Raw genomic sequence first — 60,948 nt, 5'->3', positions numbered from 1 at the left:
GTGTACCCCGCTTTCCGCCTGAGTGCAGCTGGGAAAGGCTCCAGCATTCCCCGCCACCCGAGAGGGACAAGCGGTAGAAAATGGATGGATGGATGGACAAAATATATGTAAAAATAAAATATAAATAATATCAGGGTGTGCTCCGCCTTCCGCCTGAGTGCAGCTGGGATAGGCTCCAGCATTCCCCGCCACTCCGAGAGGGACAAGCGGTAGAAAATGGATGGATGAATGGATGGACACAATATATGTAAAAATAAAATTTAAATAATATCAGGGTGTACGCCGCCTTCCGCCTGAGTGCAGCTGGGATAGGCTCCAGCATTCCCCGCGACCCCGAGACGGACAAGCGGTAGGAAATGGATGGATGGATGCAGGCCCGGCCCTAACCAATCTGGCGCCCTAGGCAAGATTTTAGGTGGCGCCCCCCCACATCGGCAGTGAAGTGTATATACTCACAAGAAACCGAATAGCTTTGTCTTTGACCTTTTTTTTTTTTTTACTTACAACTATACCTAATATATAAAGGGGTGGAAAAGTGACTATTACCTACAGGGCAAACATTAGCTAACCAGAAGGCAATAACAATGTAAATAAAAACACCTGCTTAAAAGATCTAATACAAATGTCCCTGAGGAATGTAAGGTGGGAGCAGAGGTGGGTAGTAACGCGCTACATTTACTCCGTTACATCTACTTGAGTAACTTTTGGGATAAATTGTACTTCTAAGAGTAGTTTTAATGCAACATACTTTTACTTTTACTTGAGTATATTTATAGAGAAGAAACGCTACTTTTACTCCGCTACTTTTATCTACATTCAGCTCGCTACTCGCTACTAATTTTTATCGATCTGTTAATGCACGCTTTGTTTGTTTTGGTCTGTCAGACAGACCTTCATAGTGCCTGCGTTTCAACAAATACAGTCACTGGTGACGTTCACTCCGTTCCACCAATCAGATGCAGTCACTGGTGACGTTGGACCAATCAAACAGAGCCAGGGGTCACATGACCTGACTTAAACAAGTTGAAAAACTTATTGGGGTGTTACCATTTAGTGGTCAATTGTACGGAATATGTACTGTACTGTGCAATCTACTAATACAAGTTCCAATCAATCAATCAAAAGTGTGAAGGAAAATAGACCATTTTTTATTTCAACCGTACACACCGTCAAAAGCCTAAAGACTGACTGCACAGTTCCTGTCTTCACAATAAAAGTGCCGCTCCATCGCGCCTGCGCTTTCAAAATAAGAGTCTCCGAAAGCCTGCGCAAACAAGCTAGCAAGCTACGGAGTTTGCCGCCAATGTATTTCTTGTAAAGTGTATAAAAACGAAAATGGAAGCTGGACATATAAGATGCCAAAAACCAACCACTTTCATGTGGTATTAGACAGAAAGGAGGAACTTTTTTTCTCCTCCATCACTACTGTCTGATCCCAATCAATGCAAGTCATCAGAATCAGGTAATACACCAACTTATATTCTTGTCTTCATGAAAGAAAGGAATCTATATGTGTTAAACATGCATGTATATTCATTAAAACACCGTTAACATGTAAACAAAAACGGCAAAAAATATATATATAAATTATATACTGTATATATCAATGTATGTGTATATATATATATATATATATATATATATATATATGTGTGTGTGTGTGTATATATATGTATATATGTGTGTGTATATATATATATATATATATATATATATATATATATATATATATAAATATATGTCTTAATAAGGTTATCCAAAAAATAGTGCTCGATACCGTAGTAGAGCGCAATATATGTATGTGTGGGGAAAAAAAAATCACAAGACTATTTCATCTCTACAGGCCTGTTTCATGAGGGGGGTACCCTCAATCGTCAGGAGATTTTAATGGGAGCATTCGCATACCATGGTTTATATAGGGCACAGAGTGGGTGGGTACAGGCTGGCCTAGGGGCGTGGTGATTGGTTCATGTGTTACCTAGGAGGTGTTTCCGTCTATGGCGGCATGTTGTTACAATTTCGCTGCGCTTGTTGAGGGATGACAGGTCTGGACGGTAGATAATAAACAGTTTCTCTTTCAAGCATAGGTTGCATCTTTTATTACCACTATTGTAAGGTGTGCTGGATGCAAGAATTTGCCATGTTATTGAATATTCAACATTATTGTCTTTGAGGTCCCAAATGTGTTTGCTGAGTTCTGTGGTATTTCGCAGGTTTTTGTTCCTGAAAGAAGCCTTGTGGTTGTTCCAGCTGCATGAACAATATACGACAAATCATCTCAAACCACAACAAAACAATTGCAAATGAGCCGTCGACCCCCAGTCAGAACGACTCCAAAACCAACAAAGCATGTAACTGTCGAAAGAAACCTGATTGCCCCCTCAACGGGGGATGCTTACAAACATCAGTTGTCTACCAATCTAAGGTAATACGCAAGGACATTAACACATCCGACACATATGTAGGATTAACCGAGGGTGAATTCAAAACCAGATGGAACAACCACAAGGCTTCTTTCAGGAACAAAAACCTGCGAAATACCACAGAACTCAGCAAACACATTTGGGACCTCAAAGACAATAATGTTGAATATTCAATAACATGGCAAATTCTTGCATCCAGCACACCTTACAATAGTGGTAATAAAAGATGCAACCTATGCTTGAAAGAGAAACTGTTTATTATCTACCGTCCAGACCTGTCATCCCTCAACAAGCGCAGCGAAATTGTAACAACATGCCGCCATAGACGGAAACATCTCCTAGGTAACACATGAACCAATCACCACGCCCCTAGGCCAGCCTGTACCCACCCACTCTGTGCCCTATATAAACCATGGTATGCGAATGCTCCCATTAAAATCTCCTGACGATTGAGGGTACCGCCCTCATGAAACAGGCCTGTAGAGATGAAATAGTCTTGTGATTTTTTTCCCCACACATATATATATATATATATAAATATATATATATATATATATGTGTGTGTATGTTACTCATCAGTTACTCAGTACTTGAGTAGTTTTTTTACAACATACTTTTTTCTTTTACTCAAGTAAATATTTGGGTGACTACTCCTTACTTTTACTTGAGTAATACATCTCTAAAGTAACAGTACTCTTACTTGAGTACAATTTCTGGCTACTCTACCCACCTCTGGGTGGGAGTACTGTAATTACCTAACGTTACATTATTATTTTCCAAAACAATTTAGCCCCCTCCACAACATTAACCCGACGTTAAAACAGAACTAGCTATTTATTGATTAGCAATTGCCGAATCATGTAACATTAGCTTAATGCTAAAAGCCAGGTTTCTATCACATTCTGTAACAGACAAATAATTTCATGTAGGCTAACGTTACCTACCTGCTACCTCTGTCTTTTCTCGTTTCTCCTCCTCTTCTTTTCTCTTTTTTCTTCCCTGAGCACCTGACAGTTTTGGCAGTTTTGACATCTTGTGTTGATTTTTTGATGTGGTGACGTTACGGGAAGGGAGGGGCGCACCGTGCGGGGGGGAGGCGTAATGTTGTAACAAATAATATTTCTATTATATAGGCTTTACTTTGCATTTTAATTAACGTGGGATTATTTTTTGCATTTAGAAATAATAGTGCCAACTTTTTTTTTTTTTTTTTTTCTTTTCCTCCAACATTTGTGGCACTGGCGTGGCGCCCCCTGATGGACGGCGCCCTTAGCATTTGCCTATACGGCCTATGCCACGGGCCGGCCCTGGATGGATGGACAAAATATATGTACAAATAAAATATAAATAATATCATGGTGTAAGCCGCCTTCCGCCTGAGTGCAGCTGGGATAGGCTCCAGCATTCCCCGCCACCCCGGGACGGACAAGCGGTAGGAAATGGATCGATGGATGAAAAATACATCAATAAGTTAATACAAACTTAACATTGAGAGAATAATAGTCGTAATAATTGCAATGAATTAATAAAAATAATAGAAAACAGTAAAGTTTAACATGTTCACTAAAATTCTGATTAAAAAGCTGTGTCTTTAGTCTTTTTCTTCTTTAAATGTTATTGTTTCCACTTGTACCGTACAACCTTGGGATTTTATTATGAAAAGAAATGATTCGGCGGATGTGGGGTTTTATTTTTTTTAAAGAAACGGGGCGGATATGACGTTTTATTTTGAAGCTGTTTTTGACGCAGCTCTGAGCTAATATGTCAGGGGCATCGATCAATGTGCTGTCACGTCCGTGAGACACTGCGGCTTCAATAACATGAGAACAAACGGTACGAATGGTCAAAAAGCACTGCTGGCTATGTTTAAAAATACTCAAACCGGTGCCTTATTATGTCTTCGTTTTCCAATGTTAGCTAGCTGAGTCAAACTGGCTGTGCTGTCAAACTAAGTGATAATGGGTGTGTATGTGTGTGTGTTTTTAAATAATGGCCTCCATTACTGTAGCGGATGTGAGTAAGTGGGGACGCGTTTTGTAGAGATTTAATGTTTTAATGTTGTCTATATTCAGCTTCCAACTTGCCATGGATCCGTTCTTCGACGACAGCCCCCCGCAGCTGGTTGCCCTCGAACGCAGTGGGCACACGGCGGTGGTGGAGGGGAACCTGCTGTACGTGTGGGGGGGCTACATGGTAAATAAACACGTTTAGAAACATTCTTTACCACAAATATTCACATATTTTCAGTTTTCTCTTCACAACAAGTCTGAAAAAGGAATAGGAATAAGCAGAGTTTATCTCATCCGCCCCCCTAGCTCTTCCATTTCAAAGCACACATTTGTTTACTTGCTGTTGTCATTTTTGTAACACAACTTAAATCAATGCTTAAAAACCTCTTAAGGCCCAATCTGTTTGTTTACATGCTTTTTTTTAATTTATCTTTGCTATTTGGGCTTATTGGACCCTAATTAGAATAAAAACTAAAAATCATCTTTTGATATGATATACTTAGTCCGTAAGTAACAAACGCGTACTTCATGTTTAGTGACATGCTAATTCTTATTTTTACACTTTTTTTTTTCAAAATTCCATTGTATGTTGTCTTCTGACACCACCAGATAGCAGTATAAGTGTCCACATAAGCGGCCATAAGACCCCAATTCAGTAGTGTACACAATTTTAGAAATAAGAGCTAAAAGATGCTGTCCACGCATGTGGCCACTAAGCCTTTATTAATGAATACAACTGTTCTCTAAAATAATCTTCTTCTTTGTATTTTGTAAACACTTTGCATTTGAACAGTTGTACAAACCCCGTTTCCATATGAGTTGGGAAATTGTGTTAGATGTAAATATAAAAGGAATACAATGATTTGCAAATCCTTTTCAACCCATATTCAATTGAATGCACTACAAAGACAAGATATTTGATGTTCAAACTCATAAACTTTATTTTTTTTTTGCAAATAATTAACTTAGCATTTCATGGCTGCAACACGTGCCAAAGTAGTTGGAAAGGGCATGTTCACCACTGTGTTACATGGCTTTTCCTTTTAACAACTCTCAGTAAACGTTTGGGAACTGAGGAGACACATTTTTTAAGCTTCTCAGGTGGAATTCTTTCCCATTCTTACTTGATGTACAGCTTAAGTTGTTCAACAGTCTGGGGGTCTCCGTTTTGGTATTTTAGGCTTCATAATGCGCCACACATTTTCAATGGGGGACAGGTCTGGACGACAGGCAGGCCAGTCTAGTACATGCACTCTTTTACTATGAAGCCACGTTGATGTAACACGTGGCTAGGCATTGTCTTGCTGAAATAAGCAAGGGCGTCCATGGTAACGTTGCTTGGATGGCAACATATGTTGCTCCAAAACCTGTATGTACCTTTCAGCATTAATGGCGCCTTCACAGATGTGTAAGTTACCCATGTCTTAGGCACTAATACACCCCCATACCATCACAGATGCTGGCTTTTCAACTTTGCGCCTATAACAATCCGGATGGTTCTTTTACTCTTTGGTGCGGAGGACACGACGTCCACAGTTTCCAAAAACAATTTGAAATGTGGACTCGTCAGACCACAGAACACTTTTCCACTTTGTATCAGTCCATCTTAGATGAGCTCAGGCCCAGCGAAGCCGACGGCGTTTCTGGGTGTTGTTGATAAACGGTTTTCGCCTTGCATAGGAGAGTTTTAACTTGCACTTACAGATGTAGTGACCAACTGTAGATACTGACAGAGGGTTTCTGAAGTGTTCCTGAGGCCATGTGGTGATATCCTTTACACACTGATGTCGCTTGTTGATGCAGTACAGCCTGAGGGATCGAAGGTCACAGGCTTAGCTGCTTACGTGCAGTGATTTCTCCAGATTCTATGAACCCTTTGATGATATTACGGACCGTAGATGGTGAAATCCCTAAATTCCTTGCAATAGCTGGTAGAGAAAGGTTTTTCTTAAACTGTTCAACAATTCGCTCAAGCATTTGTTGACGAAGTGGTGACCCTCGCCCCATTCTTGTTTGTGAATGACTGAGCATTTCATGGGAATCTACTTTTATACCCAATCATGGCACCCACCTGTTCCCAATTTGCCTGTTCACCTGTGGGATGTTCCAAATAAGTGTTTGATGAGCATTCCTCAACTTTATCAGTATTTATTGCCACCTTTCCCAACTTCTTTGTCACGTGTTGCTGGCATCAAATTCTAAAGTTAATGATTATTTGCAAAAAAAAAAAATGTTTATCAATTTGAACATCAAATATGTTGTCTTTGTAGCATATTCAACTGAATATGGGTTGAAAAGGATTTGCAAATCATTGTATTCCGTTTATATTTACATCTAGCACAATTTCCCAACTCATATGGAAACGGGGTTTGTAATAAAGTGTGTCGTGTGACTATCAGAAACAAATTAGTCATTGGAGAGTAGAAAGCAGGGCTCTGTCTGACACGCTGGGTCCAAGGAAGCAACATGAAGTCATTACTGCAATGTTGGGTTAGTTACTGAAAACCAGTAACAAGTTACAGCTACTAGTTACTTTATTTCAAAAGTAACTCAGTTACTAAATCAGTTACTTACACCAAAAAGTAATGTGTTGCTGTGAAAAGTAACTACCGTATTTTTCGGACTATAATTTAATTTTTTTTTCAAATTTATTCACAATACCATATAACAATTACAATAGTAGTGAACATCATCATTTAAAGATGTTGGTATGTGAAAGGGTCCCCCAAATAAGCTAGAAGAAGCTTTTGACAGGGGGTCCAGAGGACAGTATATACATGGAATGATGAAACATGGTAGCAAGCACAACAACAACAAAAAAAACAAAAAACAACGCTATATGATTAACACAAGATAATAGTACTAAAGCAAGCATACACATACATACATACATACATACATTCATTCAACCATGCAAAACCCAACAGTAGTCTACCCCACATGAAGCATTAAAGATAGGTGGTTAATAGGTAAGTTTTCAGTTTCTTTTTGAAGTTGGAGAATGGATACAGCATCTTGAGGCTCTCATTAAGCCGGTTCCAGATCTTTGGTCCCCTGCATACAACACTTCGAGCGGTACAAGCCAATAAACGATGTTTACCTGATATCAGATCTAAGTTACGAGTGTTGTGGGCATGCTGGGGATGGTAGATAGGAACCAAGCTACAGAGCCTAAGATTCAGCTTGTAAATGACTTGATAGGTTAAACAAGCATTTTGATAAATATTGAACTCTGTCAGTCTTAAGAGATGATAATTATGGAATAGATGTCGAGTGGGGGCATTAACCTTGGACCATAGCAGGGCCCGTATGATTTTCTTTTGCATGGATTCTAATTTGTGAAGGTAGATAGGGAAGGTGTTACACCAGATGACATTACAGTAGTTTAGATGTGGTTCAAAGAGAGTTTTATATAGGGTAAGTAGAGCATAAAGAGGAAGATAATGACGAAGGTGAAAGAACAGGCCAACATATTTGGATAATTTGTTTAACAGATGGCTAATGTGACATGTGAAATTGAGGTATAAGTCGCAGTTTTTTTCATAGTTTGGCCGGGGGTGCGACTTATACTCAGGAGCGACTTATGTGTGAAATTATTAACACATTACCGTAAAATATCAAATAATATTATTTAGCTCATTCACGTAAGAGACTAGACGTATAAGATTTCATGAGATTTAGCGATTAGGAGTGACAGATTGTTTGGTAAACGTATAGCATGTTCTATATGTTATAGTTATTTGAATGATAATATGTTACATTAACATACCAGGCACGTTCTCAGTTGGTTATTTATGCCTCATATAACGTACACTTATTCAGCCTGTTGTTCACTATTCTTTATTTATTTTAAATTGCCTTTCAAATGTCTATTCTTGGTGTTGGGTTTTATCAAATAAATTTCCCCCCAAAATGCGACTTATACTCCAGTGCGACTTATATATGTTTTTTCCCCCCCTTCTTTATTATGCATTTTCGGCCAGTGCGACTTATACTCCGAAAAATACGGTGGTTCCTTTTTTTTTTCCCTTTTTTTTTTTAAGGTTCCCATTAATGCCCTTTTAGCCTTCATTTCAGTACTGTTATTGCGCTGGAGAATAATACAATCTGTTGATCAACTTGACATGCATTTGCATCACTGAACTCTGCTAAGCAATGTGCTTTACATACAACACAAACACAAAGATATGTTTCAAAGGGCCAATTTATTTTGGGCCAGAACAAATTGACAAAACTATTTTAATTAACTGCAACATAACATACATAAGTAACAAACCGCATAATAACAACATGTCACAACATAGCTGTAATCCCAAGGAAGGCACACATGACATGATTATATGTCATGTCACTATATACAGCACACATACTGCTGGTGTTTCCTCGCTTCCTTGCTCCCTGGAAGTTTATTGTAGATCATAAATCATGCATCTCACCTAGGCAGAAGAAGTCTGAGGACGTATTTCGACCAGTTGGTACATTTTGACAGCCGTTTAGGACCAGGAAATGGCGAGAACGACACGGAAAGAAGCTTGTTCCCCGCGGCACCACCCCGTTTGTTCGTGAGGATTATGGCCATTCTTCATCTACCGGTAAATGGGAATATATGAACATCCCAGTAGTCGGCATCCTAATGACAGCAGACCTTTTACAGTAAGTGATGTTTTATTATGTTTGTTGGCTCTCATAAAGTCTGCAGTGAGTAATCAGTGATGAAGAAATAAAAAGCAAACATTGTGATGCGTTTTTTAAATTAATGCGCTTCGTATGCTTAAAATTATCAAAATATGTAAATATTACATGTTATTATAAATGTGCTGTTACTACTACTACTACTACTGCTCACTAGTGTTACCATATCTGAGTTGTTTAGAAACATGGAGAAACAACTACAAATGTGGGCTTCATTCACTAACAGAATAATACATATTGTTGGATATGGAGAACATACAAAACCTTTACTTATTTATTGCATCAATAATATTGAAATTCAACGACTTAGTGCATTTGCAAACAGCTAAAATTATGTACAACGCAAACTAACTTGTCGGAATACGTCCTCAGACTTCTTCTGCCTAGGTGCGATGCATGATTTATGATCTACAATAAGCTTCCAGGGAGCGAGGAAGCGAGGAAACACCTCACCATTCAATTATATCGAAATTGTACAGAGGCTTGTAATCACAGCGCCGCTATAAATAGTTTTTCTGCGTTAGGGCTTATAATAACATTATCATTAATACTTGGTTAATATTCAAATCACAAAATGTCAATGGAGTTATGTACCTTCCAATTACAGTACAATGGTAAATAATTCTACAGTAATTAGGAATAAAAGTGTGTGTGTATATATATATATATATATATATACATATATATATATATATATATCCTTTTAAATGGTTACTTGCATTATTATCATATATTATGATTACATTACATTATAAAGACTGTATTGTTATCGGTTATTTTTTCAGTTTAAGAGTATGATGTAGACTAAAGCTCTGAGACTGTCTGCATAAAGCCAAATCTTTTTGAACGTAGATTATTGCATATTGTTCTAATTTGTGGCACTTGGAGAGAAAGATTACATTTACTTTTTTTTTTTCAAAATCTTCCGGCTTGCACATTTTCATTTTGTCTATCCCTAAACTCTTACTTACTTACTTACTTACTTACTTAGTCCTCTTGCACTTCAGGGCGCGTAGAGCCGACCATAGCAACCAGGTCTCTCCATCTGGGTCTGTTGTGGGCAAGGTGTTGAGCTTGTGCCATAGTCACATTGCAGGCCTTAAGGTCCTGGGCTAATACATCCAGCCAGCGAGTCCTGGGGGTGCCTCTTGGGCGTCTCCAGCCAGCTCGCTGCGGGTTGAAGTTCAGGATTTTGCGCGTGGGGTGTTCCCCCGGCAGGCGGATGACATGGCCATACCAGCGCACTCGCCGCATTGCTGCGAGGCGAGAGGCTGGGAGCTGTTGGGTTAGCTCTCTTAGGGTCTTGTTGGTGACATGCTGGCTCCACGTGATGCCTTCTATCCTCCTGAGGGCTCTGGAATCAAAGCCATCTAGCCTGGCCGCCAGGATGTTATTCAGCGGCCATGTTTCCGAGCCGTACAGAAGGCCAGAGATGACAGAGGAATTGTAGACCCTCAACTTGGTGTCCCGAGATATGTGCCGGTGTCGCCACAACGGTCTCCACAGACACTGCATGACGGAGGCTGCAAGGGCGCGACGGCGGTCCACCTCTCGTTTGAGGTCGCCGGTGTTGGTGACTGTCGAGCCGAGGTATCTGACGGTAGGGACAAAGTGGACAGGGGTATCCTCAAATAAGAAGGGTGGTGGGTCTGGTCCATCGCCGATATGCATGAGTTCGGTTTTGGACCAGCTGATTTTCAGGCCGAGCTGTTTGGTCTCCTCATCAAACACACCGAGGGCCTCCCTGAGCTGGTCAGCGGTCTCACTGAACAGGGTGGTGTCATCGGCGTATTCGAGGTCCTTTAGGGTGTAGTTTCCAAGTGACACCCCGGGGACTCGCACACAGACTCTGGACATCAGGTGGTCCCTAAACTCTACATATATAAATAGAAAGGTTTGTGTTATTAGTTAGTATTAACATTTCATTTCAACATTCCATTTCACATATTTAATCTAGTTTTTTATTATTTTATTTTATTTATTTATTTTTTTTGTCTTTCTTCAATGTGCAGACAAACTATTTAGACCAGTAAAAACAAACCATGGTCCGCACTTTGGACCGTCCTGGGCTTCTATAGTTCAGTGTAAAATATCACAGTGATTGACTTTAAGCAATGATTTTCTTCTCCACAGTCAGTTGATGATAATGAAGTCTTCCTACCCAACCATGAACTCTGGGTATATGACCTGGAACAAGGTGACTGGTAAGAATATTAAATACCGGTACATATTAAATCTCTGTCTAACATTGTTGCATTGATGAGGTATTTATGTAAAACATTGATTGTTTAAATAAGTTGCTATTTGCTTATTTATTTAAAGGCAAAAGTTCCACATGACCGGTGAGGTGCCACCCTCCATGTCGGGATCCTGTGGCTGTTACCTGAATGGTCACATGTACATATTTGGAGGTTGTCACGACAACGGGCAGTACGATCAGGTGAGACACACAGGACTAATGCTGTTAGTTGATGTCACAGTATTGACTTTTTGACACTTCGCATGTGTCCAAATACTTTTGTGCATATACAGTCGTCCCTCGCCACATCGCGTGTCAAATATTAGACTTAGACTTCCTTTTATTGTCATTCAAATTTCAACTTTACAGTACAGATAAGAACGAAATTTCGCTGCATTAGCTCGTTGTAGTGCAGGATAAAAGAGCAATAAGGTGCAGATATAAATAAATAGATTACTGTACAGATAAATATATTGCACTTTTTCATTTGCATCCACGTTTATAGATGTATGTTGTATTGTCTTTATATTCCAGCATTTTCATCCGTTTTTGGGGGAGAATTGAGGGAATAATTTTGATGCGTTCAAGAGTCTGATAAATATAATACAGTCTGATAAATATTGCAGCTTTTTATGGTATTTTGTCAGGTTCAAACACCGAACTATCTATTACACAAGACAAGAAGAAGGAATCAGACAGAGACAGAGTTGAATTTTGCTCATGTGGAGAGACGTATTGGGCTGTACACTCAGTTACAGTTTCACCCTACGCTCTAAGGCAGTGGTTCTCAACCTTTTTTCAGTGATGTACCCCCTGAGTTTTAATTCAAGTACCCTCTAATCAGAGCAAAGCTTTTTGGTTGGAAAAAAAGAGATACAGAAGTAAAATACAGCACTATGTCATCAGTTTCTGATTTATTAAATTGTATAACAGTGCAAAATATTGCTCATTTGTAGTGGTCTTTCTTGAACTATTTGGAAAAATATGTTTAAAATAACTAAAAACTTGTTGAAAAATAAACAAGTGATTCAATTATAAATAAAGATTTCTACACATAGAAGTAATTATCAACTTAAAGTGCCCTCTTTGGGGATTGTAATAGAGATCCATCTGGATTCATGAACTTAATTCTAAACATTTCTTCACAAAAAAAGAAATCTCTAACATCAATATTTATGGAACATGTCCACAAAAAAATCTAGCTGTCAACACTGAATATTGCATTGTTCTTTTCACAGTTCTTTTTGACAGACATTTTAGTGAGGGTCAAACCATCATGGCATGGGGGAAACTCTGGGTTTATGGTAATGAATGGAATAGCCTACTTGATTTGATGTTCAGTTTATTAACTTACATTCATATTTTGTTGAAGTATTATTCAATAAATATATTTATAAATGATTTTTGAATTGTTGCTATTTTTTAGAATATTTAAAAAAAATCTCACGTACCCCTTGGCATACCTTCAAGTACCCCCAGGGGTACGCGTACCCCCATTTGAGAACCACTGCTCTAAGGTACAGTCCCAAGTGCTCCTATATTTATTCGAGAGGTCCCTAGTTAACATTACTGAGGCTGCTTCTGAAGGGAGGGGTAATGCAAGCAGCCCCAGTAGACACAACACATGATTATTCAGAATAGAAATGTGCTGGCACTCGTGATTTCGCCCTGTCTCTGTTTTATCTGCGTTGAGGTACTCGATGTCCGTCCTCGGCTGTCAGCAGGCAGGGTCTGTAAACAAACTGCTGATACGAGACAACTCGCAATGGAAGATTATAAGTTGTGCCTTTGCACAGATAGAAAAGTACAATAAGCGGTAGAAAATGGATGGATGGATGGAACTTCAGTACAATTGATGATAACTATAGCAACGGCCTTTAAGCATAAGAGTTGTGTGATAACTTATACATAATTATTCTACCATATTTGTTAAGCATATTCTTCAACATTTTTGCCCTAAATTAAGTATTTTCAAGGACAATAATTGTGACTAAAAGCACTAAAAATATCAACAGTACTGTAATATTGGCCACTATCAATCAATTTAGTAGGTAGTAAACATTTTTTAGTTTCGAGCTCTGAAAATCTTAGCTTGATAAATGATTCTCCTCAACGGAAATTAATTTATGGCGGTCATGTCTGGAACCAATAAACAGCGATAATCGAGGGATTACTGTACTGTAAATTACTTTCCATATTAAATAAACAGATTACAGAGAGATCCATACAACAAACACCATTATATCACTAAAGGAATGTTTGATTTTGGGACAGATCTATCGCGTCAACCTGACAGACGGTAAATACAATTGGATGCACATCAGACACAAGAGTGGCTGTGCTCCATCATCACGAGACAAACTCTCCTGCTGGGTTCATAAAGGAAGGTAAAGCAACACTTCCTCACAAAGATATGTTATAGGGTATATGTATCATATATGTATAGTTTGCTTTCATCTTTCGGGCATACACTCGATTTAGTGCTCTCGTATGGTTTGTGTGTTTTTAATTTGGACATTTGCGACGCTGTGTTCTCTGATCACATGCCGATCCTGTTTGATATTGCCACGCAGTGTCCAGTTAAATTGTGCGCACCGCCCCAACGCTCTCGCATGTTTAATTCTTCGTCTCCTGCTCGGTTCTCCTCTATTTTTTCGACTCTTTGTGATGATAATTCTGCAGCATCTGTGTGTCTGAATACTGAAGAGTTGGTTTCTGGGTTCAACTCTATTTCTTTACAAACACTGGACACGATCGCGCCTTTCAAATGCCGCCGCGCTAAAGCTACGCCTCAGCCCTGGTTGAATGACGTCACTCGGGCTGCCAGGCGCGTATGTAGAAGAGCAGAGAGAAAATGGAAAAAAGACAGGCTGCATGTGTCCTTTGCCATTTTTAAAGAAAGCCTGTTTTCCTTTCAGATGACTGTAAAAGCAGAAATGAATATATATCTATCTCAGATTATATCTTCTAACTGTAACAACCCCAGAGTTCTGTTTAAAACTATTAACACTGTCATTGATGCTCCCAAATCTGCTGGTTTTGATGCTTCTTTTGAATTCTGTGAAAATTGTCTCCATTTTTTCACTGACAAAATTGTGTCAACTAGAGCCAGTCTATCTCAGCCTTCATATGACCCTTCTGTTCCCCTGCATTTCTCTTCTGTTTTCCATCAGTTTGAGCCGGTGTCCTTTTCTTTTTTAAGTGACACAGTTAGTCATATGAAGCCCTCTGGTTCTCCTGCAGATGCCCTCCCACCTCGCCTGTTTAAGGAGGTACTTGCTACTATTGGATCAAGTGTCCTTAACATTATCAATAGTAGCCTCTCTTCTGGAATAGTTCCAGTAGAGTTTAAACATGCAGTGGTACGACCTCTACTTAAAAAACCCAGCCTCGACCCCTCTCTCCTCTCTAACTTCAGACCTATCTCTAATCTTCCATACATTTCCAAAATATTAGAGAAGGTTGTCTACAGTCAGTTGTTGCCCTTCTTAGAGGATAATGGTATCACTGAGCTGTTCCAGTCCGGTTTTAAAGCCCTCCACAGCACAGAGTCAGCGCTTCTAAAAGTTTTTAACGATATCCTCCTGTCCACTGATTCTGGTAAATATGTTGTCCTGGTGCTTTTAGATCTGTCTGCTGCGTTCGACACCGTCGACCACGCCACCTTAATCACTCGTATTGAGAACTGTGTGGGCATTAAGGGCGCCGCCCTCAACTGGTTCCGGTCGTACCTAACCGACAGGAGTTTTTGTGTAAAAGTAGACAGTTTTATGTCGTCCACAGCTCCTTTACCACATGGGGTCCCCCAGGGCTCAATCCTTGCCCCAATTTTATTTGCGCTTTACCTTCTCCCCCTTGGTTATATTTTTAGGAAGTACAGTATTACATTTCATTTTTATGCCGATGATTGCCAGATTTATTTTCCCATGGCACAAAATAACACGGTTCAACGTCTTATTGACTGCCTGCACGACATCAAAGTCTGGCTTTCAGCTAACTTCCTGACCCTAATTGAAGATAAAACAGAAGTTATGTTGTTCGGTCCAAGTCGCTCTCCCTCCCCCAACGTTGACCTCGGCACTCTGACCCCGTATCTCAGCGACTCTGTCACAAACCTGGGGGTAAAGTTTGACTCAGATTTTAAATTCGAAAAACAAATCAGCAGCGTCGTTCAAAAAAGCTTTTATCAATTACGCCAAATAGCGAAAGTGAAACCGCTTCTATCAAGACATGATCTTGAGAAATTAATCCACGCCTTTATCTCGACTCGTCTTGATTATTGTAATGCCCTGTATGTAGGCATTAGCCCGGCCTCCCTCGCCCGCCTGCAGCTCGTGCAGAACTCTGCTGCTCGTCTGCTAACACAGACCCGCAGACGTGAGCACATCACCCCTATTTTAGCGTCCCTTCACTGGCTCCCTGTGCGTTACCGAATCAATTTTAAACTCCTTTTATTTGTTTTTAAATGTCTAAACAACCTCGCGCCAACCTATCTCTCCGACCTCCTTCAGCCTTACTGCCCCACCCGATCCTTAAGATCAGCCGATCAGCTGCTGTTGACGGTCCCTGACACAAGGCTGAAGCTTAGAGGTGACAGAGCTTTCGCCGTTGCTGCTCCCAAGCTCTGGAACGACCTACCCCTGAGTGTTAGACAAGCCTCCTCTCTTCCTGTTTTTAAATCTCTCTTAAAAACATACTTTTATTCCATGGCTTTTAACACTGAGTGATATCCATCCTGCAATGGCGCCCCATAATACACCTGCTGTGATCCTGTTTTTATGTTTTTATGTTTTTATTAATTCTATTTTAATTATTTATTTTTTATCGTGTTCTGTTTGTGTTGTGTTTTGTTTGCTCGGTACTCGTTTTATCTTTTAACCTGTTCATTGTACAGCACTTTTGCTACCCCTGTGGTAAATTTTAAATGTGCTTTATAAATAAAGTTGATTTGATTTGATTTGATTTGATTCATTAAGGGAAACCACTTTGTGTTCTCCAGAATAATCTATTTTGGAGGATATGGTTTCAAAAGTCTGGAAAAGGTCCACAGAGGAGACAGAAGCTTCACTGTAGATGCTTTATCAGAAGTGAGTTATTACACAAATAAATAGTAATTTTTTATGGTAATGTTGATTGTTTTCTGGGTTAACAGTATTAATAGTGCATATTTCATTTATCGAGTAACAGTCATTAAGTATTTGTTTTGCATGTTTATATGAACTAAAAATAATGATTACAATGTGGAAAATGCGCACATTCAATCCAATCCAATAATATATTTTTTTAATGGTCATAATTGATGAAAATATTTGTATTAAGTTGGTAATTATTTTATTTTGATTTATTATAAACTGCTCAATAAATAAAAGGAACCCTAAAATAAACATCCTCGATCTGAATGAATGACAAATTCTCAATAAATACGTTGTTCTTTACATAGTTAAATGTGCTGACAACAACATAACACAAAAATGTTCAATGGAAATCAAATTTATTAAGCCAATGAGGTCTGGATTTGGTGTCACACTCAAAATTAAAGTGGAAAAACACAATACGGGCTGTTTATTCCATTTGCACAACAGCTTGTGAAATTGATTGTCAATTTGCTTCCGAAGTGGATGGTTTGATTTCATATAAATGGGATTGACTTAAAGTTACATTGTGTTGTTTAAGTGTTCCCTTTTTTTGAGCAGTGTATAATAATTCACTTAATTTGAACACTTAAAAGGGGGATGTCATTTTGATAATTAAGTATATAATAATTATTTATGATAATAATTTGTCATTATTTCCACATTTTTTAAACATTTTGGACTAAGAAGAATCACAAGGAAAAAAACAAGTGCATATTAGTAATAATCTATTTTTCCCTTGAAAAGGTTCATGGTTATTTAAGACGATTTATTTGTAAAAAAAAAAAAAATGTTTTCATTTGTTAATAATTATGTTTATATTTTTTCTGGAATAGGATCTTTAATTTTTATGTTGAGGGAATATATGGAGTACACATTCCTATAATCCAATAATGACATTTATTTTTTGTCTGAAGGAAAATCTACGTATTATTTGTTTATATTATCTTTAGTGAGTGCTGTCAAACGATATATTTTTTAAATCACATTATTCCCACTTTTGCATTTTGCTTAATCATTGTAAATTACTTACGTGAATAATTTAAATTACATTTTAAAAAGACTTCAATATTTTGAAACAAGTGCAATTTTAATGTCATACAGAAGCATTTTTTTTAAAAACGCATTATCAGGGGTGTCAATCTCATTTTTATGGAGGGCCACATCACATCTAAGGCTACCCTCAGAGGGCTACATGTAACAGTGAATATTTATGAATGTAAACGTATAATAGTCTTGTCAAACAATTTGATTATTATATGTTTTACATATTGATGGATAACTTGCTGTGAATTTGTAAGTCAAGATGACAAGGAAATGTTTAAGTGTTAAATTTTCATAACCCCCCCAAAAGATGACAAGGAAATGTTTAAGTGTTACATTTTCATAACCACCCCAATTTTTTTTTTTAAAACATCATATAATATTAAAGTGCAGAACATATGTAATTGCATATGGAACATTTTTCTGTAAAAATGTAAATAAAAAATACATTTAGCCTATTTCCAGCCTTCTTCAAGCCACATAAATAATGAGGTGGTCCGCGTTAAAAAGATGTGGCTGGCCACATAAATGACATGGTGGACCACATAAATTGACGTGGTGGGTCACATTAGAACAGGGGTCGGCAACCCAAAATGTTTAAAGAGCCATATTGGACCAAAAATACAAAAACAAATCTGTCTGGAGCCGCAAAAAATTAAAAGCCATATTACATACAGATAGTGGGTCATGAGATATACATGGAATTAAGAGGACTTAAAGGAAACTAAATGAGCTCAAATATAGCTACAAATGAGGCATAATGATGCAATATGTACATATAGCTAGCCTAAATAGCATGTTAGCATCGATTAGCTTGCAGTCATGCAGTGACCAAATATGTCTGATTAGCACTCCACACAAGTCAATAACATCAACAAAACTCACCTTTGTGCATTCATGCACAACCTTAAAAGTTTGGTGGACAAAATGAGACAGAAAAATAAGTGATATAAAACACGTCCTAGAAAGTCGGAGAAAGTTATACATGTAAACAAACTACAATGAGTTCAAGGACCGTCATAATTAGTAGGACAAAACGGCGCTCGTTAAATTCTCGAATCAGTGAAGCATGTTTAATATAAACAGTGTGCTTTATAACAATTAGGGAGGTTTGTGTCATGTTTGTCCTCCTACAGAAACAATATTAAAACAAAAAATATATATTTTCCCCTCATCTTTTTCCAATTTTCATACATTTTTGAAAAGGCTCCAGAGAGCCACTAGGGCGGCGCTAAAGAGCCGCATGCGGCTCTAGAGCCGCGGGTTGCCGACCCCTGCATTATAATGATGTGGCGTGCAAAATTAAAGTTACGCAACGGGCCACATTAAATTACGTGGCGGTCCACATAAAATGATGTGGCGGGCTGGATTTCAAAACATGCCAACAGTTTTTTCTAAAGTAAATATAGGTGTATCTTGAAGTGATATTTGTCAGCGAGCACTAGGGCTGAACTACTAATTGCATTTGCAATTTGACCCCGAGGTGATCAAATGCGGTTTACTAACCGCAAGGTCTGCAGTTTGACTGGTCATGTGACGAGCGAGCTTAGCAGGTGGGGAGAGTCATTGATATCACAGCAGAGCAGTAAATGCTGCAATGTGTTTGTAATTAAATACCTGAGTTTGTCAATCAAATTATGAAATGATGGACTAAAAAATAAATATCGGGTCAATGTGTTAAGATTTGGATCGTGGCAACATTGAGGACAACCATAAAAAGCCGCAGCAGATAAAGGAGTGCACAGTGTTCTATTGCAGCTAGCTAGCAAATAGTAGGGGTGCTGGAAAGCAATGAATTGAATCACAATTCTTACTTTCTAATGATTCTGAATCAATCAATTATTTTCAAGAATCAATTTTTAAAATTACTTTTTTAGGCCATTTCATTTGGGTTTTGCAGTCAAGGTAAAGGGGCATGTGAGGTCAAATTAATTTGCGTGATTAATTGCATTAGCTGTGACGGCCCTAATTAATTGTAAAATTAAATGTATTCATAAATTAGTTTTTTACATTCGACATTTTTCTGTTATTAGGGAAAATGTCTGGGCTCTGGCGTGAATATTCTTTCACAATTACATAAAGTTTTGTCCAGATATTAAATGTGGGTTGTGTTGTGTGTTGTTTGAGAACATCTTGTGGGGATGGAACAGTGAGATCCACATATTTGACCCCAGACAGTCCAGTTGGACTCAAGCGAAAACACGCGGACAATCTCCCGCCCCTAGAGCGGCCCATGCAAGTGTCATGCTGGGGAATCGGGGCTACATCTGTGGTGGCAGAGTTAAGGTAGGAGCTCTTTAGTGAAGATAAAACATCATTGTATTAAATGGGGATGCACGATAATGGACATTTGAACCGATAACCGGTAATTTTCAGACCTTTACAACTGATAACCTTTGTGTGTGTGTGTTTATATGTAAATGTGGGTGTATATACTGTATGTATATGTGTACATGCATACATGTATATATGTATATATGTGTGTATGTACTGTATATATGTATATTAATATGTATATATGCATAATATATATATATATATATATATATATATATATATATATATATATATATATATATATATTAGGGATGTCCCGATCCAGGTTTTTGCACTTCCGATCCGATACCGATTTTGTTTTTGCACTTCCGATCCGATACCGATACTGACCGATACCGATACTGGCCTATCCGAGCATGTATTAAAGTTTAAAGTTATTTAGCCTACTTAGTTGTCAGAATCATGTTGAAAAGGGTTTTAGTACTCTTGATAACAACTAGCCAGCTGAATTAGGGGAGTTTGAATAATACACAATGGTTGGTAACAAGAAACTGACCTGTTTATTCAAGGATAAACACAAAATAGACGAAATTATGCATGACAAACAGAAATGGCATCATTGAAACTAGGGCTGGGCGATATGGCCTTTTTTTAATATTGCGATAATTTAAGGCCATATTGCGATACACGATATATATCTCGATATTTTGCCTTAGCCTTGAATGAACACTTGATGCATATAATCACAGCAGTATGATGATTCTATGTGTTTTGATTGATTGATTGAGACTTTTATTAGTAGGTTGCACAGTGAAGTACATATTCCGTACAATTGACCACTAAATGGTAACACCCGAATAAGTTTTTCAACTTGTTTAAGTCGGGGTCCACTTAAATTGATTCATGATACAGATATATACTATCAGATATATACTATCATCATAATACAGTCATCACACAAGATAATCACATTGAATTATTTATAATCCGGGGTGTGGAGGGGGGCGCCTGATGTAAGTGTCAAAAAGACAGCCAAAAGAGTTTGATATGACAATAAATCTAAAGTTAAAATATAGGGTAGAAATGCACCCATTTGCAGGAAATGTAGTCTTGATTTTCAAAATGTTCTTTCAAGGCTTGCATGTCTACATTAAAACATTCTTCTTCATACTGCATTAATATATGCTACTTTTAAACTTTCATGCAGAGAAGGAAATCACAACTAAAAAAATCACAAATTTTTTCATACGGTGTTGATGTGGAAATTTTTGCCTCGGCATTTTGATGGTGTGTACGTGTGGCACCGAACGGAGATAAGCGTCTCGACAGACGTTACAATATTTGAACAATGATGACGAAAACTGTTTTCTCTGTCGTGTCCGTGTGTCGAAAATTGTTATGCGCTTATTTTTTTATTTGATTTTGTGCGTGGCATAGATTTGCCGTGCGCAGAGGACGTTTGAGCAGGCGCGCACCTTAGCGGCTGCGCTAGCATCACAGCTAACGTTAGCCATGCTGCTACCTCTCTGCTGGGAGAGGGCGTATACGTAAGTGACGTGTGACGTGTGTAAGAAGTTGCGCTTGCTGTCTGTGAGAAGGAGACATAAGAAGGAGTGGGACGAGCCTGTAGTGCAATACCAGCAGCTAAAAGCAACTGCATGAGAATCCACAGACCTGTGGATGTGTTGAAGGTGTGCTGGAAAATGCGGAACAGAAATAGGAAGCAGCAGAAAAGTGGAATGTATTATTTAAATCTGTGCGTTGGAAAACACGGACCGGAGTTTTTTTAAAAACTGGATCTGTATCGGCATTTTTCCCATGCCTTGCCGATACGCATTTTTTGGCAAATATCGGCAGCCGATCCAATCCAAATATCGGATCGGGACATCCCTAATATATATATATATATATATATGTATATATATATATATATATATGCTATCGATTTTTAGATGCATCGCAATTTGGATAAAGACAATTATAAAATCGATAAGTAAACGACAATAATCGATTTATTTATTGTAAATAAAGTAATGCAGACAAGTTCTCAAATTTGGCTGACCGCAGCCGTGGCACCTCACCGAGAGATCCGACCACCTCCTTTCTTATAGGGCACTTTGTCATGATCCGTTACCCGGGTCACAGCATGATTTCTGTTTAGTAATTTCCTATGTTTTAGTCTGTTTCCTGGGTGCACCTTGTTTACTGTTGGTTTCCATGGGCACTGATTCTCCTCACCTGTCTTTGTTTAGCAATTAGTGTTCCCACCAGGTGTTTTGGCTAATCACTCCCCTTTATACTTTTCTGTCACCCAGCACTCGTTGCTTCTTGTTTCTCACCACGTGTAAGTGTTTTTCCCTGCTTAGAGATTTCCTAGCTTTTCACCCTTGGTGACATTTAGTTTTTTTTAGCTCCACGCTTGTTTAGCGTCCTCAGTTTTTATATTTTTTGTCCTGTCGTTTAATAGTTAAAACCTTAAACCTACCTGCACGCCGCTCCTGCTTTTGTTTCTGCCTTGGAGGGAACATGACCAGCGCAGCCATGCGCCCACAACGTGACACACTTATATTCCAGTTTTAAACATATTTTCATTAATTTAATAAAAATGCGATGGGAATTTGTTATTTCAAATGCACAGTTTTTAAAAGTTGCAAGTGATAAACGCTTATTTAGTGAAATTAAAAGAAATGTAAAACTGCATCAATCAAATCAATCAAAGATGCATCAATAATCGATTTTTTATCGAATTGTAGCTCCTGAATTGTAATCGTTATCAAATCGCGAGGTGCTCAAAGATTCCCACCTCTTATATGTATATTGTGTGTGTATATGTTTATATGTACATATGAATATATATATATATATATATATATATATATATATATACTAGAGATGCGCGGATAGGCAATTATTTCATCCGCAACCGCATCACAAAAGTCGTCAATCATCCGCATCCACCCGAACTAACATTTAATCAGAACTGCACCCGCCCGCACCCGCCCGTTGTTATATATCTAATATAGACGATGCAAGGCATTAGTGAGGTTATAAAGCTTTTGCCTGTTAAAGAAAGGAGACGGATCCAATGGAGCAGAGACATTCAATGCGTGCCATGCTGTCACGGCCCAGACGCACACCAGTGCGCAATCATCTGGGAGCCGCGCTGAGCGCACCTCCAAGCACATGGTGGTGCGATGTCCCTCGCACCCGCGGCGGCTCCACCCGGGCTCGCGCCCGAGGCTTCAGCGCGCACCGCGGCGGCCATCCTACTCGTCGCGGCCTAGCCCTCGCGGCTCTCGCTGCCGGCGACGGCCGGGTATGGGCCCGACGCTCCAGCACCATCCATTTTCAGGGCTAGTTGATTCGGCAGGTGGGTTGTTACACACTCCTTAGCGGGTTCCAACTTCCATGGCCACCGTCCTGCTGTCTATATCAACCAACACCTTTTCTGGGGTCTGATGAGCGTCGGCATCGGGCGCCTTAACCCGGCGTTCGGTTCATCCCGCAGCGCCAGTTCTGCTTATCAAAAGTGGCCCACTCGGCTCACCAGGGTGAGCCCCACCCCTTTCGAGAGCGCACTGTGCGCGGAGTGACCCCTGTTACGCGCCCCCGGCAACGGGGGTGGCGGGCAGGTAAGCTGCGCGGGCGGAGCGCGCGGAGTGACCCCTGTTACGAGCCCCCGGCCACGGGGGTGGCGGGCAGGTAAGCTGCTTACCTGCTGCGCGTGACGCCGGCCGCGGCGAAGGCGGACGAAGCGGGGTGTCGGTGCGGTGGTGACCCTGGACGTGCGTCAGGCCCTTCTCGCGGATCACCTCAGCTACGGCTCCCGGTGGGGCCCTCTCGGGGGAAGGGGCCTCGGTCCCGGACCCCGGCGAGGCGTCCCTTCTCCGCTCCGTAAAAGGGTCCATCTCTTTTTTTTTTCTTCTTATGTTGTGGCATATGCTGCAGGTGCCTGCTCGTTTTTCGTATGTGGGTAACAACATTTAACTATGTATATATATTTCCGAATTGGTTTAACTGCCCCCCGCCTGAATCTATTTAAAATCTAATTTTTTTTTATTTCAACCGCCCGACCCGACCTGCGGATAAAATCTAATTTTTTTTTATTTCAACCGCCCGACCCGCGGATAATCCGCGGACTCCGCGGTTGTGTCCGCAAACCGCGCATCTCTAATATATACATACATATATGTATATATGAATATACATATGTAAATATATGTGTATATTAATGTGTGTGTGTGTATATATATATATATATATATATATATAGATATATACACACGCACATATATATGTATATATATATATATATATATATATATATACATATATATATATATATATATATATATATATATATATATATATATATAAGGATAAGGATAATGTCAACTGATATTTTTAACAAACAATTAGAATCATTGCGTAGAGCAAAAAAAGTTGGAATTCATTGATATTTAAACTTTTGAATTGTGTAATTAATTCACAATTACCATCTAAAATGTCCTGTCGCTTTACGTTTGCTGCAGTCGCCGCTATTAGCGCCAGGTTTTGACTTAGCAGCAAATCTTTACGTTTTTGAGTTTTAAGGTGACCTATCCGATTTTATTGTGTTGAAGCTCTTTAACCCTCCCGGATTAATTTCTGCAGAACACGTTTCGCAAACTTTGATTGAAATGATAATTATCGGCTGCCGATAATATCGTGCATCCCTTGTATTAAACATTATCCATACTTTTTGCTTTTCATTTTACTTTTCTGCATTGTTTTTTTATGCAGGAAATGAGATTAAGTGACATACACTGCTTGGACCTTGACTCATGGATGTGGTCAGAAATGTGAGTAACTGTGATGCGTCACTCTTGAATGTTATTGTTTTTTACATTGTTGTCAATGATTGTGCATAGAGTGCCAGTGTCGACTGTTCCAGCGGGAAGGTCCTGGCATTCGCTCACGGCCGTGTCTGATAGCACCATGTTTCTTTTTGGCGGTCTCAGCGTGGACGGCAAGCCGCTGAGTAAGAAAACTACCTGACGTCACTTTCACATGCTTCTCTTGTTGTTTCTTTGCATTTTCTTTTTTCCTGCACCACCAGGTGACGGCTGGCTGTTTGACGTGGAGACCAAGACATGGAGAGAGGTGGAGCACCCTTTTAAGGACAAGCCAAGGTAGCAGTTTATAGTAAAATGTATACACACACAATAATACACAAAAATTGTGGTACATTGTAATCCTGTCTCAGGTTGTGGCACTCTGCGTGTGTCGGCAAGGATTCTGATATTATTGTCTTTGGAGGCAGCTGTGATTACATCCTCCTTGTTGACACGGTGAGTAGCTACATGACAAACTATAGTAGGCATATGTCAAGTCTGAAACAATTAATTAAAGTACCAATGATTGTCACACACACACGAGGTGTGGCAAAATGATTCTCTGCATTTGACCCATCACCCTTGATCACCCCCTGGGAGGTGAGGGGAGCAGTGAGCAACAGCGGTGGCCATGCCCGGGAATCATTTTTGGTGATTTAACCCCCAATTCCAACCCTTGATGCTGAGTGCTAAGCAGGGACGTAATGGGTCCCATTTTTATAGTCTTTGGTATGACTCGGCCGGGGTTTGAACTCACAACCTACCGATCTCAGGGCGGACACTCTAACCACTAGGCCACTGAGTAGGTCTTATTATAGACTCTAAATGGATGCAAGTCTAAAACTAAAACCACCTGTCTGCATTCATACCAAAAACATGAAGCAGTTCTGCCATGTCAAAAGATGAAGTATAATATGTCTTGTTAGCGGAGGTCAATAACGGAACAAAACAGACTCATTTCCAAAAAGGAAACTACATTTACCAGGAACATTCATTCATCCATCCATCCATTTTCCACAGTTTGTCCCTTGTGGGGGGGCTGGAGCCTATCCCAGCTGCACTTGAGCATAAGACAAGTCGCCACCTTATCGCAGATTGACAGACAATCATTCACAATCACATTCACACAGCAGGGACACTTTTAGTGTTGCCAATCAACCTATCCCCAGTTGCATGTTTTTAGAGGTGGGAGGAAGCCGGAGTACCCGGAGAGAACCCACACAGTCACGGGGAGAACATGCAAACTCCACACAGAACGACCCCGAGTCCAGGTCCTTCTCGCTGTGAGGCACGAGAGCTAACCACTGCTCCCCTGTGCTGCCCTTACCAGAACACTATATGTAAACTAAAGTAAGCAAGTCAAGCATTAGTCATTTGAAATGTGAAATCAAACCATGGAGGCATTTACTGTATAAAACAATCTTGTCTTTCTGCACCTTCACTTCCTCCAAACGAGCCGTTTCGGAATTTGCACAAATTTTTCCAAGTGTGATGTCAGAGGATATCGCCATATACAGTAAAGATTTACTCGAAGAGCTTTGCGGGAGTCTGCCATTGACGCCGTAATCAATACACTCCTTCTTTTTCTCTATCCTCTTGTTGTGGTGTAGACTGTCTCGTGCATGCACATGCATCCTCCGCTGTTGCCATTTCTAATACAAATTAGCGTACAGTTCTAACATACACTATATTGACAAAAGTATTTGGCCACCCATCCAAATGATCAGAATCAGGGGTCCTAATCACTTGGTCCTGCCACAGGTGTATAAAATCAAGCCCTTAGGCATGGAGACTGTTTCTACAAACATTTGTGAAAGAATGGGCCGCTCTCAGGAGCTCAGTGATTTCCAGCGTGGAAATGTCATAGGATGCCACCTGTGCAACAAATCCAGTCGTGAAATTTCCTCGCTCCTAAATATTCCAAAGTCAACTGTCGGCTTTATTATATGAAAATGGAAGAGTTTGGGAACAACAGCAACTCAGCCACCAAGTGGTAGGCCACGTAAACTGACAGAGAGGGGTCAGCGGATGCTGAAGCGCATAATGCAAAGAGGTCGCCGACTTTCTGCACAGTCAGTTGCTACAGAGCTCCAAACTTCATGTGACCTTCCAATTAGCCCACGTACAGTACGCAGAGAGCTTCATGGAATGGGTTTCCATGGCCGAGCACTGCAGCGTCGGATGCAGTGGTGTAAAGCACGTCGCCACTGGACTCTAGAGCAGTGGAGACGCCTTCTCTGGAGTGATGAATCACGCTTTTCCATCTGGCAATCTGATGGACGAGTCTGGGTTTGGAGGTTGCCAGGAGAACGGTACATTTCGGACTGCATTGTGCCGAGTGTGAAATTTGGTGGAGGAGGAATTATGGTGTGGGGTTGTTTTTCAGGAGTTGGGCTTGGCCCCTTAGTTCCAGTAAAAGGAACTTTGAATGCTCCAGGATACCAAAACATTTTGGACAATTCCATCCTCCCAACCTTGTGGGAACAGTTTGGAGCGGGCCCCTTCCTCTTCCAACATGACTGTGCACCAGTGCACAAAGCAAGGTCCATAAAGAAATGGATGACAGAGTCTGGTGTGGATGAACTTGACTGGCTTGCACAGAGTCCTGACCTGAACCCGACTGAGAGCCAGGCCTGCTCGACCAACATCAGTGTGTGACCTCACTAATGCGCTTTTGGAAGAATGGTCGAAAATTCCGATAAACGCACTACGCAACCTTGTGGACAGCCTTCCCAGAAGAGTTGAAGCTGTAATAGCTGCAAAAGGTGGACCGACATCATATTGAACCCTATGGGTTAGGAATGGGATGGCACTTCAAGTTCATATGTGAGTCAAGGCAGGTGGCCAAATACCTTTGACAATATAGTGTATATCTGTCAGTGGACTCCATATGGAAGCGCTAAAAACTACAACATGGATGGATGGTGGGGGGAAGACACAGTTGGAGTGGAGCCAAGTAAATAGGACCACCCACAAAACAGCGCATCCAAGAGATGGTCAAAAGGCGGCTTGAAGATGGACCAAAAAACCACCATTACATGTTATGTAGACCATAAGGAAATCTTTTAAATGTAAATATAGATGCACACTTTACGTTTAAAACTATTTCAGGCATTAAGAGGAACACTTTTCCACATTTTTTATAAGGAACATTTTTTTAATTTTATATCACATTTTCTATTTTGGGATTATTTTATATTTTTAGAGGATTTTTTTTTTTTTATTATTATTTTTGACTTTGAAATTATTGGTAATTTAAGGGGGAAACTGTTTTATATTATAATATTTTATTTTATTTTATTGATTCCTTATTGATTTAAGGTTTGTCATTTTCAACCTATGAAAGCATATACCTTGTTACACTTGAGGCAAAGTGTTATTACCATTTTGTAATGAAAATAGAAAATACTAACTAAAATAGCAATAAAAAAAGTATTTAATATTTTTCATTTTGCCAGTAGGTTCTAATATTAGAAGAAACAGTTTTTAAAATTATTTATTTTGAATTCACTTCACAAAAATGCTGTAAGACCAGGGAAACCTCCAATATGACCCTTTTAAATAGGTAAAAATAAAAAATAAAAAAACACTTTCTTGTCTGTCAGGATGAAGGTGTTGACGATGTCCCGGACTTCCTTGTGTACTCCCGGCAGGTACGCCCCTACCTGACTAGTAGGGAGCTGGCTACCTGACCAGCCCCCTACCCTGTGACACGCTAGATTAAAATGATTTTAGGCTACATTTAAATACATATCTTGTGGTCTAGAAAATATGTATTGGAAACTTCTTTGGTGGACATTTTGCGTACATTTTACTCTATAGTCACTTTTTTAATCCGTTCTTTGAGTCTGTCTGCAAGATGTTCAATTGTGGAGGTGTTCCCAGATTGTGATGAAACCACAATCCTCTCCAGAAGTATCATAGATTATATTTTGAAAATGTTTGCTTTTTAAATATACAGGTAAAAGCCAGTAAATTAGAACATTTTGAAAAACTTGATTTATTTCAGTAATTGCATTCAAAAGGTGTAACTTGTACATTATATTTATTCATTGCACACAGACTGATGCATTCAAATGTTTATTTCATTTAATTTTGATGATTTGAAGTGGCAACAAATGAAAATCCAAAATTCCGTGTGTCACAAAATTAGAATATTACTTAAAGCTAATACAAAAAAGGGATTTTTAGAAATGTTGGCCAACTGAAAAGTATGAAAATGAAAAATATGAGCATGTACAATACTCAATACTTGGTTGGAGCTCCTTTTGCCTCAATTACTGCGTTAATGCGGCGTGGCATGGAGTCGATGAGTTTCTGGCACTGCTCAGGTGTTATGAGAGCCCAGGTTGCTCTGATAGTGGCCTTCAACTCTTCTGCGTTTTTGGGTCTGGCATTCTGCATCTTCCTTTTCACAATACCCCACAGATTTTCTATGGGGCTAAGGTCAGGGGAGTTGGCGGGCCAATTTAGAACAGAAATACCATGGTCCGTAAACCAGGCACGGGTAGATTTTGCGCTGTGTGCAGGCGCCAAGTCCTGTTGGAACTTGAAATCTCCATCTCCATAGAGCAGGTCAGCAGCAGGAAGCATGAAGTGCTCTAAAACTTGCTGGTAGACGGCTGCGTTGACCCTGGATCTCAGGAAACAGAGTGGACCGACACCAGCAGATGACATGGCACCCCAAACCATCACTGATGGTGGAAACTTTACACTAGACTTCAGGCAACGTGGATCCTGTGCCTCTCCTGTCTTCCTCCAGACTCTGGGACCTCGATTTCCAAAGGAAATGCAAAATTTGCATGGTTGGGTGATGGTTTGGGGTGCCATGTCATCTGCTGGTGTCGGTCCACTCTGTTTCCTGAGATCCAGGGTCAACGCAGCCGTCTACCAGCAAGTTTTAGAGCACTTCATGCTTCCTGCTGCTGACCTGCTCTATGGAGATGGAGATTTCAAGTTCCAACAGGACTTGGCGCCTGCACACAGCGCAAAATCTACCCGTGCCTGGTTTACGGACCATGGTATTTCTGTTCTAAATTGGCCCGCCAACTCCCCTGACCTTAGCCCCATAGAAAATCTGTGGGGTATTGTGAAAAGGAAGATGCAGAATGCCAGACCCAAAAACGCAGAAGAGTTGAAGGCCACTATCAGAGCAACCTGGGCTCTCATAACACCTGAGCAGTGCCAGAAACTCATCGACTCCATGCCACGCTGCATTAACGCAGTAATTGAGGCAAAAGGAGCTCCAACCAAGTATTGAGTATTGTACATGCTCATATTTTTCATTTTCATACTTTTCAGTTGGCCAACATTTCTAAAAATCCCTTTTTTGTATTAGCCTTAAGTAATATTCTAATTTTGTGACACACGGAATTTTGGATTTTCATTTGTTGCCACTTCAAATCATCAAAATTAAATGAAATAAACATTTGAATGCATCAGTCTGTGTGCAATGAATAAATATAATGTACAAGTTACACCTTTTGAATGCAATTACTGAAATAAATCAAGTTTTTCAAAATATTCTAATTTACTGGCTTTTACCTGTATATCTTGAGGATGAACATCACCGGCATTTTTTTTTTTAGTTACTGTCGAAAATAAACTTCACAAATATTATATCAATTCACCGATCACAACATTAGGTGCACTTGCACACTCAGATAGCTACAGTGCTGCATAAAAAACGGCTTTTATCAGCATTTATGTCACTACAGGTAGTAGATTAGTGGTATTATGTGCATGCTGAGATTATATACAAATAATACTTTATTTCACCTTCTCTTGTTTCCTCAAACCTTGTAGTAATGTCGCAGTGTTGCTTCTTTTCCGGTCAGAGTTCACCGACTAATCCAATTTTGTAGTGTCCCAAATGTTGTGAATAAATAAACAGAAGTGTGTATTTTATAGTATTTATTTTAAAAATACCAAGCAGGCGGGAGTGCATGAAACAAGAAGGAATATTTGGAATTTCTAGTGGCAGCAGTCTCAGCTGGCCGACTCATCAGAGAAGGGCAGGCTTTCCGACACCTTATGTCCAAGAAGGTCCACATATGTACGTCCGTCAATGTGTGACGTCACTGATTCCCCACTGTAAGGAAAATACTCTCAAACCCCATGAACAGACTAAAGGCATCTAAAACTCCACGTCCAAATGCATTAAACTTATTATTTGACGCTCTGCAATGTTCCCTCTAATTTTTCATGTGTGTGAGCAAACGCACAAACTCCCTGAGCATTCAGTGGAGTACATGTAAGCAACGTCAGACGTGCACACTGTGGCCACACCAGCGTCACACCTGTCCCAAACCTGACATCATAACAATTAAAATGTTTTATTAAAATTATTTTCTGATATAAGTGATTTTTCCCCCTTACAATGACAATAACAAAAAAACATGTTTTTCATGACCTATGTGCTAGTATTGTATGTCTGGCTGCGGGTCCTGCCTTTAAAAGAAATGTTACCCCTTTCAGAGATTACATTTAGTTCCTGTAACTTTCTGTCTGTAAAATACATCTTTTTATTAGCATTTATGAAATCTAGTGACAACATTTTATGAATAATATCCTTAGATTAACATCCTTAATAAATGGCAGTGAAATAAGCACACATCTGATTGAGGAGTCAGAGTGTTACAACCTGGCATTTACACATTGTGTGGCGTTGGGGTTGTCCGACTTTTTGTGTGGCCATAAACGCAACACTGGCTAAGTGCCATGAGTGCGTGTGTTGGTGCAGGTGAGACAGAGCAAGCGGCTTCTGTTGATATGACGGATGACAAAGTTGGCTTAAGCCTGGTTTGTATGGCAGAAAATGACCAGTTTTTCTAGATACAATTTTTTTTACTCATGTTTTTGGTGTGGTTTTTTGCTCAATAAAGTGATTGATGGAATCCCTGTCCGTAAAGTGTCTCGACAGACGATAATTGAACTGTGTTGACAAAGATTGTTTTATTCATTGGGGCCACTCTTGTTGTCACCTGTCACTCACAGAGTTGCATTGCAAAATCATACAGAATAATATGTAATGTTTTTATTTCGTTTAGAGTTCAGATGGGATTTTTGATTTTCTGCACGGCATTAATTTGCTGTGAGCAGTGCGCAATTGCGCAGGCGCGCACCTTAGAGGGAACGTTGACGCTCTGGCATTGTTTTACATGAGTAACATTGTAACAGTTGTAAATCAGAAAATATCAAATTCTTCATTCTTCATTTCGTCTTTGTGAAGTCTCTTCACATGAAAGAACGCATACATATGTTTCTTAAAAGCCACTTGGTAGATAATCTATTGCGTTGTCAAAGAAATGTCTTAGGTACCCATTGACTATTGAAACCATGAATCAACGTGTCATTACGATGCAAATAAAACATTCTTATTTAGCCCTCTGTAATAAAGTGTAATTGTTCACTGCTTGTGCTAAAAAGGACACACGCTTCCATTCCGAGTCATTTCGTTTAACATTGTGGCTTATTAGTTGTAGATGACTAATCAAATAATGTTGCAACCCCAATATGTTTATCTTTTGAATGTGTCCTCAGGGTCACTGCAATGACGCTCTGGTCTTCCAGATGGCGCCACACCCACTGTTTAGGTAAACACTTCTCTATTGCCTGTTCTATTTCTTACGTGGACGTGAAACCTTTTTTTTTTTTTTTCATCCTTGCAGAATTTGCAAGGACTACATCGCAAAGAACGTGAGTTCGTGTGAAGCTCTCCGACAACAGCTGCCTCTTCTTCCTACCAAACTGCGGGCGGCGGTGGACAGGAGAACATTGTTCTACAGGCCTTCAAGGGAAGTCAGTCACACTCACACTCAACTCCTTTAAATATCAACAACAAAGCATTTTATTAGCATTTATATTCATTTTTGAAATACATTCATTTTAATGTTTAACGTCAAATGTTGGTTATGTTATGTTTTAAAAAATATGTTGTAAAAAGGTGAAAGGAATTTTCCTCTCATATTATGGTGCAATTGTAAACAAAAAAAATATGTTCTTGTCATTATGATTAAATGGCACAAAAAATGTTTTATTCTATCTTTCTATTCGAAAAACACACAGCACACGTTTGTTGTGGGAAGTCACCAGTCGTTCAGCGGACCTAAGGCACAGAGGAGTGTTAAGGCCACACAGAAAAGAGTAAAATATCATTAGAATACTGCCAGACCCAAAATTAAATAAGAGACCGTCACCTGTTGTGAGAAAAACAGAATTATTTAATCAGAAGTCTTTTTTCTCACTTTCTGGTAAGATATTTTTTTCATAATAGAACATCCATCCATCCATTTTATACTGCTTCTCCCTCTCTTCAATGTTTTTTCCGATTGCTCTTATTAAGGCTACATATTATAAATATGTAATGTGCAAGTTTACGGTATAACTTTTTTCTCATTACCACTTTATTCCTGCAATTCTTGCCTGTAATTCTATTTTTTGTCTATAAATATTATTACTACTATTTAACACCGTTTATATTTTGTTACAAATGTTCTTTTTCAAAATATTATCTTGGATGTTACCTTTTTTTTTTTTTTACGAAGCCTACAATTTTTACATGTCTTTGTTTGATAATGTTTTTTGTCAACACTCAAGATGCGTTCCATTTGTACTGGGAAGTCGGAAATTCCGAGTTCTGAGTCGGATTTCTGACCACCCCGAGGTGGTTTCAAATTTGTAGGTATGTGTGTATTCGCCCCCGGCTGGCCCGTCGCAGTGGTCACTTGGTGCGTTTCACGCTTTAATGCGCCATCGTGAATAGCGACAGGACCGCTGTTTTCAGAGTTCAACTGCTTGTGTGTTGTTTTCGTCACTACTATACACCTATACTCATGATGTAGAACACAAATCCATGTTTATTCAAAACATAATTTTTTGTTTTGGACAAGTAGTCGCGCCACAAAGCACGTTTACCCTCGACAAAACTCCCCTGCAAAAAAATCTAGTGAGTAAAAACTTCCTTAAAACTTTTTTTAAGTATAAATTATACATGTATCTGTGAGTCTGCCAAATGTGTTTTCAATTAATAGATTTGCACACTGATTTTTTTAGACCCGCCACCTTTCTTTTCCTGGTCGCTGTGATATGACTTACATCACAAGTGAAGTTGGACCAATCTTGTTTTCCGTCACTTCCTACAATAATTTAATGAATTTGATCAATAAAAAATACACCATAACTGTGAAACCTAATTTTCTGTTTTTTTATTTAACAAGCTTTGCAACAATACCAACATCTTTTAAAATGGGATAAAATATTAAGAAAGTTGTGAAATTTTTAAGAAAAAGGTCACGCCTACAATCTTGATCCCCATAGACCAGGGGTGCTCATTACGTCGATCGCGAGCTACCGGTCGATCGTGGAGGGTGTGTCAGTCGATCACCAGCCAGGCATTAAAAAAATAGTCCTAAAAATTAGCGATCATAAATCTTCACTATGACGTCACTTTCGTCACTTGATTGACATTCACAGCACCCGAGGGTCTTCTGAGATGACGCTGGCTGCCGCCAGCTGATTAAAATTACTGATAATAAGGCGAGAAACACTTTATTTCAACAGACTCTGGCACCGTACCTGTCGTCAAAACTCCAAAGACCGACTGCACAGTTGCACAATAAAAGCTCTGCTTCATCCTGCCTTTGCTAACAAAATAAGAGTCTCAGAAAGCTGGCGTGCACAAGCTAGCAAGCTACGGAGTTTGCCGACAATGTATTTCTTGTAAAGTGTATACAAAGGAGTACGGAAGCTGGATAAATAAGATGCCAAAAACCAACCACTTTCATGTGGTATTGGACAGAAAGGAGGACTTTTTTTCTCCTCCATTCGAAAATGCGGACGTTATCAGCACCACTGTCTGATTCCAATCAATGCAAGTCATCACAATCAGGTAATAAACCAACTTATATTCTTGTCTTCATGAAAGAAAGGAATCTATATGTGTTAAACATGCTTGTATTATCTTTAAAAACTTTTAACTTATTAACAATATTAACTATATGTGTTAAACATGCTTGTATAATCATTAAACACCTTTAACTTGTTAACAATATTAACTATATGTGTTAAACATGCTTGTATTATCTTTAAACACCTTTAACTTGTTAACAATACTAACTATATGTGTTAAACATGCTTGTATTATCATTAAACACCTTTAACTTGTTAACAATATTAACTATATATGTTAAACATGCTTGCATTATATTTAAACACTTTTAACTTATTAACAATATTAACTATATGTGTTAAACATGCTTGTATTATCATTAAACATCTTTAACTTGTTAACAAAAACATATATTTCATAAATAAGTAAATATAAATTAGATATATGAATGAGGTAGATCCCCACGACTTGATCAATTGAAAAGTAGCTCGCCTGCAGAAAAAGTGTGCCATAGACTGACTATAAATTCACAACTTTCTTAATATTTATCAGAGGATGACTTATATCACTGAAATCATCTTAACAAGACCTGTCTGATAATACTGGAATTACTTTTTAAAATTTTACACACATACCTAAAATGTGGCTGCCCTGGATGTAAACAATGACACACGCTTCTATAATATCTGTTATGAGCATTCCCAATTAGTTTTGGTCACACTAAATCAGCCATATACAAAGTAGTGATGGATGTTTATACATGGTAACGTTATTGTAGTGTAAACTACATTTATTTCATGTGGTATATGTTTTGCTTTGCGAGCAATAGCATCTGTGTTTCCTCTTCATCCAATGTGTTTGAAGGTTGCAGAAAGAGTGCATATTTTACCCATAAGTTGTTCATATTCAGACAAGGCAAGCGCAAAAATAGCTTTTGTGGTATGTGCTTTGGGACTAGATAAAACTTACATACATTTTGCAGATGGTGTATTTTTCCACTTTCTTCTTTTTCCCCAAATTCTGATGCTGCGTGTGTATAAAGACCACAGCCTAATAAATCCACAAAAAATAAGACAAACGGCTGCGTTCACTATTTTGAACATGCATATATACTTTTGCCACTTGAAAACCAGTTAAATCCTCAGCGACATTTCAACTCTGTAAGAGCCTTTCCGTTTTACTAATATTTATCTTTCCCCGTTAATATAACGGTTTTATTATTTTCAATGTGGCCCGGATAAAACTCTGGTGTCAAAAGGTACTTTTTTTTGTTGACATACACGTACATGCTGATATCTCACCACAAGGTGGCAGCAGACATCAATGGCCGAAAGCTAAGCAGTTTGGTCCAATAAAGACTTTTTGTGGCAGACATTCTTTCCTTCAGTGGGTGGAGAATTGCTCCGTAAGTGGTCAGGAAGGAACCCTTAAATAAACATAGCCAGCAACACATGGCTTCCTTTGGACTTTGGCTGCATTAACCAAAATGTGCTCATGTTGCACTTCTACATAACACAACACTCTTCTCTTCCATAGCAACACCAGGGGCAAAATGCGCCTTGGGGGCAATTTTTCCATCAAACTAGGTAGGTTACACATGAAGTGTGTCGTCTCTACATGTTAAAGCTATCCTGTCGAAAAACACAGTGAAAGGTCAGCTAAAGTCTCTCTCGATGGTGTCCATCAGTTCCTCTTCTGAGCCATCGTACAGCATGACTGGCGTGGCTGAAATGCTGAAGAAAAAGGACACATTAAAAAAAATAAAAATGTGTATATATACAGTACAGGCCAAAAGTTTGGACACACCTTCTCATTCTATGCATTGTCTCTATTTTCATGACTATACTATATGAGCGATCATAAATTCACTATGACGTCACTTTCGTCACTTGATTGACATTCACGGCACCCGAGGGTCTTCTGAGATGACGCTGGCTGCCGCCAGCTGATTAAAATTACCGATAGTAAGGCGAGAAACACTTTATTTCAACAGACTCTGGCACCGTACCTGTCATCAAAACTCTGTAGATTGTCACTGAAGGCATCAAAACTATGAATGAACACATGTGGAGGGATGTACTTACAAAATAAGGTGAAATAACTGAAAACATATTTCATATTGTAGTTTCTTCAAAATAGCCACCCTTTGCTCTGATTACTTTTTCGCACACTTTTGGCATTCTCTCGATGAGCTTCAAGAGGTAGTCACCTGAAATGGTTTTCCCTTCACAGGTGTGCTTGAAGCTCATCGAGAGAATGCCAAGAGTGTGCAAAGCAGTAATCAGAGCTATTTTGAATAAAATAAAATGATATATATATATATATATATATATATATATATATATATATATATATATATATATATATATATATATATATACAAGAAGATATGAATGAAAACAAATATGTACAAAATAATAGAACAAAACATTTTCATATTAATTGCTTCTTGTTCTTAGTTTAATCTGCTATATTTGGGCAGTTTGATCCTCCTGGGTGTTTAACTACATCACTGAACCCAACAATCCATTATTGAACAGAGTGATCGACTTACTTTTGTGATGGTGGAGGATGGTGGAGACCCAGCGTTGGTCCTGTTGTCAAGAAGGCACGAGGAGAACACTGACAATGGAAAAGAAAACATTGTTAGTGTTACGGTTAATGCGACTTGTTATTGTTGTCGTTAATTGCATCAAACATAGTGGCTTCACAAAGTTTACAATTCATGGTCATTTTGTCTTTTTGTTCAGTTGCTGATCTCCTGCAGATGACGTGTAAACCAAACATGCCTCCTAGTGGCTTTGAGCAGCGTACGAGATAACAGCGGAGTAACATAATCATCGTAAAGCGGTATAATATTCATGCACTTTTTGATTAAACATACTGAAGACAAATTTGATTGAAATACAACAATATATTTTAAAAGTTACAAATTACTTAATACTATGGGTAAATTAGTAGACTTAATTAAAATTGTAAATTATGAGAATGCACAATACCTTCATTTTTTTGTTTGAACAAAATATGATGTACTGTTTTCTAATTGGAGTTAATGGCTCATGTGTAAAGTATTAGTATAAAATATTTACATTTGAATGTTTTACTTTTTCATCCAATATATTATTTTAATATTTTTTTTAGATGTATTTAATTTTCTTTAATTTTTCACTACCGTACTTAACTTTACCTAATTGTAGCATACTAAGAAAAAAGTGAAAAATAATAATTAAAAATATCACTTAAAATTATAATGAATACTTAATGTTTTGGTTTAATAAAAACATTGATTCAGCTAATAAGTTACTTTATAAATAATTGTATATATATATATATATATATATATATATATATATATATATATATGCATATATATATATATATATATGCATATATATATATATATATATGCATATATATATATATATATATATGCATATATATATATATATATATATGCATATATATATATATATATATATATATATATATATATATATATATATATATATATATATATATATATATATATATATATATATATGCATAAGTGTACAGCTCTGGTAATGGGTACATTCGCACCCACCTGCACAAATGTACTTCAAAATGTAACAATCAAAATAAATATGACTTTTTTTTTGTTTACTTGGGCATGCATATATAATATGCATAAGTTTGACCATTTAAAATCAACGATAATAAAAAGGAGATGCTTGGAAATAGCATAAAAATGCCCCAAAAACTTAGAAAAACGCGATTCATAGCGTTACTTTTTGGTGTAACCATCATGAGCGTACTGTTCAGGTATATTTCTTTTATATTTTGATAAATCATCATATTTATGTATTACTAAATTTAAATAGGTATTGATCAATCTTTAAGCTGTGTGTATTTGATTTCAGTTTGCTTTTGGCATCTTATTTTACAACCTTGTGTTGCGCTCATGATGGCGTAACCAAACGAGATTATTTTGAATATTTATTCCCTTTTTTACATTTAGTATATTTAAATATACTGTGTTTTATGCTCTTTTTTTTTTTTTGGAACATGTACTATACATATAATACAATAAAGTCCCATATAAAATTATGTTTCTAGCAATACTTTAATTTTGCCTTTGAAAGTAACACGCCAATGTCCATTAGTGGAGCTGTACACACACACACACACACACACACACACACACACACATATATATATATATATATATATATATATATATAGATACTGTGTGTGTATATAGATTGTGTAAATATATGTTGTGTGTGTGTATGTATATATTTATATATATATATATGTATATATATTAGTATACATATATTTATATACACACACACACGTGGTTAGAGCTATTAACAACACTAAATTGGCCTTAATGTGTGAATGTGAGTGTGAATGAGTGGCGACTTGTCCAGGGTGTACCCCACCTTCCGCCTAAGTGCAGCTGGGATAGGCTCCAGCACCCCCCTCGACCCCGAAAGGGACAAGCGGTAGAAAATGGACTTAGAATGTATATATGGATATTTTAATGTTTTTTTTTAATTTAACATTTTATACTTGGGGATGGCGTTGCGCGGTTGGGAGAGTGGCTGTGCCAGCAACCTGAGGGTTCCTGGTTCAATCCCCAGCTTCTACCAACCTAGTCATGTCCGTTGTGTCCTTGAGCAAGACACTTCACCCTTGCTCCTGATGGGTCATGGTTAGGGCCTGGCATGGCAGCTCCCGCCATCAGTGTGTGAATGTGTGTGTGAATGTGGAAATAGTGTCAAAACGCTTTGAGTACCTTGAAGGTAGGAAAGCGCTAAACAAGTATAACCCATTTACCATCCATCCATCCATCCATTTTCTACCGCTTATTCCCTTTTGGGGTCGCTGGAGCCTATCTCAGCTACAATCGGGCGGAAGGCGGTGTACACCCTGGACAAGTCGCACCTCATCGCAGGGCCAACACAGATAGACAGACAACATTCACACTCACATTCACACACTAGGGCCAATTTAGTGTTGCCAATCAACCTATCCCCAGGTGCATGTCTTTGGAGGTGGGAGGAAGCCGGAGTACCCGGAGGGAACCCACGCAGTCACGGGGAGAACATGCAAACTCCACACAGAAAGATCCGGAGCCTGGGATTGAACCCCAGACTACTCAGCAACTTCGTATTGTGAGGCAGACGCACTAACCCCTCTGCCACCGTGCTGCCCAACCCATTTACCATTTATACTTAATTGGCTAAAATTACAGTTTTATTCTCATCATATTGCAACATACTGTAACATAAAATAGTAAAAATATTGAAGAAAATATTAATAGTTACTAAAATGCATGTTTATGGGTTAACGGATGAATTGTAATTTATATATGTATTTATTTAAGATATATATTAAAAAAATTACTTCTTAACGTACCACATGACATTTTTGCATCATAAAATTATAATTAAAAAAATTAAATGATGGTTCACCTTTAGTAACGTATAAATGTTTAGTACTATATATTAGAGATGCGCGGATAGGCAATTTATTTCATCCGCAACCGCGGCAGAAAGTCGTCAACCATCCGCCATCCACCCGATGTAACGTTTGATCAGAACTGCATCCGCCCGCTATCCGCCCGTTGTTATATATCTAATATTAATTAAAAAAAAAAAAAAAGGGTGAAAACTACGCGAATTGCACCTTGTGCAGACAAGATTTTTCGATCGGACACGGAGGAATTAGCGATGTAAAAGACCACGTTGGGACAAAAAAACACAAGTCTAATGCCGTTGCTAGCGATACAAGTGGAAAACTTTCAACGTTTTTCGTCGCCCAAACAGATTCTTTGGATGTGATAAATGCCGAAGTTTTATTTACGGAGGCAATAATTGAGCATGGACTTCCAATCGCACTGGCTGATCACATGGGACAGTTAATAATGTAATGCAACCTTTAAAAATCATTACGCGGTGATCGCGATCCCAAAAATAAACTTTTCTTGCATGATAATGTCCAGAAAAATTCGCTTTATATTACTATAGAGTCCTTTTAACGAATGAGTTTGATGGTTTATCACAAACCTTAAATGAAAGAAGTCCTTTGTTCTCCTGCAGCATGGCCTTGCTTTGTGTTTGGTGCGCCATCCTGTCGGCTGTATTTCACAGCACGACATACTGTTAAAAGTGTTTATACTATTTATACTTTCAATTAACAAATTGAAGTCTTGTGAAAGGTTGACAGGATAACTGGCATTAACTGTCAAAATAATTTCAAACTATTGAAGTTAGCTTACAGAATAAACATGTCAATCAACCCATATGATTTTTGCTGTAATATTTTTGTTTTGAAAAGTCACTGTGACTGATAGAAAAGTGATGGTTTTAGCAACATTTTAACCTGTCTGAATGCTAATAATCATTTTGCGAGCAAGCAGGTAAGCTGCGCGGGCGGAGCGCGTGGAGTGACCCATGTTACGAGCCCCCGGCCACGGGGGTGGCGGGCAGGTAAGCTGCTTACCTGCTGCGCGTGACGCCGGCCGCGGCGAAAGCGGACGAGGCGGGGTGTCGGTGCGGTGGGCGCGGTAGTGACCCTGGACGTGCGTCGGGCCCTTCTCGCGGATCGCCTCAGCTACGGCTCCCGGTGGGGCCCTCTCGGGGGAAGGAGCCTCGGTCCCGGACCCCGGCGAGGCGTCCCTCCGCTCCGTAAAAGTGTCCATCTCTTTTTTTTTTTTTCTTCTGTTGTGGCATATGCTGCAGGTGCCTGCTCGTTTTTCGTATGTGGGTAACAACATTTAACTATGTATATATATTTCCCAATTGGTTTAACTGCCACCCGCAAAAAAAAAAAAAAATCTAATTAATCCGCCCGACCCGACCCGCGAGCGGATAAAATCTTATTTTTTTAAATGTCATCCGCCCGATCCGCGGATAATCCGTGGACTCCGCGGTTGTGTCCGCAAACCGCGCATCTCTACTATATATACATTTTTCTAACTAAGTATTGGAGTAAACATGATTGTACAAGTGTATTAACATGACCTTAGCGACAAAATAAAACAATATTACTGTATATGATTAACAGTAGTAATGTAGTATATTATTTTTGTTATAATTACGTTGTGGGTGGCAGTGAAGGCATCATGGCTCCTCTTGTTGTTGTTTGTTCCCCGGGAGCCATGTGGCCCTTGTGCCCCCTTCAGGCCTGAGGAGGAGGAGGAGGAGGAGGAGGACGCCCCCTGCTGACCCTCATCTTCCTCCCGGCTACTGAAATGACAAAGTCCGTACGTTCTCGACCTTTTGGAGCTCTTCTTCACACAAGTCCCCTTCCGTGTCTCCACCACCACCACCTCCTCCTCCTCCTCCTCATAGCCGGCGAGGACGGCGTCCAACTCGACGTCCACGTCCTCGTCGTCCCCGGAGTGCTCCGAGTCGTGGCCGGCGCTGTGACAGTCCGCCGGTGGAGCCCTGCGGCGGGCGTCGATCCTCAGGAGGTGAAAGGCTCGGGCCGGAGCGTGTTGTTTAGATGACCCGACCTCCGTGGAGGTTTTTGCCGCCTTGTTCGCTTCGCTCAGCCCCGCAGGTGCCACTTTAGTCCCGCGGCTCGTCCCGCTGCCCATCGCGTCTTCCCTACAATATCAAACTAAAAAAAAAAAAAAAAAACATTTTTTTTTTTGCGTTTAAAGTTTCTCAGTAAAAACGAACCTTGCGCCTTAAGTGTGACTTTGGAGCTCCTGTCGTGGGAGCTCCAAGTAAGTGAAGCAGAATGTAGTTACATAACACTTGGACCCACAACCACATGCTGGAAAAAAGAAAAAAAAACAAACTCCGCCTTCTTCTGAAAAGGACAAACATGAATAGTGCTTGATGGTTCCAACTTTCCCCCGAGTACCTGAAGGGGTCAATGACATCATCTTGCTCCCAGCATGATTTATACAGCAAACGCAGTGCTTGGCTAATAAGACTTAGTGAGGTCAGCACGGCTCCACTTCTTCATTAGGAGGAACAAAGAACATTCTTTTCTGACAGCTGATGTGTTTTGTCCACTTGCACACACAAAAGACACAGCAGGCACATCTCCATGTGTCCACTGAGCATCAACACATTTGCTGGCTTGCAGTCGCCGCTCTTTCTGTACCCAACACGAAATGTTTCCATATTAGGAAATCGTTCCGAGAAAACGAGGAACATTTCTGGGTTTGTTTGAATTTAGGGGGAAACTTAAGTGTATCCCAAGTGTTTTCTTTTACCAGCAATGTCCAAAGTATGGCTCCAGGGCCATTTTTTGTGACCCACGGCTTGTTTTTACAATATACACACACACACACATATGTGCATATATGTATGTATATAGTTGTGTGTGTGTGTGAGTGCACATGTATGTATGTATATATATATATATATGTGTATGTATGTATATGTATGTACCAGAGGTGGGACCAAGTCATTGTTTTGCAAGTCACAAGTAAGTCTCAAGTCTTTGCCCTCAAGTCCGAGTCAAGTCCCGAGTCAAGACAGGCAAGCCCCGAGTCAAGTCCAAAGTCAAGACTGGAAAGTCTCAAGTCAAGTCCTAAGTCCTGCATTTTGAGTTTCGAGTCCTTTCAAGTCCTTTTAACCACAGACTAATATATTAACACAGATTGTGTATGCTTTTCAAACGCTGCATTTATTTATTAAAACAAGTGCATTTTAAATTGCAGGAAAGAAAATTGTGCTGACATTGCACTTTATAATAGCACTATTAACCAGTCATTTTAAACATTAACTCATTCCTTTACAGAACAAACACATTGAAAAATAAAGTGCAAATGTACTTATTTGTACAAAAGTGTTAACATTGAAAAAACATGACATATATGTGAACATAACAAAAAAGTTGTACTTTTTATATGTCAGGGCCCTATGCTGCATTGCATTTGCAAAAGACCAAATTAGCCAAGAGTCTGTCAGTCATTTGTGCACGATGGGGGCGTAGTATGATGCCACCATGGCTGAAAACTCGCTCCACTGGAGCACTGGAGGCAGGCACTGCCAAGACTCTCATGGCCACTCGGAACAGTGAAGGAAGAGTCTTCATGTTCAATGCCCAGAACAAAAGGGGGGAGAGAGTTGTTTTGGGTTGGTGCACTACTTGTAAGTGTATCTTGTGTTTTTTATGTTGATTTAATTAAAAAAAGAAAAAAATTATTGTGCGGCCCGATACCAATCGATCCACGGACCAGTACCGGGCCGCGGCCCGGTGGTTGGGGACCACTGAGGTAGACAACCAACAGTATGTCAGAAAGCTAGCTAAAACGGTACACATATTCATTATATAGTATACATTTTAACTGACCTTTATTTTACTATTTTTGTCTTTTTTTAGGTGGCTAAAATACGCGGTGCTGCTGACCGCCGTCTAACGTTACGTGTGATATATTGACTAACGTAACCCTGCTTAAAAAAAATCACTGAACAAAAAGTATGAATAAGGTAGTGAACTGCAACAGATTCCCGTGTTTGCAATAACGTTATAACGTTAGCAGTGAGTTTACAGCCTCACTGATTTAACTACACAGCAAATAAAAGTCACGTTACTTAGCCAATAAACGTTATCTTACATTCAAAACTTACCGTTCTTTGTGCAACTTCAAATGCCGGACGAAGTTGGAAGTTGTTTCCTCTCCATCAGTAATTTTCGAACCGCATGTGTTGCATACTGCAAACCGTTTTGTGTTGACCACCTCGTAATTTTTATATCCATCCATCCATCCATTTTCTACCGCTTATTCCCTTTGGGGTCGCGGGGGGCGCTGGAGCCTATCTCAGCTACAATCGGGCGGAATTTTTATACCCAAACAAAATTATTTTAGGTATCATTTTTTGTTCACTGGCGTGTGGTTTGGACATGTCTTCTTCCTTGGTTGTCCTGCAATTTGATTGGATGAATGCTGTGTGATGAAAACAAAGTAGATCTAATTTGATTGGCTGTTGTACTGAGACCACACCAGCTGACACACGCAATGCTGATAGACAAGTACACAATGAAAAATACGGGGCGCTCCCGAATAACTTTTTCATCTTTGGGTTTTGGGGAAAGTAGCAAGTCATGTCAAGTCATGTCAATTCAAAAGGCTCAAGTCCAAGTGAAGTCACAAGTCATTGATGTTAAAGTCTAAGTCGAGTTGCAAGTCTTTTTACATTTTGTCAAGTCGAGTCTAAAGTCATCAAATTCATGACTCGAGTCTGACTCGAGTCCAAGTCATGTGACTCGAGTCCACACCTCTGGTATGTACAATATATATATACAAACCCCGTTTCCATATGAGTTGGGAAATTGTGTTAGATGTAAAAATAAACGGAATACAATGATTTGTAAATCATTTTCAACCCATATTCAATTGAATGCACTACAAAGACAAGATATTTGATGTTCAAACTCAAACTTTATTTTTTTTTTGCAAATAATAATTAACTTAGAATTTCATGGCTGCAACACGTGCCAAAGTAGTTGGGAAAGGGTATGTTCACCACCGTGTTACATCATCTTTTCTTTCAACAATACTCAATAAACGATTGGGAAGTGAGGAAACTAATTGTTGAAGCTTTGAAAATTGAATTATTTCCCATTCTTGTTTTATGTAGAGCTTCAGTCGTTCAACAGTCCGGGGTCTCCGCTGTCGTATTTTACGCTTCATAATGCACCACACATTTTCGATTTGAGACAGGTCTGGACTGCAGGCGGGCCAGGAAAGTACCCGCACTCTTTTTTTTTACGAAGCCACGCTGTTGTAACACGTGCTGAATGTGGCTTGGCATTGTCTTGCTGAAATAAGCAGGGGCGTCCATGAAAAAGACGGCGCTTAGATGGCAGCATATATTGTTCCAAAACCTGTATGTACCTTTCAGCATTAATGGTGCCTTCACAGATGTGTAAGTTACCCATGCCTTGGGCACTAATGCACCCCCATACCGTCACAGATGCTGGCTTTTGAACTTTGCGTCGATAACAGTCTGGATGGTTCGCTTCCCCTTTGGTCCGGATGACACGATGTGGAATATTTCCAAAAAAAATTTGAAATGTGGACTCGTCAGACCACAGAACACTTTTCCACTTTGCATGAGTCCATCTTAGATGATCTCAGGCCCAAAGAAGCCGGCGGCGTTTCTGGATGTTGTTGATAAATGGCATTCGCTTTGCATAGTAGAGCTTTAACTTGCACTTACAAATGTGGCGACAAACTGTATTTAGTGACAGTGGTTTTCTGAAGTGTTCCTGAGCCCATGTGGTGATATCCTTTAGAGATTGATGTCGGTTTTTGATACAGTGCATTCTGAGGGATCGAACGTCACTGTCATTCAATGTTAGTTTCCGGCTGTGCCGCTTAAGTGGGGTGATTTCTCCAGATTCTCTGAACCTTTTGATGATATTATGAACCGTAAATGTTGAAATCCCTTAATTTCTTGCAATTGCACTTTGAGAAACGTAGTTCTTAAACTGTTTGACTATTTGCTCACGCAGTTGTGGACAAAGGGGTGTACCTCGCCCCATCCTTTCTTGTGAAAGACTGAGCATTTTTTGGGAAGCTGTTTTTATACCCAATCATGGCACCCACCTGTTCCCAATTAGCCTGCACACCTGTGGGATGTTCCAAATAAGTGTTTGATGAGCATTCCTCAACTTTATCAGTATTTATTGCCACCTTTCCCAACTTCTTTGTCACGTGTTGCTGGCATCAAATTCTAAAGTTAATGATTATTTGCTACAACAAAAAATGTTTAGCAGTTTGAACATCAAATATGTTGTCTTTGTAGCATATTTGAATATGGGTTGAAAACGATTTGCAAATCATTGTATTCCGTTTATATTTACATCTAACACAATTTCCCAACTCATATGGAAACAGGGTTTGTATATATATATATATATATATATATATATATATATATTGCATCATAGACAGCATTTTTAAAACATTTTTACAAACTTAAAAAAAGTATCAAAAAATCTTCAAAGTCAAAGCAACCTTACAATTTTAACACACTGTTTGTTTAACCTAAACTAACAACTTAGTAAACAGTACATTTCAATGTGTGTAGAACTACATTCAACACCACAGAGGGCCTTTTCTATTTATTTTCCAGCTAAATAAAAGTAAAATATTAAAACCCAAAACCACAACAACAAGCATTTGTATGTGTATACACCAGTGGATCATTAAAGAGATCAGGCTCACATCTGGCGAACAAGTCAACAGCTTCTAGACGGGGACGAGGAGGAGGAGGAAGAACAAGATGGAGGCCACAGCCTGGCTTGCTGCATAGCTGTGCCACCCCCCCCCCCCCCCCCCCCCCTCTCCCAGCTCCACACTGTTCCCTGCACACAATAATGACACCATGCTCACTTTAGTCTGATTTTAATGCTGAAAAGTAGTAAAAGACTTTCCAAAACTAGCCAGACACTAATCAAGCAAGCTGCATGAGAAAAGGCCAATAGAGATGTTGTGTGACCCGGTTGCCGAGGCAACAGACAGTGAGGCCAACAGGAGTTCAGCCGGAGTTAAAAAAAAAAAAAAACCCCAACCCAAAACAAACTTATTTATCTTTGGGCTATCTTTCTTAATGTAGTCCATCAGAACATGGAGATGAAGATATCTGCTGCGATCTTCACCCTCAAAGTACGTTACACATGTCAACCTATGACGTCACTTGGAAAAAAAAAGTTACTTTCACTTGCCTGCAGTTCTTCAAATGAGTGTGTTGACGTCCACAACCACTAGAGGGAGCCAGCACTCAGAGTTTAACCCAGTGAATCGTCTAATATTTATATTAAAAGAAAACTATTAATCAAATGTATTATGTTATTTCTTACTTTTTCTACAAATAATAATTCCTATTATTTAAATAACACAGCATTAGACATTAATTTTTGTATTTAAAAAAAAAAAAAAAATTAAGTTCCTATAATCAGATTTAAAAAAATGTTTTACTTTAATATATTATGAAAAACGATTTGGTAATTTATACATTTTATTGTAATTAAAGTATATTTCTCTTTATTATTGCACAAATATAAAAAAATCAGTTTTTTTTTTAAAGTCATTAATTAATTAGTATTTCATTTTTTTCAACACTTTACTGTTCAATATGAAAATCTGAATCAGAATCAATACTTTAATAATCCCCAAAGGGAAATTAAGATTTTCAACACAATCCCATTCAAGAGCAGACAAACATTACAGGGAGACCGAACAGGATCGCTGACTAAAAAAAAAATATTCAGCCGAAGCCGGGGTCCAGACTGCGGCCAAGGGAGAAAAAAACTCATAGCTATAGCACACATAAACATGTGTGTAAGAGGGAAACATCAAAGAACACAAAGGACATTAAAGACACTAAAAGAGCAGAGCTGATGCAACCAGCCACTTCTACACACAGCCACAAAAGTAAAACAACAACAAAAAAAACATACACACTGTGGTGGCCTCTGTGGTGTTCCACGCCATCGTCTGCTGGGGTGGGGGGGGAGCAGACCCAACAAAGCAACCAAGAGAGTTGATTGCTTGGTAACACTCCATCGCAGAATGTAAACTGTCACGACGGGGTTTTCGCAGCTTACTGCGGGGTTCGTTCTCCTGAAATGCAGACGGACCACTCCGGACATGGCGTGCAGGTTGGAACATGATTTATTCCTCAAAACATCAAAGTAGTACAAAAAATGGAAAACGAGTCGCACTCGAAGCTACTGCTACTATTTAGCATGGACTGTGGACAAGGAATACTCACTAACTATGGCATGAAACAAACGAAACTTACGTAGCAGGTTGCATGTAGCAAACAATGAAGCCAGGACGACTGACCGGCAAAGGCAGGCTTATATAATGCCTCTGATTAGTGCTCGGGAAGCAGGTGAGCGGGCGAACACTAATCAGAGACGGGTGGAAATAATAAGTAACCATGGTAACTAAAACAAACACGGGTGCACAAAAACAGGAACTATGGAGTCTTAAACTAACAGAACATAGCAAAACGTGATCCGGACCACGGATCATGACAGTAAACAAACTTTTAATGATAAACTTCATACGTACAGAGTTTGAAAACCTAATCCCCAATCTGTTCTGAAAACAGAATATTTCTCATGATATTTGGGTATAACACTTTTCAAAATACTTTTTAACCATAATTCATTCTGTGGAAGGATGCATATATGTTTAAGAGTTCTTTCTATTTACATTGCCATGTTTAGAGTATCTAGTACTTTTCCTTTGTTCCTTCTACCAGTTCCTGTTCCGAAAACAGAATATTTCTCATGATATTTGGGTATAACACTTTTCAAAATACTTTTTAACCATAATTAATTCTGTGGAAGGATGCATATATGTTTAAGAGTTCTTTCTTTTTGCATAGCCATGTTTAGAGTAGGTAGTACTTTTCCTTTGTTCCTTCTACCAGTTTCTTCAGACATTTTAGATGCCTGATTAGTGTCTTCACCTTTGGAATGTGAAATACAACACCCACTCTTCCCTTATCAGTGTTGCGAGGGGGAGAGATGGGGGTTTTCTTTGTGTGAAAAGAAGTTGGTTTTTCCCTTGGAATGCCAGATCAACTAGAGTAGCCGATATGAATGTATTGATTAAGTTGATCTCCTGAAATTTTAGTAAAACTTGAAAATATTCCAATTCTGTCTTGATGGTCCTCCTTACTCAGCATATATGTCATCGAAAGAACTTGGGATTGACCAGTAACTTAGATTCCCTGGGAGGAAGAGCTGGTCCGACGCAACAATTCACAGTTACTATTATTTTTCTTATTAAGCAAAAAAGTGCTTCGTCGACTTTCCTGAAACATTTTGAACGGTTGGGGCACAAGACAAAAATAAGCTAATAAGGTTTTTAGTGCTGTTTTTTTAAAAGGTGAGGTTATATTTTCCCCACTTTTGTGAGCAGACAAGTCACTTTTTGACATTTCCCTTCATTTGTCAGTGAATAATTCAGGCGAATGCAGACGACGCGTGCATTTAGAGCTGTGCCAAAAAAAAAAGAGGACGGTTTGAATGAGACAAACACCGTGATCCTTGCTGAAACGCCGTGTTGCCAAACAAGTGTGGTGTAATTATTATTGGCCGACATTGATAGGCGCTAATTAAACAGATCTGACTCCTTCTGTTTGGAAGCTGACAAACAAGCTCAGGTACGACGCCAGGATTGATTAGCGCCGGTTTCCCCTCCAAATCAAGCCTCTGGCTTCTTGTAAGTAATTAGGAAACCAGTGTGCGTGCGTACACACACACACACACACACACACACACACACACACACACACTGCTATCGAGCACTCACAGAGGCTGAAGGAGCCACTAATTGTTTTCGGTTTGTTATGTGGCCTTTGGATGGAGAGACTGGCAAGAAAGACTAGTTTACACACGACAGGCTCAACATAGTACAATTAGTGTGAAGACACAGTAGTTGTGTTATGACGAACGTGTAAGTATTATAAAGCAAGCGTAAGTCTTATTTCAGTAAAACAGTACCGTCGTGGTCAAAAGTTTACATACACTTGTAAAGGACATAATGTCATGACTGTCTTGAGTTTCCAATCATTTCTACAACTCTTATTTTTGTTGCGATAGAGTGATTGGAGCACATACTTGTTGGTCACAAAAAAACATTCATGAAGTTTGTGGTTCTTTTATGAATTTACTATGGGTCTACTGAAAATGTGACCAAATCTGCTGGGTCAAAAGTATACATACAGCAATGTTAATATTTGGTTACATGTCCCTTGGCAAGTTTCACTGCAATAAGGCGCTTTTGGTAGCCATCCGCAAGCTTCTGGTTGAATTTCTGACCACTCCTCTTGAGAAAATTGGTGCAGTTCAGCTAAATGTGTTTGGTTTTCTGACATGGACTTGTTCCTAAAGTCAGGACTTTGGGAAGGCCATTCTAAAACCTTAATTCTAGCCTGATTTAGCCATTCCTTTACCACTTTTGACGTGCGTTTGGGGTCATTGTCCTGTTGGAACACCCAACTGCGCCCAAGACCCAACCTCCGGGCTGATGATTTTAGGTTGTCCTGAAGAATTTTGGAGGTAATCCTCCTTTTTCATTGTCCCATTCAAAGCACCAGTTCCATTGGCACCCAAACAGGCCCAGAGCATAATACTACCACCACCATGCTTGACGGTAGGAATGCTGTTCCTGGGATTAAAGGCCTACTGAAACCCACTACTACCGACCACGCAGTCTGATAGTTTGTATATCAATGATGAAATCTTAACATTGCAACACATGCCAATACGGCCGGGTTAACTTCCATCCATCCATCCATCTTCTTCCGCTTATCCGAGGTCGGGTCGCGGGGGCAGCAGCCTAAGCAGGGAAGGCCCAGCCACTTTGTCCAGCTCCTCCCGGGGGATCCCTAGGCATTCCCAGGCCAGCCGGGAGACATAGTCTTCCCAACGTGTCCTGGGTCTTCCCCGTGGCCTCCTACCGGTCGGACGTGCCCGAAACACCTCCCGAGGGAGGCGTTCGGGTGGCATCCTGACCAGATGCCCGAACCACATCATCTGGCTCCTCTCGATGTGGAGGAGCAGCGGCTTTACTTTGAGCTCCCCTCGGATGACAGAGCTTCTCACCCTATCTCTAACGGAGAGCCCCGCCACCCGGCGGAGGAAACTCATTTCAGCCGCTTGTACCCTTGATCTTGTCCTTTCGGTCATGACCCAAAGCTCATGACCATAAGTGAGGATGGGAACGTAGATCGACCGGTAAATCGAGAGCTTTGCCTTCTGGCTCAGCTCCTTCTTCACCACAACGGATCGATACAGCGTCCGCGTTACTGAAGACGCCGCACCGATCCGCCTGTCGATCTCACGATCCACTCTTCCCTCACTCGTGAACAAGACTCCGAGGTACTTGAACTCCTCCACTTGGGGCAAGATCTCCTCCCCAACCCGGAGATGGCACTCCACCCTTTTCCGGGCGAGAACCATGGACTCGGGTTAACTTATAAAGTGCAATTTTAAATTTCCCGGGAAACTTCCGGTTGAAAAAGTCTATGTATGATGACGTATGCGCGTGACGTCAGTAATTGAATCAGACATTTTGGAATAGGTCGGTCGCCAACTGAAATCGTCTTTTTTCATCGCTAAATTCCACAGTATTCTGGACATCTGTGTTGGTGAATCTTTTGCAATTTGTTTAATGAACAATGGAGACTGCAAAGAACAAACCTGTAGGTGCGATCGGTGTATTAGCGTCTGGCTACAGCAACACAACCAGGAGGACTTTGACCTGGATAGCAGACGCGCTATCCGACGCTAGCCGCCGACCGCATCGATGATCGGGTGAAGTCCTTTGTCGCGCCGTCGATCGCTGGAACGCAGGTGAGCACTGGTGTTGATGAGCAGATGAGGGCTGGCGTAGGTAGAGAGCTAATGTTATTAGCATAGCTCTATCGAGGTCCCGTAGCTAAGTTAGCTTCAATGGCGTCGTTAGCAACAGCATTGCTAGGCTTCGCCAGGCAGGAAAGCATTAACCGTGTAGTTACAGGTCCAGAGTTTGGTAGTATTGTTGATATTCTGTCTATCCTTCCAGTCAGGGGCTTATTTCTTTTGTTTCTATCTGCAGTTAAGCCCGATGCTATCCCGTTAGCTCCGTAGCTAAAGTGCTTCGCTGATGTATTGTCGTGGAGATAAAAGTCACTGTGAATGTCCATTTCGCGTTCTTGACTCTCATTTTCAAGAGGATATAGTATCCGAGGTGGTTTAAAATACAAATCCGTGATCCACAATAGAAAAAGGAGAGAGTGTGGAATCCAATGAGCCCTTGTACCTAAGTTACGGTCAGAGCGAAAAAAGATACGTCCTGCACTGCACTCTAGTCCTTCACTCTCACGTTCCTCATCCACGAATCTTTCATCCTGGCTCAAATTAATGGGGTAATCGTCGCTTTCTCGGTCCCAATCGCTCTCGCTGCTGGTGTAAACAATGGGGAAATGTGAGGAGACTTTCAACTTGTGACGTCACGCTACTTCCGGTACAGGCGAGGCTTTTTTTTTTATCAGCGACCAAAAGTTGCAAACTTTATCGTCGTTGTTCTCTACTAAATCCTTTCAGCAAAAATATGGCAATATCGCGAAATGATCAAGTATGCATACTTGCCAACCCTCCCGGATTTTCCGGGAGACTCCCGAAATTCAGCGCCTCTCCCGAAAACCTCCCGGGACAAATTTTCTCCCGAAAATCTCCCGAAATTCAGGCGGAGCTGGAGGCCACGCCCCCTCCAGCTCCATGCGGACCTAAGTCCGCTTTCCCACAATATAAAGAACGTCTACAGTAAAGCTGTCCGTCTGCCGTAAACAGCAATGTTGTGACACTCTTAAACAGGACAATACTGCCATCTAGTGCATTTGATGAAAGCACTTTTGTGCGTGCCACACAGCAATGCATCATCAGAGAGGGTGTTCAGCATGGTTAGAAAGATAGTGACAGAGAATAGAACAAGGATGGACAATTCAACCCTTAACTCAACAATGAGTACATGAGTGTTATGTGTGTGTATATGTGTAAATAAATGAACACTGAAATTCAAGTATTTCTTTTATTTATTTATATATATATATATATATATATATATATATATATATATATATATATATATATATATATATATATATATATATATATATATATATATAAAATACTTGACTTGGTGAATTCTAGCTGTAAATATACTCCTCCCTAACCACGCCCCCAACCACACCCCCCACCCCCCACCCCCCACCTCCCGAAATTGGAGGTCTCAAGGTTGGCAAGTATGCAAGTATGACACATAGAATGGATCTGCTATCCCCGTTTAAATAAAAAAAAATCATTTCAGTAGGCCTTTAAAGGCCTCACCTTTTCTCCTCCAAACATATTTCTGTCACGTGAGGGGGTCGTTCTCCCGGGATGCAGAACGGACAACTCCGGACAAAGCATGAAGGTAGGAGTATGATTTATTGTCATAAATCCTACACATTACAAAAAGACAGGAACCAAACAAAAGGAAAGCGTGCCGTTCGCACGAGAAGCTAAAGAACCAAAACTTAGCACTGGAATCAGGAACTAGAAAACTTACTAGCTGTGGCATGAACAAACAAATCTTACGTGGACCAGGCATGAAGCGAACAATGACGCCAGGCCGACTGACCGGCAAAGGCAGGCTTAAATAATGCCTCTGATTAGTGCTCGGGAAGCAGGTGAGCGGGCGAACAGTAATCAGAGACAGGTGGAAATAATAAGTAACCATGGTAACTAAAACAAACAAGGGTGCACAAAAACAGGAACTAGGGAGTCCAAAACTAACAGAACATAACAAAACATGATCCGGACCACGGATCATGACAGTAAACAAACTTTTAATGATAAACTTCATACGTACAGAAACAGGTGAGCGTCCCGAACACCAGAGGCAGGTGAAAACAATAAGCAGCCATGGCAACCAAACCAAACTCAGAGGTGTCACAAACAGGAACTAAAGGAGTCCAAAACTAACAGAAAATACAAAAACTTAATCCGGACCACGGATCCTGACAATTGCTGGGTATTGTTGGCCAAACAGCTCAATTTTTGTTTTCATCTGACCACAGAACTTTCCTCCAGAAGGTCTTATCTTTGTCCATGTGATGTCAGATGAAACAAAAACTTTTGACCACGACTGTACATGGTACCGTTCACCCTGCCTGGGATTTGAACCTTTGTCCACTTTATCTCACCCATTGAGATATGAAGCTACTTACATTATTATTGATCAGTTTTCTATAGAACGTTATTTGATCAGCCAAATAAAAGGATGCCTATTGAAGACCCATGGGTTAGAGTTTTAAGCTCAGGTTCTCACGATACCATGATTATAGATACTCATTTTGATACCACGACACAAATATAAAAACTGAAGCCATGTTCTTTTAAATTCAATACTTTATTCAAGTGTTTCAAACTGTCAAAGATAATTAGGTTCACTGTGCTAAAACATTGTCTTGCACTCCGCGACCCCAAAAGGGAAAAGCGGTAGGAAATGGATGGATGAATTCAAATTGAGCTATAATTGAGTAACGGCGTGGCAACCTGAGAGTTCCTGGTTCGATCCCTGGCAACCGTCATCCGAGTCACGTCTGTTGTGTCTTTGAGCAAGACACTTCACCCTTGCTCCTGATGAATCGTGGTTAGGGCCTTGCATGGCAGCTCTCGCCATCAGTGTGTGAATGTGTGTGTGAATGTGTGTGTGAATGGGTGAATGTGGAAATAGTATCAAAGCACTTTGAGTACCTTGAAGGTACAAAACCCCAAACCAGTGAAATTGGCACGTTGTGTAATTTGTAAATAAAAACAGAATACAATGATTTGCAAATCCTTTTCAACCTATATTCAATTGAATAGACTGTAAAGACACAATATTTTAATGTTCAAACTGAGAAACTTATTTTGTTTGCAAATAATCATTAACTTAGAATTTAATGGCAGCAACACATTGCAAAAAAGTTGGCGCAGGAGCATTTTTACCACTGTGTTACATGGCCTTTCCTTTTAACAACACTCAGTAAACGTTTGGGAAGTGAGGAGACCCATTTTTTAAGCTTTTCAGGTTTCCCGTTCTTGCTTGATGTACAGCTTAAGTTGTTCAACAGTCCGGGGGTCTCCGTTGTGGTATTTTAGGCTTCATAATGCGCCACACATTTTCAATGGAAGACAGGTCTGGACTACAGGCAGGCCAGTCTAGTACCCGCACTCTTTTACTATGAAGCCACGCTGTTGTAACACGTGGCTTGGCATTGTCTTGCTGAAATAAGCAGGGGCGTCCATGATAACGTTGCTTGGATGGCAACATATGTTGCTCCAAAACCTGTATGTACCTTTCAGCATTAATGGCGCCTTCACAGATGTGTAAGTTACCCATGTCTTGGGCACTAATACACCCCCATACCATCACAGATGCTGGCTTTTCAACTTTGCGCCTATAACAATCCGGATGGTTCTTTTCCTCTTTGGTCCGGAGGACACAACGTCCACAGTTTCCAAAAACAATTTGAAATGTGGACTCGTCAGACCACAGAACACTTTTCCACTTTGCATCAGTCCATCTTAGATTAGCTCAGGCCCAGCGAAGCCGGCGGCCTTTCTGGGTGTTGTTGATAAATGGCTTTTGCTTTGCGTAGTAGAGTTCTAACTTGCACTTACAGATGTAGCGACCGACTGTAGTTACAGACAGTGGTTTTCTGAAGTGTTCCTGAGCCCACGTGGTGATATCCTTTACACACTGATGTCGCTTTTTGATGCAGTACAGCCTGAGGGATCGAAGGTCCGTAATATCATCGCTTACGTGCAGTGATTTCTCCAGATTCTCTGAACCTTTTGATGATATTACGGACCGTAGATGGTGAAATCCCAGAATTTTTTTTTTGCAATAGCTCGTTGAGAAATGTTGTTCTTAAACTGTTCGACAATTTGCCCACGCATTTGTTCCCAAAGTGGTGACCCTCGCCCCACCCTTGTTTGTGAATGACTGAGCATTTCATGGAAGCTGCTTTTATACCCAATCATGGCACCCACCTGTTCCCAATTAGCCTGCCTACCTGTGGGATGTTCCAAATAAGTGTTTGATGAGCATTCCTCAACAATCTCAGTGTTTTTTGCCACTTGTGCCAGCTTTTTTTAAACATGTTGCATGCATCAAACTCTAAATGAGCTAATATTTGCAAAAAATAACAACGTTTTCCAGTTCGAACGTTAAGTATCTTGTCTTTGCCGTCTATTCAATAGAAAAAAGCTTGAAAAGGATTTGCAAATCATGGTATTATGTTTTTTTTTTTACGATTTACACAACGTGCCAACTTCATAGCCCATTTAGCATTTAAAGTCATAGAGAAGTTTCTTTAGTGCAAAAATTATGACTAAAGTGGTGGATCTGTATTTTCATTTGCACTTTAATTGTATTGACAAATTAGTTAAGAAACATAAACACTACTATTACATCACAGTACATGTAACATATGTTGCATTATGGCATTATTATGTGCCTCCATGACAGTCAAGAGACAAGTTGACAGGGAGGCCAGAAGTGTGTGTGTGTGTGTGTGTGTGTGTGTGTGTGTGTGTGTGTGTGTGTGTGTGTGTGTGTGTGTGTGTGTGTGTGGGCAGCACAAGAGGTGCGGAGGTGGAGGAGTACTAGGAGAAGGCTCACCTCTATTATCCTGGCACATATTGAACACCCACCTGCAAAGAAACGTCAACAGTTATGAATATAACTCCGATTTATAACCCTTCAACGACATCACCGCAAGTGATAACATCGTGCACCAAATGAATCTTCATCTTTTAATTTCCCAGTAGTGTTGATAAATTAAATCTACATTTTCACTTATCACATGACAAACACTAATTTGAACCAGTTTTGGTGTAGAACACACGCCACTTGATGTCTCGCTGGGAGGTTTGAGAAGAAAAAAAAGAAGAAAGAAAGCCTGCATAGAAAGAGGAAAAAAAAGCCATTAGGAAGACTTGCATCTTTTTGTATGTACTGTATGTATATGTATGTATGTACGTATATGTGTGTTTATGTATTAATTTACCCTTCTAGTGTTATTACCACAGTATTGTATACACTGTAAAAAAAAATTCTGTAAAAAAAACGGTCATCTACTAGCAGCTACGGCTGCCAAACGAAAACCATAAAATTAAAGTGAAACATGGTAAACCAAATAATGATCAAAAAAATTATATATTATATATATATATATATTAGAGATGCGCGGTTTGCGGGCACAACCGCGGAGTCCGCGGATTATCCGCGGATCGGGCGGATGAAATAAAAAAAAATTAGATTTTATCCGCGGGTCGGGTCGGGTCGGGTCGGGCGGTTGAAATAAAAAAAAATTAGATTTTAAATAGATTCAGGCGGGTGGCAGTTAAACCAATTCGGAAATATATATACATAGTTAAATGTTGTTACCCACATACGAAAAACGAGCAGGCACCTGCTGCATATGCCACAACAGAAGAAAAAAAAAAAAAGAGATGGACACTTTTACGGAGCGGAGAAGGGACGCCTCGCCGGGGTCCGGGACCGAGGCCCCTTCCCCCGAGAGGGCCCCACCGGGAGCCGTAGCTGAGGTGATCCGCGAGAAGGGCCCGACGCACGTCCAGGGTCACCACCGCGCCCACCGCACCGACACCCCGCCTCGTCCGCCTTCGCCGCGGCCGGCGTCACGCGCAGCAGGTAAGCAGCTTACCTGCCCGCCACCCCCGTGGCCGGGGGCTCGTAACAGGGGTCACTCCGTGCGCTCCGCCCGCGCAGCTTACCTGCCCGCCACCCCTGTTGCCGGGGGCGCGTAACAGGGGTCACTCCGTGCGCAATGCGCTCACGAAAGGGGTGGGGCTCACCCTGGTTGATATAGACAGCAGGACGTCGGAACCCGCTAAGGAGTGTGTAACAACCCACCTGCCGAATCAACTAGCCCTGAAAATGGATGGCGCTGGAGCGTCGGGCCCATACCCGGCCGTCGCCGGCAGCGAGACGCGCTTGGAGGTGCGCTCAGCGCGGCTCCCATATGATTGCGCACTGGTGTGCGTCTGGGTCGTGACAGCGTGGCACGCGAATGTCTGTGCTGCATTGGATCAGTCTCCTTTCTTTAACAGGCAAAAGCTTTATAACCTCACTTATGCCTTGCATCGTCTATATTAGATATATAACAACGGGCGGGTGCGGGCGGGTGCGGTTCTGATCAAATGTTACATCGGGTGGATGGCGGATGGTTGACGACTTTCTGATGCGGTTGCGGATGAAATAATTGCCTATCCGCGCATCTCTAATATATATATATATATTATATTTATATAATTATATATATATATATATAATATATATATACATAATATATATATTATATATATATATATATATATATATATATATATTATATTATATATATATATATATATATATATATATATATATATATATATATATATATATATATATATTATATTTACAGAAATTTTCATGAAACGTTTTGCGGAAAAATATCGTAATTTTACAGATTTTTACTAAATTATTAAGATCAACCACCTTTAAAGGCCTACTGAAATGCGATTTTCTTATTTAAACGGGGATAGCAGGTCCATTCTATGTGTCATACATGATCATTTCGCGATATTGCCATATTTTTGCTGAAAGGATTTAGTAGAGAACATCGATGATAAAGTTCGCAACTTTTGGTCGCTGATAAAAAAGCCTTGCCTGTACCGGAAGTAGCAGACGATATGCGCGTGACGTCACAGGTTGTGGAGCTCCTCACATCCGCACATTGTTTACAATCATGGCCACCAGCAGCGAGAGCGATTCGGACCGAGAAAGCGACGATTTCCCCATTAATTTGAGCGAGGATGAAAGATTTGTGGATGAGGAAAGTGAGAGTGAAGGACTAGAGGGCAGTGGGAGCGATTCAGATAGGGAAGATGCTGTGAGAGGCGGGTGGGACCTGATATTCAGCTGGGAATGACTAAAACAGTAAATAAACACAAGACATATACAGGTAAAAGCCAGTAAATTAGAATATTTTGAAAAACTTGATTTATTTCAGTAATTGCATTCAAAAGGTGTAACTTGTACATTATATTTATTCATTGCACACAGACTGATGCATTCAAATGTTTATTTCATTTAATTTTGATGATTTGAAGTGGCAACAAATGAAAATCCAAAATTCCGTGTGTCACAAAATTAGAATATTACTTAAGGCTAATACAAAAAAGGGATTTTTAGAAATGTTGGCCAACTGAAAAGTATGAAAATGAAAAATATGAGCATGTACAATACTCAATACTTGGTTGGAGCTCCTTTTGCCTCAATTACTGCGTTAATGCGGCGTGGCATGGAGTCGATGAGTTTCTGGCACTGCTCAGGTGTTATGAGAGCCCAGGTTGCTCTGATAGTGGCCTTCAACTCTTCTGCGTTTTTGGGTCTGGCATTCTGCATCTTCCTTTTCACAATACCCCACAGATTTTCTATGGGGCTAAGGTCAGGGGAGTTGGCGGGCCAATTTAGAACAGAAATACCATGGTCCGTAAACCAGGCACGGGTAGATTTTGCGCTGTGTGCAGGCGCCAAGTCCTGTTGGAACTTGAAATCTCCATCTCCATAGAGCAGGTCAGCAGCAGGAAGCATGAAGTGCTCTAAAACTTGCTGGTAGACGGCTGCGTTGACCCTGGATCTCAGGAAACAGAGTGGACCGACACCAGCAGATGACATGGCACCCCAAACCATCACTGATGGTGGAAACTTTACACTAGACTTCAGGCAACGTGGATCCTGTGCCTCTCCTGTCTTCCTCCAGACTCTGGGACCTCGATTTCCAAAGGAAATGCAAAATTTGCATGGTTGGGTGATGGTTTGGGGTGCCATGTCATCTGCTGGTGTCGGTCCACTCTGTTTCCTGAGATTAACGCAGTAATTGAGGCAAAAGGAGCTCCAACCAAGTATTGAGTATTGTACATGCTCATATTTTTCATTTTCATACTTTTCAGTTGGCCAACATTTCTAAAAATCCCTTTTTTGTATTAGCCTTAAGTAATATTCTAATTTTGTGACACACGGAATTTTGGATTTTCATTTGTTGCCACTTCAAATCATCAAAATTAAATGAAATAAACATTTGAATGCATCAGTCTGTGTGCAATGAATAAATATAATGTACAAGTTACACCTTTTGAATGCAATTACTGAAATAAATCAAGTTTTTCAAAATATTCTAATTTACTGGCTTTTACCTGTACATACTCTATTAGCCACAACACAACCAGGCTTATATTTAATATCCCACAAATGAATCCCGCATAACAAACACCTCCCCCCTCCCGTCCATATAACCCGCCAATACAACTCAAACACCTGCACAACACACTCAATCCCACAGCCCAAAGTACCGTTCACCTCCCCAAAGTCCATACAGCACATATATTTCCCCAAAGTCCCCAAAGTTACGTACGTGACATGCACATAGCGGCACGCACGTACGGGCAAGCGATCAAATGTTTGGAAGCCGCAGCTGCATGCGTACTCACGGTACCGCGTCTGCGCATCCAACTCAAAGTCCTCCTGGTAAGAGTCTCTGTTGTCCCAGTTCTCCACAGGCCAATGGTAAAGCTTGACTGTCATCTTCCGGGAATGTAAACAATGAAACACCGGCTGTGTTATCCGGCACAACAGTCAGGGGGTGCATTCTACGGCGGGGGTGCGTTATCCGGCACAACACCTGCCGCAATACACCGCTTCCCACCTACAGCTTTCTTCTTTGCTGTCTCCATTGTTCATTGAACAAATTGCATAAGATTCACCAAAACAGATGTCCAGAATACTGTGGAATTTTGCGATGAAAACAGAC

General features: G+C 40.0%; 2 protein-coding genes across 2 annotated transcripts; one reads left to right on the top strand and one right to left on the bottom strand.

Moving 5' to 3' along the window:
• Positions 1–4,129: 4,129 nt before the first annotated feature.
• LOC133611434 (kelch domain-containing protein 1-like) lies at positions 4,130–33,879 on the top strand. The gene is made up of 13 exons (XM_061968200.2): positions 4,130–4,256; positions 4,496–4,616; positions 11,258–11,328; positions 11,447–11,564; positions 13,638–13,750; positions 16,363–16,450; positions 19,667–19,825; positions 24,599–24,657; positions 24,727–24,836; positions 24,915–24,987; positions 25,062–25,146; positions 32,233–32,285; positions 32,361–33,879. The coding sequence occupies exons 2-13, from the start codon at positions 4,509–4,511 to the stop codon at positions 32,518–32,520; spliced, it is 1,197 nt and encodes a 398-aa protein (XP_061824184.2). The 5' UTR covers positions 4,130–4,256; positions 4,496–4,508; the 3' UTR covers positions 32,521–33,879.
• A 140-nt stretch (positions 33,880–34,019) lies between these two features.
• Positions 34,020–42,313, bottom strand: LOC133611436 (uncharacterized). The gene is made up of 3 exons (XM_061968204.2): positions 41,667–42,313; positions 37,134–37,201; positions 34,020–36,312 (listed from the first exon to the last, which is right to left on the bottom strand). The coding sequence occupies exons 1-3, from the start codon at positions 42,165–42,167 to the stop codon at positions 36,234–36,236; spliced, it is 648 nt and encodes a 215-aa protein (XP_061824188.2). The 5' UTR covers positions 42,168–42,313; the 3' UTR covers positions 34,020–36,233.
• Positions 42,314–60,948: the final 18,635 nt, after the last annotated feature.

This window comes from Nerophis lumbriciformis, linkage group LG08 (genome assembly GCF_033978685.3).
Source record: "Nerophis lumbriciformis linkage group LG08, RoL_Nlum_v2.1, whole genome shotgun sequence".
Classification (NCBI taxonomy): domain Eukaryota; kingdom Metazoa; phylum Chordata; class Actinopteri; order Syngnathiformes; family Syngnathidae; genus Nerophis; species Nerophis lumbriciformis.
Note: the sequence above shows the minus strand (reverse complement) of the source record. Positions and strands in the feature narration are given on the sequence as shown.

Coding starts and splice junctions, on each gene's coding strand:
- LOC133611436 (XM_061968204.2), bottom strand. CDS start 42,167: ATGGGCAGCGGGACGAGCCGCGGGACTAAAGTGGCACCTGCGGGGCTG. Junction 37,202..41,666: donor CCTTCACTGCCACCCACAAC/GTAATTATAACA, acceptor TTCCATTGTCAG/TGTTCTCCTCGTGCCTTCTT. Junction 36,313..37,133: donor CATCCTCCACCATCACAAAA/GTAAGTCGATCA, acceptor CTTTTTCTTCAG/CATTTCAGCCACGCCAGTCA.
- LOC133611434 (XM_061968200.2), top strand. CDS start 4,509: ATGGATCCGTTCTTCGACGACAGCCCCCCGCAGCTGGTTGCCCTCGAA. Junction 13,751..16,362: donor TGCTGGGTTCATAAAGGAAG/GTAAAGCAACAC, acceptor TGTGTTCTCCAG/AATAATCTATTTTGGAGGAT. Junction 32,286..32,360: donor GCGCCACACCCACTGTTTAG/GTAAACACTTCT, acceptor TCATCCTTGCAG/AATTTGCAAGGACTACATCG.